Source organism: Phoenix dactylifera, chromosome 5 (assembly GCF_051530095.1).
Source record: "Phoenix dactylifera cultivar Ajwa chromosome 5, Ajwa_hap1_PhDact_Kaust_v1.1, whole genome shotgun sequence".
NCBI lineage: Eukaryota > Viridiplantae > Streptophyta > Magnoliopsida > Arecales > Arecaceae > Phoenix > Phoenix dactylifera.
The window spans coordinates 23,584,420-23,656,508 of NC_143194.1; the positions used below are offsets into that span (position 1 = coordinate 23,584,420).

Genomic DNA, 72,089 nt, shown 5'->3' on the forward strand with positions numbered 1-72,089 from the left:
GAATCTCGGCTCTGCCTCTGCCCTCCGACCCTCTACTCAATTCCTCCTTGCGGTTAGTTTTTATTTTTTGAATTAATCATAGATATGTCATCTTTTGAGGAAAGTCAGTTTGGCATTCCTGTTTCTGAGGGAGAAGAAACTAATCCCCAACCCCCTGTTCCTAGTTCCTCTAGAACTGGTGAACCGAGTGAAGGTCAAACCTCTTCTCGTAAGAGGACTAGTACTGTATGGAATGAATTTGATAGAGTTATGGTTGAGGGAGTCTGGAAAGCTAAATGTAAAAAATGTGCCAAACTTTATAGTTGTAGTAGTAGTGGGGGAACAGGGCATTTAAAAAGACATCAAGAGAGTCATAGGATGCATGATTCTCATGCTCAAACTCAAAGTACCCTTAATATACAAGGGGGATTACTTGTAGGTAATTTTGCATATAATCATGAAAATCAAAGAAAAGCACTTGTAAAATGGATAGTTAAGGATGAATTACCTTTTAGTTTATGTGAATCTTTTAATTTTGAAGAATATGTTCAATTAAACCTACAACCTGCTTACAAAAGAACTAGTAGGCGTACATTTAGAAGAGTAGCTATGACCAATTTTTTAGCAATGAAACAAAATTTAATTGAAACACTTTCTACTTTAAATGTAAAAATTTCATTAACTTCTGATATTTGGTCAGCATCTGTCGGTAGTAATTGTTTTATTGCCATTACTGCTCATTATATTGATAATGATTGGCAATTAAATAAACGTATTCTTGCTTTTCGTGCTTTTGATTTTTCACATTCTGGGCAACAAATTTCAAATATAATTTATCAAACTGCATGTTCATATAATATTAATGATAAAATTATGTCTATTACTTTTGATAATGCATCTAATAATAATTCTGCTGTTGTATTATTAAAAGACTCATTGCATCCCATATTAGATGGAAATTTACTGCATATTAGATGTGCATGTCATATCTTAAATCTTTCTGTTCAAGCTGGCATGGGCATGATTCAAGATGTGATTTCAAAAATTAGAAATGCAGTTTCTTTTATTCATGCTTCTAGATCAAGACTTCAAGAATTTAAAGAATTATGCATAAATCATGGTAAACGTTTTAAAAAATTTAAACTTGATGTAATTACTCGTTGGAACTCTACATATAGCATGATATATGATGCATACCCATATAAAAATTTATTAAGTGCATATATTAATGATCGTGGATTAGGATTTACATTGACTGAAACTGATTGGAATAAAGGAAAAATTTTGGAAGATTTTTTGCTTAGTTTTTATAATGCTACCAATGTTCTTTCTGGTATTTATTACCCTACTTCATGTTCATTTTTACAACAAGCATATATAATTAGTCAAAAATTTGCAGAACATAGATATGATGATGTTTTAATGCCTATTATTGACCTAATGGAATCTAAATGGAATGAGTATTGGGACAAGATATGTCCTATGCATAACTTAGCTGCTGTATTTGATCCTAGAGTTAAATTAAATGGCGTGCTAATTTTACTTGATGCATACTCTGAAAATATGAATCAAGATGCTGATATTTATGCTATTTATGATGAGGTAAAAAAACTTCTTTATGATATTTATGCTATATATGATGAAAAAATTCGTGGATCTAGAATACAAATACAAACCTCTATTTCTCCTTCTAGTAGTTCTCGTTCGTCATCTATTTTTTCATTCATTGCACAGAGAAGACACACACATGCTTCAAGTTCCTCTTCATCTTCTTCATCTTTAAGTAGTGAACTAGAATTTTATTTACGAAATGATCTTCATTCTGCATATGATGAAAATCAAATAGAGAATCTAGATGTATTATCTTGGTGGAAGAGTGTTAGAAATCAATATCCTGTTATGTCTGCAATTGCACGCGATATTTTAGCTGTGCCGATGTCCACGGTAGCATCGGAATCCGCTTTTAGTGCAGGTCGGCGTGTTCTTGACGAAAAGAGAAGTAGGATGACGGGCGAAACGGTGGAGATGCTTCTCTCTTTCAAGGATTGGCTGGATGCTGAGGCAAGACTTCAAGATAAAGGTGGACATAATACAACATCCTCTGATGATGATGATACAAACACTACTGAAGACTGAAGACTGAAGAGTGAATACTGATTCACTGAATCACTGATGATTAGTAAGATTTCTTAATTTTTTATAATTGTACATTTTTATTGTATTCTGGAGGTCAGACCAAGGTCCAAACCTCGGCCCTTTCTTAGTTTCTTATTGTATTCTAGAGGTCAGACCAAGGTCCAAACCTCCCTTCATGTACCATTTTGATTTAAATTAATAAACTGGTAGGGGTCTATGCCAAACCCCCCACCATTAAGGTGGCTTTATATTCATAAATCATAAATTCTTAGTGTTCAATATTTATTAATTTATTAAAAAAATTTATGAAGCATTAATTTTTATCGGGCCGAGCCGGGCCCAGGCCCGGACCGTGCCAGGCCCGCGTGCCAGCCCGGCCCAGGCCCTTATGGGCCGTGCCGTGCTGGCCCGCGGGCCGTGCCGTGCTTGGCCCGCGGGCCTAGACCGGGCCGTGCCGGCCCAGGCCCGAAGCGGGCCGTGCCAGGCACGGCCCGCTGGCCAGGACCCTCTAGCCCAGCACGGCCCTCTCAAAGGGGCCGTGCCAGGCACGGCCCGGCACTGTAGCTGGCGGGCCGTGCCAGGCACGGCCCGCTTCGTGCCGTGCCGTGCCGGGCCGTGGGCGGCCCGGCCCAGTGCCCATCTCTAGTTGCAGGATGCTTGGTACTTAACTGTGGTTAGAGTCACGGGTGAAAGGATGAATAGATAAATTATCACTAAAACCAGTTGAATGATTAAATTTTGCACTTATACTAATTTTGTTATTTGTTATGAATTGAGAATTATTGTTTCATGATATTGAGGTTGTAATAAATTTTCAGGCATTGCATATTCTCTATGATTTTGCTCTAGAGAGTATGCGGGCGTGTCACGTAGCCGACTCGAATGTAGGTTCGGAGCTTGACAAGCATCATTATTAAAAAACCTTTTGGAAATACTATTATATTGAGAATAAACTTATAAGGGCCTTTTTCACTTTAATTAAGAGCCATTTCACAATGTCATCTTAATTTTAAGAAGTTAGAAACATTGGAAGGAGCCAAAATTTATATTCTACACATGCAACCAGTATGACCCCACATCAAAAAGATTAAAAAATTGTTAGTTAAGTTGAGACAGCTTCAATGCCTTCACAGATTATCATTTTAACAGCAAAATTATGCAATAGAATCATGTTAATACATCCTAACATAGGATTGAACTTGAGCTTCACTCAGATTGCATTAAGCATATTTAGTCTTTTAATTTGGGAATAATGAGAGGAGTGAACTCAAACTTTGCAGAAAGGTATCAAGTGATGAGGATCTTTAATTCATTTTTTTTTTCCGTGGGTCTTTTCTCATACCAGGGTTGATGTCTAGAGACCGAACTGGTTTATCAAAAGCAGCCTTATAGCCATGTCTAGCGAGCCAACTGGAGACAACAATTGAAACTACATAAGCTTGACTCCACGTAATATCGCCTATTAGAGCTAGAACGCATGATTAAACATTCTGATTCTGATTTTATGAAGAACACTATTTCTCGCTGAGAAAAGTAGCAACCTATCAGTCCTCAAGATGCATAGAGGTTTTTTTCCAGTTTTTTCCTTCGTCCCTGTAATCGGCTGACAGCCAGCGATTTCTTCTCCACAAACAAGGCTACCATTATTAAGCGAATGAAGATGCGAGGCAATCCAACGCATTGTTTGATGGAATGTAACATGACCATGTGCACTCTGTCTTCGCAAGAATCAAACAAACATCATCTCATAAATCTTGCTTAAACGATTCTTTTTCTATTTGTGAGATCCAAGATCCGACTACAAGATGGAAGGGCATTCCAGAAAAATATTCTATGGAGAAAGTCCCTTTCTTTTTGAAGGAGAATGGAGGAAGCAGGAAGCTTCCCCCTATTTATGAATGAAATATTCCATGGAGAAGGTCGCCCTTCATGCGTAGGCTTCCACCGACTTTAGTTGGGTGCATAGACCAAATCTAGAGCACATATACATGCATACATGCATTCGTACGTACGTATGTATATACATACCGAGAAGGGCATGGTGACCAAATGACCATGGTGACATTCTCCATGGTTATATGTTACATCGATGGTTGCTGTTGCTGGAAATTGGACCCGGGGGCTGCCGCGAACCGAAAGGGAAGGAGCTCTGCTGCCGGGACGGTGGGTGGCGGCGCGTCGACTGGTGGCGTCCTCCTGGAGAATCCTGCAAGAAAGCCGGTGGCCGGGCTTCCCGGCGCCGGCCCTCCGAAGCTTAAGTCAGAGGGGGCTAATACGTGGGAGGAATCCAGGAGGAGAATGTTTGCTTCTGTATTCGTTTTTTATAGAAAGATATTATGTTACCTGGGAGGTGACAGGGGAATTTGTCTCCTTTTGTGATAATCGGGCACGATCATGCTCATTAATGGCGTCGTGGAGAATAAGGCCGGATCAGACCGGAGTCAGGGAGCTGTCACGGTTGATCGGACCCGTTGGGGTGGTTGAACCGCCGGCCGTGGTGGGCCTGGGGTTCGTAGATGGTAAGTGCATTGATTGCTGAGTGAACCGGTGGTCAGGGAGAGTCATACGCTTTGATGGCTCAGTGATCCGGAGATCATCTTGAGCCGTGTTCATTTAATGATTGAGTGCATCGGAGGCCTGAGGGGGTCACACGTATTAATGATAGGGTGTGCCGAAGGCCTGCGGAGATCACGTGCCTTGATGACTTAGGAATGGCGACAGATTGCGGTGGAGTCATGTATTTAGTTGTCAGATCCTTTAGAGGATTAAGCGGAGATTCTGGAAATTTGGCAAAGGCACGGGCTCGGCACGGGTGCCGAGCCGAGCCGATTGCTTAGCGAAGTATCCTGTTGTGGGGTCGAGTGTTTCCCTGGTCGGCGCTTCTTGGTTGAGTGTCTCTGGTTGGCGCTCTCTGGTCGAGCGCCTCTCTGGTCGGCACTCTTTGATCGAGCGCCTCCCTGGTCGGCGCTCTTCGGTTGAGCGCCTCCGAGGTGGCATAACTTGGGTTTTTCCCCCAACACTACCCCCGACTCCCAGGTAACATAATATCTTTCTATAAAAAACGAATACAGAAGCAAACATTCTCCTCCTGGACTCCTCTCACGTATTAGCCCCCTCTGACTTAAGCTTCGGAGGGCCGGCGCCGGGAAGCCCGGCCACCGGCTTTCTTGCAGGATTCTCCAGGAGGACGCCACCAGTCGGCGCGCCGCCACCCACCATCCCGATAGCAGAGCTCCTTCCCTCTCGATTCGCGGCAGCCCCGAGTCCAATTTCCAGCAATAGTTGCATTTGTTGCAGTGCAGCCGCGGGCTTTATATTCTGCATGTCAATGATTTGCATGCTTCATCGAAAAAAAGATGTTAATGATTTGCATTTGTTTCAAAGGACGTAATTAATAGTGCCGTCCAAATAAAAAAATTAAAAGAAAAGAGAAAAACCATCACATCAATCTTGCTTTTAATTGTGTTAAGTTGGATATGACAAGCCACCAAATTTAGTAGAATCTTAGCTTTTAGTTAAGAAAGAGGAAGCTTAATTAGCCGCCACAGCAGCATTTGGTGTGCTGTATCTTTCCAGATTCCCATTACAAGTGGACATTGAGACACTGATTGATTGATGGTTCTTAGTACGACATGAGCCGGCCTCCTCCATCGTTTATTTTGTGGGCGAATAAAGTTTAATCAAGTCGATCCTCGGTCGATTTTTTCTACCGAACGCTGACGAACCTGGTTTGCTGATCCAGTCAGCCTGTAATATGGCATGCAATGCACTAGAAAGAACCATTCTAGTCTTATATCTCATGTGTTCAACTGGGAGGACTTGGTTGGCATCCATCTGCTCCTTGAGAATAAGTTTATGAGAGTTACCTCTAGTGGCCGATCCAAAAAAAAAAAAATTAAAAAAGTATATAAAATATTTTTTTATGTAGAGAGCTATTACTTTATACTAGTATATTATCTTTTTTTTTAGATATAAAATTCTAGAAGTCAAAATAAAAAAAAAAGAATATGTTTTGAGTTTGAAGTAGAATATTGAGTAACTATAATCGATATCATTGTTTATCAAATATAAAATAAAAAATAAAACAATTATTAGTATTGAGAAAGTATGCAGACATGTCTGCAAGACCAAAGAATCATTTAAGAATAACACAAATGATGAAGATATACTTAGCTATTTTATAAGTAAGATAGGAGTGAACTATCGATACATGCACATATTGACTTTGTAATGCATTTTCCACTGCACCTTCAAGTCAACACGTACAACTGCCTTTTTGTTTTTCCTTTGATAAATGAGGCACAACTGTCGCATGGTAGCTATTGGATTGCCACTATTGCACATTCGTGACAACAAGCTTTTAAGATCTAAATCAGAAATTCTGAATTATTATCTAACAAAGACTCATGATGAGCACAACTGATCCTTCGAGTAAACTTTCTAAATTTTTTAGAATGTTGTTCGTAAACTTTCCAAATTTTTTACTTTTCTAATAAAATAAGCAAACGGAGAACTAAATTTTTTTCAAAAGAAATAAGTTTTCTAATCAATTTTCTTTGCAAACAAACATATACTTAGCTAACATGTTGCCTTCGAAATACAAACCACGAAATGGGACTCTTTGTTGTTGTGACCAATTCCTCTACTCGGTCGAACTAAGATTGTAGAATTCAAGAAATTTAATCCTTATGAGCCTAGAGTAATTTGTTTGTTCTTGCTGAGAAGGTGGTGACATCAAGCTGACAGCAGTTTCTTTTGGTCCTGCAAAGAACCCCCACTTGCTGGTAAGAGGAGATGATAGTAAAATGGAGACCATTTTTTAAATCATCCAACAGACTCCATACGTTTGGAAGCGTATTAAATTCCATCCATCATCAAACCAACATGTAGCTTTGGGGAAAAATAAGGCATTAAATTAATTAGGCCTGATAAACAAATCCAAGCAAACTAATTTTTCTTCATGGAGAAACCAGAATGAATGGTGGGAGACATCAACATGCTTCCGGTGATGTTGAAAGATAAGCTAATGGTGCCCAATAATGGGCTGTGTTGATCAGTTTGAAGATTGCTAAGGTCATATTCTAATTTAATAGCCCAATCATCTTCCCTGTTTTCAAGAGAAAATAAAATGCCAAAGAAAAGGTCCAACCAATGTAAGTGGGGAGAACGAAAAACACTGTTATTATATTATTTTTTGCCGTGTGGTTTGTTGTGTTTGTGTCTCTCTGTGCGTGTTCTCCCAAATGCAAGCAGGTTTTTCCAGCATCTGCTTGATCAGCTTAAGTATTTTTGGTGAAGTCTGGCATGCTCTAACACTGATTTTTGATCTTGGTTTTTGCCTATGGGTGAAATATAGACAATGAAATGGAACGGTTTCGGAAGGCGAACTAGACTGTGGACTGTATTGCTTCTTTTGTTGTACAGCATTTGGGTAGGATCTTCTGGAAGAACCATGGAGCTGCTCTTCCTCCTCTTCGACATTTTTTTTCTTTTTTTGACCTTTTTGGTTGTATTCATACTAGATTGGTATGAGTCATCATTGTACAAAAAAAAAGGGGGAGGGGGGTTGACATAGTCCATCAAATTTAATTAGTATGACCATATGTTTCTGTCCTTGATGAGGTGGCGGTGACAGAATGCCACAGTAGTTTAGGTTGAGAAGAAAAATTTTAAGTGCTCGAAGACATTCTATACCTTTGGAAGCATCACATTTTCCATCCAACATCAAGTAAACAAGTGGCTTGCAGAAATAAACCATGGTAAATAAATACATGCAAATTAATTTTTCTTGATTGAAAAAAATAGAATGATGGTTACATCAACATGCTATTCTTGTTGCACCTAACATACCAGATTCCGAATGGTATCCACATAATGGGTTATGTTAATCAGTTCATGGATTGCCTCGGTTCCTGTTCTCATATACTTGCCCAATTATCTACCCTCCAAAAAAAAAAAAAAAGTTTCCAATTATCAGCAAGGAGGAGCTTGTTCAGTCGATAGGTGCAAATATTGATCAACCATTCCATCATGTAGGGTGTGAAGCAAATTCAGGAGATGATTTGGAAGTACATTTGTAATATTCAAAAAGCCAATAAACTCTTTCCTTGGGTTTGGTTTGGTGGTTGGTTAATGAAGGTGCAATGGAGCTATGGAAGTTGTTAAAGAGCACCAATTAATCCGGCCTCCCAAAAGCTTATGGCCTAGAAGGTTTGAACATTTCCATAACATTATTCTCCACTCATTCTAATGCCATATGATAATTTAAGATAGAAGTTAGGCAAGCCATCTCACACTTGGCTTATTCATAATAACTTGCAGCACATCCAATAATGACTCAAAATATATTTTTTTGCTCATTGTTAATACCTTCATATCAAAAGAGTTGATAAGATCGTAGTTGAGAAATAAGATTCAGGTATCAAAGTCTTACCTTGCAAACCTCGTGCAAAGAAAGCTTCCAAACTATGGTCTCAATAGTTCCAGTTCGAGGTTAAAAGTTAAACACTCTAGTTTTATAGCTCTAAATCTCGAGTTGTCCAAATTTTGTGCCTGTGTCTCCAACATTTGATCAAGTTATAACCACTCCGGATAACATTTTAGCTAAGAAACAGGAAGCTTAATAAGCCACCACTTCATCATTTGGTGTATAGCCTATTTTTAGATTCCTACTCGCAATTAAATGGTACTTGGTAGGTCCATGATTGATGATACATCAAGTCTAAGCGATCGCTCATCTTCTTCCAGATATCCATTCCGAGTTAAGACAAGGTTTCAATTCATATAATCTTGTGTCAATTATCATAGAGTGGTCCAAAGTTGCGCATGCCTCCCTCTCTTTGTCAAGAGACTAACGTAGCAACTACAATGAGATGGACATGATATAAACCAAGAAAATTAATAACAAATAATACAATACAATACAGCATAATATAATAAAATATCATATGATACGATGTAATGTAATATAGCGTAATATAATGCGAAACGATGTGATGTAAAAAGATATGAGAAAGAAGTGCACGAGAGAAATATAGATTGAATTACACCATCATTATATCAATTGTACATTTGGAATTTGCGATGATGCATGAGATCAAAGCAGAACAAGCTTCAAGGTCACAGTATCTTTGCAGAAGATTATTCTTCATTCATGAGAGATGGTGGATCTAAATTTTTTAGTGAAGATGGGTGTGATGTTTGCATTTGGATCTTTACCAACTTTTGTTCGAGCTAAAGGTCCAGCTAATTCAATCACTGCAATCTGTGGAATAGCTGCTAGTTTTAGATGATAGATCTACATCTTTTAGCAACAGAGATAAGATGAATGTATGGTAGGTTTATATGAGCAGATAACCGCAAAGATGAAGGTTGATGTGCTTCTATCAATGATAGATGAGTTTGTTTCTTAATTTTCTCGGCAGAGAAGAATGGCATTTTAATAGTTGAAAACAAATACACGCATAAAGAACATCAACTTTGGTTCCATTTTTGTCATTGCCATTGTTTTATTTGCTTTAATGCAGGATACATCAATACAATTTGCAAGCTCGTTTGGTTCGCGGGAAAAGAAAGGGAGAAAGTGTGGTCAACGGGAAAGTAAAGAGATACCTCCTGCTTGGTTGAGGTTTTCAAAGGAGAAAGACGAAAAAGTTGTATTCCTATGGGGAATATGATTTCCATGTTTCATGAAAAATTCTTTCTCATGAGAAACATAGAAAAAATACTTTTCCATGAGCCGGAAATCGAAACATTTTTATTTTTTTTCCAAAAAGGCTATTTAGCTATCCTTATTTGATCCAAAGCATTAAAGACCTAATTTTTATTAAGGGTATAATAGAAATTACATATAACTTTTCCAAGAAAGTGAATGGCCAACTAAATATAAGCACTCTGGAAATCTAGCACTTTCCCATAGTCAACCAAACATGCCAAAAGTACTTTTTCAGGCATCCTCTTTCCAAAAATCTGCTTCTCAGAAATCATATTCCTATGAGAAAAAATGCTTCCCGAAAACCAATCAAGCCCTACATGTTATGGATGTCAGCCAGAGGTGTCTTAGTTGCAAGGTCAAAAAAGGCTTTATCTTGCAACACAGAGGCCTCCCCTTCTTTTTTTTTTTTTTTTGATCATGTAATAACCGAGGACTTTACCCAAAATAGCTAGCCAAAAGGTATTATTTGGGTTCTTTGATCCTATATAAATACCCAATATCTACCCAGCGAATAACCGATATGGGACTAAATACACGCCTGCACGAGTTCTCACATACTCCACCCATTCAAGCCCTAACGTCCTTATCAGGCTAAGAATTCAAATCTATTTAAATCTAATCACAAACACTACGATCGGCCCGTGGTCAGGCCCAATGGATTGTACTGCAGTGTTTCCTAGTGTATATAGGTTATGGATCGAGTCCGCTCTGATACCATTTGTAACAACCTATGACCTTACCCAAAATGGCTAGCCGGAAGGTATTATTTGGTTCCTTGATCCTGTATGCGTATTCAAGATCTACCGAGCGAATAATCGATGTGAGAGTAAACACACGCCCGCACGGGTCCTCACAAACAAAACAGCCAGAATAAATACATCTTTAAAAATCAAAAAACAAAATATCCAAAAATTGAGCTGGAAGATCTTCCGTAGGATTAAACCTATAGAATGGTCCAAATGTGAGAGACTACCTTTAGGATTGGTGTTGCAGTAGTGTATTACCATAGTTGTTTTGCAAGAGAGAAACAGAACATTAGGCAGATTCTTTCGCAGTCGGATTATTCATAAGAACCTGCAACATATCCAATAACGACTCCAAATCATATTGATCAGCCTTTTAGCTTATTGATTCTACAATCACACACGAAGATTGGTATCATGTCAAGGTGGGCATCCACAATAGAGAAGGGCCCAGTTCAAGATCAAACTACCAGATTTGGGCCTAGGCCTAGTCCGGGACAACCTCCTCATAACGAATATCAAGTCAAGGCCTTATATAAATATAAATTTCTTCAATGGCCAAACTTAGCACAAGAACTTATCAAAGCTGCCCCAAACCAGGCCTATAGGGTTGGCCGAGGATGATTCAATTCCTAATTTCCATGCCAAGGGGTTGTAATATAATCAAGACAAGCGTAACCAAAGCTGGTCTAATAAGGTAGCACATATCATGCACACTAGAGGGAGCACAGTTGGTTGTGGTTAGAAGTAGAGGCCAAGTGATCGATGCATGGACAGTTAGATGATGCCTTAGGAAAGGTCAAATAGGCATCCAACTCAAACCAGGATCAATTCCTTCTATTAGGGAAGAATGCCTTGTGAATCAGCATGATTCCTTGCATAAACAGAGGCTTTGAAGTTTGCTTTCTACTGGCATGATTTAGGGTTAGGGTAAAGCAGATTACTCTCCCAATATTGTAATATCTAGGATTTCTTAAGTGCATAATAGTCTTTAGAACTTGTTGATAGCTATATGTAGGTCCCTGTAAAATCATTATTTGAAAATGTTTTTTTTTTTCCCATGTAACTGCTTCCTTTTGTGTTCTAATTATTGCATATAGTGTCTCACATTTTTGAGACCCTATATGCAATCTACAAAAGGAAGAAATTACATGCAAAAATATATTTTGAAATAATGAATTTTACAAGGACCATTGCAAAATTCATTTATATGCATGTAGATTAATAGCATAATTAAGAGGTTATTGTTTGGTGCAAACCAACCGATGTCGATGTTTGGGATTCGAACCCAAGCATTCCGGCTGATATACGTATTGGTATCACCCTATGAAAAAAAGAAACCTTATGGAAAACTATCCGATGATTTGCCAACTCCATCTTTTTTGTATGCTTTCAGGGATAGAATGTTGCTCTCGACTTCGGCCAAACTACCATAGATAGAGGGCTTAGATATAGGTCCATGAGAGATTTGGCATTTTCTGAAGCTAGGATGATAGGTTTGTAAATCTTTAAATTTTTGTATAAAATATAATGATCAGGGTCTTCACAGCTTAATAACCATGTGTAACAAGCTGTGGAAATGCCATTATCAATGATTATTGAACAAAAAAAGATGATTGGTTGATGAATGAACAAGATCTAACGAATGCTTGAATCAAAGCAAAAGTTTCTAGTCTCATTATCGCTCCTACTAAAGTTGATTCAAACTATCTAGTTAAAGTGCCAATGATAGGAGGTACCGGTGTCGGCAAAAGTATACGGAAGCAAAGGTAATAAGACGAAACAGGATAAACTTCACAAACAACCTTATCTGGTTTATAGAAGATCACACAACGCTGCTGTAGATAAAAAACCATACCCTCAATTAGTAAAGGCTTGGGCTAACAAGTGTAATGGCACATGTTCAAGCCTTAAAATTGTATGTCAAAGTTTAGATCTATTCCAATTCTCCCTTTCAGGATCTTGGATTATTAGGAATATAACTAGGTAATGATGATGGTGTTTTGATTGATATTGTAATTAATGACTCCATAAGTTCTTTGATAGAAATACCAAGTTAACTTTTTATTGACTAGAATATTATATGTATTGCATTTTCTCTCACAATCAAGGTTTCAACTAGTAATGACAATTGTACCATAGAGAAACCTATAATTAGAAAGCTTAAAGGATGAAGTGAGGAGTGATATGGGAGAGAACACTGTAATATACTCAATCATGCCTAACAAAAAGTTAACCGGGGACCTATTCAGAATTTTTTGAAATAATGAAGGTATTAATTGGCAAATATATATATATATATATATATATATATATAAAAGAGTCCTTATATGAAATTGATCTATAAAGAAAGAAGTTACAAGGAAGAAAGAGAACTTTTTGAAAACAAAAGGCCTCCAAATTAAAATGCAGTCGAAGTCTTATTTACTCTTCTGGTATTTTCTTTTTTCTGTTTTTTTTTTTATTTTTAGAATTTTTTTGAATCTTTTATAGATTATCGATCTTCTAGTGTTTATTAGGTGCATGTAGAAAATTTCTCGAGTCCATTAATGCAAACTTAAAACCTTCATCTCCTCTGTCGACCCTCTAGGGTTATTCATTGTTATTCAAAGTTCAACCTACAACGTTTTTGCGACAAATTTGATATCCAATTTATTGCAATACTTGTTACCAATTGCAACCATAACACCCACCTACAAAACCTAATTTCCCCCTATAGCCTAAAATAGGAGAAACTGCTATGCTCTACCACAAAATATAAGAGAGAGAGAGAGAGAGGGAGAGAGAGAGAGAGAAAGAGAGAGAGAGAAGGAAGCAATTATTCATTGGGATGCCATGATAACATATGTGATGCCCACCAGGGGCATTGGATCCTTTCGAATACAAACCGTAAAAATTTCCTCCAACTTGTGTTTATGGCATATTTTATAAGTTGAGGCCCAGTTAGGTCAGAGTCAGAACCGCAAAAATTGGTTTCTTTTTACGTTGGATAGAGCTAGAGAGTTACACCAAGTACGGTGCATGAAACATCTAGCACTTATGACGCTTTATTTAGTAGAAATCTCATGGCTATCCATCTAGTGCAACAGGTGATAAAATTTGTAGAAGATGTGTGAGGACCCGTGCGGGCATGTGTTTAGTCTCACATCGATTATTCATTGGATAGATCTTGGATACTTACGCAGGATTAAGAAAGCCAAATAATAACTTCCGGCTAGCCATTTTGGGTGAGACCATGAGTTGTTACAAATAGTATCAGAGCGGACCCAGCCTATAATCTATGTGGATTAGGGGACATTGCAGCACGGATTCATTGGAGCTGACCACGGGCCGATCGTGGTGTTTGTGATTAGATTTGAATAAATTTGGACCTTTAGCCTGACGAGAACGTCAGAGCTTGAAGATCCGTGCGGGCTTGTGTTTAATCCTACATCGGTTATTCATTGGGTAGATCTTGGATATTTATACAGGATCAAGAAACTCAAATAATAACTTCCGGCTAGCTATTTTGGATGAGATCCTGAGTTGTTACAAGATAAATCTATGTTGGCTTGGGAGTAAATATTAGAGCATCCCATGGGATGGGAATCTTTGCATGGAGAATGGCCTAAGGAGGTAGCGACAGGTGAAAATGATGGGAGAATGATTGGTCTGGACCTGCTCCTCCTGCAGCAAAATAGTGCCCCATTAGAGTCATGCATGCCGGCTTCTAAATGACGGATGTATCAGATGTTCATCGATCGATCCAAAGCTGATCTAGGCCTTTCAGTGTATGGTCTGTGGCTATCTTGTCATTATTTGTTGTTGCAGTCAAGGAGCACAAGATGCATGGCCCACAATTATTAACTGATCCACCGGATGAATTGAAGCAGACACCTGCCATGAAGTAAATGTTTCTTCTTCACCTGCATGGCGAGCGGTATGGATTGTTAACTCCCATATTGCTCTCTCTCTCTCTCCTACTATTCGACCCTGCATCGTCTGGGACTGCAGAAGCGGTGGATTGTGTTCCCAATAATTTTATTCTTTGATTGATAATTTGCAACCTGTAGGGGTTGATATTTTTCTGTGCATGGAACATTGCCATCTGCCTTCCTGTTAGACCTCTTTTTATGTGGTTGATCAGGTGAAGTTGCATGCACTGCAAGCTAATTATTAGTCGTTCACCATTAATTTCTATTGCGGGCGGGTTACATTCTTTAAAAAAGAAATTTGCAAAAAAAAAATTTTAAAAAGATTTAGACTATGTTTGGCATCACTGTCATTTTTTTCCTAAATTTTGATAGCAAAAACCTGTTTGGCTGTCACTGTTATTTTTTATTACAATAAAAAAAAAAAGAAAAACATATTTGATAAGAAAAAAGCAGGGTGCTGTTCCCTATATTTTTTTTATTTTTTTCATAAAAAATTAGTATTAAAATACCCCTCAACTTGATCTCTTCATGATAGATAGGTCATTCAGAAATAATTTTCACCATTCAAGTTTCAACTAGGTTGAGCAGCTAGAGAGTACGTACTTAATGCATGGAAGTCCACTACTTAATGGTACTAAACCAAATCTCAAAGTTTATAGATATGGTTTAGTTCGTAAGTTCAGGCTAATTGCATGTATAAAAGTTTTACAAACCATGTAATAAGGTTATGGATGAAATCCAATAACTCCTTTGAATTGTATCGTTTTCTGATAATTTGCATCCACATATAAGTCGAGATGGTTACAATTCGTGACGGTTATTGGATGCCCCACCATGTGGTTCATGGGCACAACTAGGTCTGCATGTACGAACTATCTGCATGAACTTGCAAGCTAAATTGCATTGTTAGATCCAATTGATACCATTGTTTCCGCTATGTGTGGAATTGTCTTTTCCTTTAGCAATGAAAAGTTTGATATCAATTAACCAGTTAATCTATTAGCCGTTGGCAATACATGTCGAATTGTAGCGTCCAAGATCTATATAGGGCGCGACTAAGATTTTTTGAGAATAAATCTATTTGGAAGATTTTTGGAGAAAAAAGCTATTTGGACACCAACTTAGAATTAGTTGCAGACTAAACAGTCATCAAGGATTAACATGGAAGGGTTAAAGATCCAAGAAAGAAGGGAGAAAGAAAAGCCAAATCCCTTTCAAAATGAAGAGTCGCTTCTTGTGGGCCTAAGCTTATGGTAACTACCAGGCGCCGCAGTAAATAAAGATCGTAATTTTAAGGGAACAAGGATGACAGAGATGCCAGTCAAATCCAAAAGCCCTCATCATAACCTGACAAAAGAAAGAAAGAAAGGTACTGCAACCACATAGATTTAAAGTTTGATTCAGAAACAAGGATTCTAAATGCTTAAATGAGAAAACAGACAACAGTTTCATGTTTCTGATCCCACGAAGCAAGCTGGACTTGTATGAAACGAAATGCTTTAACCATTTCCCGTACTTGAACATGCAAAAGTCGAAAATATAGTTGTCCAATTTTTCTTTATCTATAATATTTACTCTGGGAGAGATCACAAATAGAGCAACGATTTAGTAACAGAAATCGAACTCCCAAAAGGTAATGCAGTTGCGCTGGTACTGCTTTTACGTATAGTCTTTTGTTGACCGCGAACAAGACTGGACGGCAAGGGCACGAAAGTCCGCTAGGCTCGCTTCGGTTCTGCTTGGGATAAGAAGAGCCTGTACTGTACTCTTTCCCATGTATGTGGCCCGTGGGTAACTCCAGTGACAGCTTTCATCTTTTGGACCTTCTCCTTTCCTGCACGCCTGCTGGCCTCCAGTGGGCACTTGGCCACTGGGAGGGAGAGAGAGAGGGAGGGAGAGAATGGATGAATGAGAGAGAGAGAGAGAGAGAATACGAATGAAGGAACGAGAGCGAGCGAGAGAGAGAGAGAGAGAGAGAGAGTGAATGAATGAATGAATGAGTGGCTTGTGCTGTCGGGAATGAAGAGTCTGACGGGGTAAAGTAGACAAGTCAAAATGTTCCCCACTGGGAGAATGCCGGAAAACAAAATAAAATAAATGTGCCAAATAAAGAGGGATCTGAACCTACCCACATTTGGCAATTTGGGTAGAGCACTGTTCTTTTCACACGAGGCAAGGAGTAGTGGGGAGACTCCAGTCTGTAAGAAAACTGTCGTCCTTCATGAACACCATGGAAATTAAACAAAGAGAGGCTCAAAATCACGTATCAAGCAGGTAAATTAACTAACACCCACGGACACTATATAGTCATGGGAAGAGGCAAGCCTATCTCACGTATCAAGCAGGTAAACTAACATATAAAGAAAAAAAAGAAAGTGAGGAGAAAGAGATAGAGATATCTAGCATGGAGGATGATGGTTCGCCGCCAACTTCTCCTCTGTTGACCCTCTCCACCAACACCATCAAACTACAAGCCTCGGAACAAAACCACCAACGTTCTTCCTCCCGTAACCATCAGAACCCTTTAGAAGAGGTCATCCTTCTCACTTCGTTGACACATCTGTTTGTCTCTGCAACATATGTTGTTTTTTCTTTTTTTTTTTGGTAAATGCGGCAATATATGTAGCTCTAACTTGAGTACAACAACATATGTTGTTCAAAGACATGGCATGTTTCTCCTTACGTGCTAAATTTCGCTCATATGATGAAGAAACTAATGAAGTTTCATGGTGGTAATTATGCTGTAGGTATGGGTGGAGATGAAGCGCCTCTTGAGCATAGCCTTCCCCATGATCCTCACCGGCCTCCTACTCTATGGCAAGTCTGCCATCTCCATGCTTTTCATGGGCCGGCTAGGGACAGAGGCTCTCGCAGGCGGCTCCCTGGCCATCGCCTTTGCCAACATCACCGGCTACTCCATTCTCTCGGGCCTTGCCTCCGGCATGGAGCCCATCGCTTCCCAAGCCTTCGGAGCCAAGCGCTTCCACCTCGTGGGCCACGCCCTCCAGCGCACCACCACCATCCTTCTCGCCAGTTCCGTCATCATCTCCTTCCTTTGGCTCCACTCCGAACGCATCCTCCTCCTCTGCGGCCAAGACCCTGCCATCACCGCCATTGCCTCCACGTACCTCGTCTCCTGCGCACCTACCCTCTTCCTCCAATCCTTCATCCACCCTCTCAAGATCTACCTCCGGTCGCAGAACCTCCTGCTGCCACTCACCTCCGCCGCATGCCTAGCATTAGTCCTCCACGTGCCGATCAGCTACTTGTTTGTGTGCTTGCTCGGCCTCGGCACACGAGGGATCGCAATGGCGGCCATCGTGTCGGACCTCAGCTTCGCGAGCACCATGGTGGCCTACCTTCACATCACCAGCTCGCACTGCAAGTCGTGGCCCGGGTGGTCATTGTCTGAGTGCTTCAAGCAGTGGCAGCCGCTCCTCAGCCTCGCTGCGCCGAGCTGCGTCACGGTGTGCCTTGAGTGGTGGTGGTACGAGCTCATGATCATCCTCTCAGGGCTATTAGACAATGCAGCCGACGCTGTGGCAGCGATGGGGATCCTCATGCAGGTGACGTCCCTCGTATACGTGGTTCCGTCGGCGCTGGGCCTTGCAGTGTCAACGAGGGTAGGCCACGAGCTAGGGGCAGGGCGGCCGGAGCGGGCACAGCAGGCCGCGAAGGTGGCGTTGGGGTGCGCAGCAGCAGCCGGGGCGGCGGCGGCGGGGGCTGCAGTGGTGGGGAGGGGAAAGTGGGGGTGGGCGTTCACCGGGGATGCAGCGGTGGCAAGGCTTGCGGCGGCGGCGATGCCAGTGGTGGGGCTGTGCGAGCTGGGGAACTGCCCGCAGACCGCGGGGTGCGGGGCGCTGCGGGGGAGCGCGCGGCCTGGGCTCGGGGCGGGGATCAACATGGGGGCGTTCTACGGGGTGGGGATGCCGGTGGCAGTAGCGATCGGGCTGAGGATGGGCATGGGGCTGGTGGGGCTGTGGATGGGGATGGTGGCGGCGCAGGCGGCGTGCGCGGCGGCGGTGGTGTGGGTGGTGGTGAGGATGGACTGGGGGGCGGAGGCGAGGAGGGCCAAGGACAGGAGCTGTGGTGGTGGTGGGATGGGAGTGAGAGTGGATGAAGAGGAGGGGTTCGTGTTTTCTTCTACTGTTTGTTCTCCCAAGGGGGGTGGCGAAGAGACTGAGTCCCTTGCTTCATGCATGCCTATGAAGGTGGTTTTAGGCTGCTAAGATGGTATTGTTATTTTAGAGCATCCTTTTTCACAGTTTGATGTTACTGTGAAGATATTGGACTGAGTGCAATGGGTGTAAATTCGCGAGAAAATAGATAGCGAGCCATTGGACTTTAGATGTAAACAGTCTAGAAGCAGGCCGACTCTGGCTTCATGATGATGACAAGAGCACTCGTAGGAACCGGCTTCTTTGTACATTAATCAACGTTCTTATGATATTTGGATTTGATGCTTAGCAATTTGGGCAAATTAATCTCCAGTCTCGCTAAGGGAACAGGAAAGGATAAACAGAAGTGGATGCTAACTCAACTTTGTTACAAAACCTCGAGGTTTTTAAGGGGTGTGGGATGCTTGTTTAGTGGGATATATGGATGTCTGTATGTATGTCTTCTTATATATTATTGATTCAAATTTCTTCCGAGTTGATTAATTATTTAGTTCAGCTAATTGCCATGTTGATGCATTTCAATTTTTTGATAGAACACTTATTTCTTTTCTTCTTTTTTTTCCTAAGATCGTAAGAAGGCAAGAGAAAAGGCTACATTAACATGGATGGAGATTGTGAGAGAGGATACGAAGAAACTTGAAATAACATCATAAATGGTGCTATTTAAAAACACTCGACGCATAAGGATCCAAAGAGCGGACCCAAAATAACTGGAAAAAAAAATAAAAATAATTATGATTATGATTAGATTTACAGGATCTACTTTAATTGCTACTGCTGCTGCTATTTTCCCCTTCAATTAAGAGAGGATTATGCATGCAAAATTCCATGCTTGACATGGAATATCAACAAGTTTTTCTTTTTAGCACAGTACTAATGCAAGATGTTGCACGCCTTACATGGAATATGAACAAAAGCTTTTTTTTCTCTAACTAGTGGATTTGTTATATAAACATGAAGGAAAAGTTAGAATTTTGTAAGGTGCGACACAACTTCGTCAGATCATTTTCCACATTAATGGCCAAGAATGTCTTGTTCTAATTTCGAAGCTGTTCATGTAAAGAGGAAGATGATTGGACTTAAGCGTGATCATGGTCGCCGGTTTTGATTATGGTCATCACAGTCAGCTTGTGTAAAGGAAGACATGCCGTTACACCAACTATGCCATGGTAAATAGAAAGTCTGTAAGCTAGACCTTTCCATGGTTTGAATGGAAAGCTTATTGATGATGAGGCAAGGAAACAAGTTAAAAGGTGAGGGACGAAGAGTAGGATAAGCCGTACGGTCTCCTACCATCGAGGCACAGGTGCAGACCTTCTCTGGCCTCAACCGTGCGCACTCACGTAAACCCGGGTACGGGGGCCGGTCATTGCGCGGCCGCACAAAGTCTCGTCAGATCCAAGCAGCCATGGTACAGCAGCTACACCCAACTCATCGGTCTAAAAATAAATGAAAACAACAACAGCAACAATGGCTAGAATATCAGAAGAAAACAATGTCATTTATGTGTTGGGTGATGCAAATGCAGCCAAAGAAGGATGAATTTAGGATCTGTTTGCACTTAGGATCCTCATATATATCAGCATGATGCTTTTCAGATTCCACTCATCAGTGTCCATTCCATATTCAAATTCCAATCATCTCTTATCATCTTACAGTAGACATATTTAACAATCAATGTTCCTCTTGAATCCATAGCACCTTATCCACTATGATTTGTGTTAAAAACAAACCAGACATAAGAACAAAAAAACAAAAAAAAAACACCTTATTTAGCCAATTCTTCATGAAAAAATGAAGAAGATCCCACCACTTGCCTATACAAACCAACCACCTGGTAAAAAGATAATTTAAGAACACCCCAATGATTAGGTTACAAACTCCCAAACGTCCTATATATCATCCAATCCAGAAGAGATTTCTAATCAGAAGGAAGACGACAAGCAACAATTCTGCATGAATCACCTTTGGATGAACCTGCTAATGGCCACCAACAACAGTATGGTCCCAGGATTGCAAATGGTGGTGAGGAAGCAGCCATTCAGCTAGGGGCCCATGTTTTAATGGAAACACATTTACTACAGGGCACAATCACTTTCCAGCTAATCCTGACATTGGCATCTTCAATGTGCAGTGAACCTCTCTGGCCCTCTGCTGTTTCGATGGATATGAAGCACATCTAGAGCAGAAAAAAAATTGATTAGAGATACAAGCTAAGGGTCCCTCTGCACCTCAAAGAGCAGCAGGAACCATACAAAAGCAACCGGACACACAAAATTTAAACCTTGATTCTCCAGACATGCATAGATTCCATAGGAAATATTAGGTAAGGCAGCCGAAAAAGAAGCATAAATCTGGATAAGTTTATGTTTTTTTTTCAAAACTTAAAAACACAGCCTTCTGGCAAGAGATTGACAGGAATATCAATATTTTTCTCCACCAGGAAGCATAATCTAAATTAGGAATGACATAAATAGAAACTATTATTATTCTTGTAAAATATATGATAAATTCAGGTGAAAATTATCCAATCACTCTTAATCATTATATTACATATCATTTGAGTAAGCAAAATTATTGTCAGGATATCTAGGAGAAACCACATATTTTTGTTGGCGTTGAAATATATACTCAAATTCAGATAGAAAAAAAATTTATCTTCCCAAGAGCTAACAACAATACCAGTCGTAATGATTCAAACTATCATTGTCTAAATATGTTTAAACTTGGGGGCTTTCCATGCTGCAGCCAACAGGTCCAGTTCTAGTGTACTCTACCGATGTATCCTTCTTTAGATGCAGAGGACAATAATATCTTCACAAGATTTTGGAGATCTGCATCATGAACCGCTGCATGTACCAATAGATGATCAACAGTATAGATATAATGTTAAACACTCATTTATGGGCATCTCTGCAATGACAACACAACTACTCTCCTCAAGTTCTTTCAGGGCCACCACTTCACCTCCAACAACCATGCCGATCATGATCCTGTATGCAGGACATCGTCATGCAATCATTAATATGAACCTGGGTGGCATATCTAAAAAGTAAAAGTGGATGGGAAAAGGGAACCTGCTACTGAACAAGTTGACATAAGCCTGAAGTATGTTTCCTGAAAGCAAATTATAACATCAACAGGAAGCCCCTTTTACTTGGAGAAATTACATTGAGAAATTATGTAATTACAATGAAAATATTAATTGAGGACAGGTGCATCTCAGAACCTCCGGCTATCCTGCTTGAACCTATTTCTTTTTTTTTTTTTGGTAAAACCCATTTCTTCACTATGACTATATTCAGCAAAAACTTTAAGATAAAATTGTTGAGGCAATCTCTTGATGTCTATCGAATGGCATTTTCAAAAGCAGAAGCTCAAATTCTGAATCCAGTTCTTGATCAAGCTAAACTCTTTTTAATGAACACAGTCAACTTCACCAAGGAATTGACCAAGCAATGTATCATGGGAAACTTTCCCTTGAAAAGTTAAACAGATGTTGGAGTTACAGATGTTACCAACAGGCAATAGGCAAGTTCGAAGGAATTTTCCATCAATCCTAAGATGGTGGTGTATTATGTCTATACCACAAAGGAGTCCATCCAAAAGAGAGCCATTTCAGAACCCAAGATTTTGTAATAAGGTTGAATATAATGCATCCTCCTCTCAAATAGGTCTATTATTGCTGACGACAGCGGTCTCACAAAAAAAATGAGGATCCAACTTTTGGTCAAGACAACATATGTTGATAAAGGAAAACCCCGTCATCCTATTATTGTCACACACATTTAAATGACACAGGTAAGTTCTAAACATGATAGTCGATTGGCAAGGGAGGGATAATTCTCTAAATAGCATATTAAGAAGTCCAATTTCGAAATTGAAAATTAAGAAATCTATTAATAGCTGGAAATCCTCTTGTTAACATCAATGCCTTTATCTTCGTTTGAAAGCATGAAGTTGTGAATATGCTACGCAACGTGGCCCTTACACCCATAAAAGGAGGAAGATTCTTCAGCTTTACAAGAAAGCAGATGTGCAACACAAAAAAGGAAGAAGTTCATATTTGTGAATAATGACCACAATTATTACACTAACACTATTTGAACCTGAAAAGCTGAAGAAAGTGCTCGCAGATCAAGCATCTTGGATCCATATCTAGGTCCAAAAAAGTTTGAAGTGACATATGAAGAGTACGACCCCAAAGACCACATATAGTTTCATGTAGAAGATATGACACCAAAGACTGTGATAGTTCCATGTAGAAGATATTTTTGTTTCCTCAGCAGAGTGCAAGTAACATGAAATCAACATAAGTGAAGGCATGCTCACATATCCAGAAGCAAAACAAGTTTCCTAGTTTTGATCTCCTACTAAGGGCCTGCTTGGGTTAAACCTGCGGGAATTTGGGCCTGCTTGGTGAGACTAAGGAATTTGGACTAGCATTTCTCATCTTTGTGTTTGTCCGCTATCATGAAGCATACGCTGATCACCTCTGCCTGTGGACATAACCATAGACCAAACCACCTTAATTGCTGTCTCTTTCTATTCTCTATTTGCTTTGCTAATCCTAGATCTAGATTCTTGTCACAACACTTATCTTGATCTCTCAAGGTCCTCAAATATGATCTTGATATTCTCTAATGGCACATAAGGGGCATTATTAGAGACATTTTAGTTTTCATAAGTGTCAAACCTAATTATTGCATCTAATCCAAGGTTTAGTTTAGGTTTAGATAATAACTACAAACCACCCTGCACTCTTTAGGATCACTGCAATATGACAAGCTTTTCTAAATCAACTAAGACCACAATGTCAAATTCTGGAAAGGGTTAAAACTAAAATAGAAAAGTAGTTGCAATGCATGTAAAAGCATGGTAACTTAAGTAAAAGATTACTTAAGGCATGTAAAGGGTGGCCGCTTGGCCAGCCATGCGGATAGTACCTTGTGGGCTAGAAATGGGGAGCTGCCTCGGGCACACCAAGATATTTTGTTTTCTAATTTTATTGGGTGCATTCGTACTCGTCAGGTATGAATCGCCCACTCTAGCCAAAAAAAAAAAGAGTAAAAGATTACTACATCACCTCTGAGGTTTTATGAAGGCACCAACAATCGAGGTTCTGTTGTCATAAAATTTTGAAAAGAAACATCAAAGTAAATGTTATTTTCGCTAGCATAAAGCTAGTTCATAAGATTAGAAGATAGACATCCAGATGAGCATGTTACCTCACTAGAGGTCGACCAGATATAGATTGTATAGATACATCATACATATATTCTACATGAGCAGGTCACCTCATATATACTTACATTGATACTAACAATCACAATTTTCTAGATAGCCAAAACTACATATATGAGCTTGAAGTCCTAAATCTCTGTCAACTCTTTATTGGAGATGAGTGATGAAAAAGGAAATAATATTCGAATGCATACAGGTTTACAAAAGTAGAGAGTGTCTCCATTCAAATCATCTATAGTGACAAAACAATTATTTCATGTACCACCAGATTGAATGAATCAGATCTTAGTGCTTCGTCCAAACTAATAACACTAGGTTGTGCCTGACCTTGGCTTCAGCCAACCTTATTTATACCATATTTCTTGGAGATTTCTTAGCAATCTTCAGATACACTTAATATTCCAACCTATTCTTCCCTTGAACCTACTGCTAAAATACTCTGTTTATAGTATCCCTTACTTAGAACTGCCACATAAAGTCACAAAATTACAACTAATAATTTATCAAAGCAAATGAAAATAAAACACAAAACAAAATTAATTTTTTGCCAAAATATGTATCCACAATTACATCAGAATAGGCTTAATCAATTGGAATTTGATTTAACATTAAACCATGAGAAATTTCAAACTACGGTTAGAACAGGGTATCTGGATGCATCTTCTTTGTTGGTAATTCATAGTATATTAAAATATGAGGTAAAAAAGGTGTCTCTCCTGAAGCAACAAGTGGCAGGCAAGCATGTGTTACAACCGAGGTCGGCCGTACCGGTACCGGTCGGCATACCAGTGGCGAATCGGACAGGTACGTACCGATTCCGTACTGGTCCGTACCAGTACGGTAGTCATACCAGCCAGTTTTCCAATGAAAAGCTCTAGGTACCAGATCCCACGCTGATCCGGTACCGGTCCCAGCCTGGACCGGTTCGTACCGGCCGGTATGGGCTGGTATGGCATACCCTGGTTACAACTATCGTGCATGACTTATCAACTACATTTCCACCATTCAAGATCATCCCCTGAACAAGCATCATTGCTTTGACTCCATTCTGCAGTTAACTGATGGAACTTCTCTAGTACCAGTGCCTATTCTGATTCAGCTAGGTCATTGCACTGAACAAAAATGGAAAAATTGTAAACAATATGCTAAAAGAATAGTTAAACATAGAAATAGTAAAGAATAGGAAAATTTAGAGCAAATTCAGATGTATATAACATATGATGAACGAAGGTAGTTTACTTGCAAAATTCCAGCTTCAAGCTGAAAGATAAGGCTATCAGTAACAATATTATTTAATTAAAGCAGGATAACAAAATTATAGAAGATATACAATATTATTTAATTAAAGCAGGTTACCAGAGTTTGACTTTGATTCAACATATATAAAAACCAAAATTCCAGCTTCAAGCTGAAGGATAAGGCCATCAATAACAAAATTATAGAAGGCATACAATATTATTTAATTAAAGCTGGTTACCAAAATTTGAATTTGATTCAACAAAGTATGGAAACCAAGTAATTTCTACCTCTTCCAGTTGTAAAGGAAATCTTGGGACAAAGAAACACATAAAGCCAGCCCTGAATAGTCAGGATAAGGATTGATAGTTACGGTTCTGGAATGGAACAAGGAAATAAATCCAGGTTTCAATGATCTTCAGATAATGATTTGAAGATTAACTGACCAAAACATAAAAAATTAGACTCAAATGATATTATTGTAGGAGGAGAGATAAATACAAGAGAATATTTGGAGGTTACTTGTTAAGATGACAACTCGATATGCAGGTTACCTTATAGGAGAAGTACTTTGACATCAGCAGGTCTATATCCTTTGGGTGATTGTTACAAGTCCAAAAATGGCACCATGTTCTTCTGGTTCAGGCGTTACAATGACTACATTGTTGAGATTAGTCATTTACACTAACCTTGTGATTGCTGAATATTTGATGACACCAAAAATGATACACTCCAACATCCAATAGCCAGGAAATGCAGCTAATAATATCATGTCCTGTTTAAGCTCAAGCCTGGAGAAGTTAATAGTTAATGTAAGTAAAATCCCACCCTTCCAATTCATAGAAAAGTTTAATACATATAAGTAGTAAAGTGAATATAAGAGACCCCTCAAATTCACAGGGGATTCATGGAGAAATGAAGCAGTAATTCTTAGTGACCTACGAGATTAATTGGTTGAGAAATTAATGCAGGCCCATGGTCTAAATGCCATTAGCCAGTTATCCAACAGCCATAGCTATTAGCTAGTACACTGAGGTGATGGTAGCAGCCAATCTTATTGATTGGTATGCCATGCACAGGTTCTGAGCATATTGACAATTAAAAAAGAGAATACTCAAGGGACAAGAATAAAGAACATTAGAAAGAAGTTGTGAAAAGTTAAATAAACTTGTCTGAAAACTAGAAAACTTTTTGTACCAGATCATAGCAAGTCTAACATCATTAATTGAAAAATCATATGGCTTTTTTGGAACTGTTATGTCTGTAGAATCATTCTGGATTCTAGAAGAAGCACATACACTTTCTAGATGATGCACATACATTTTCTAAATGAACTTCTTTCTTCTAACTTTTCTTCTTCTCCTGCAACTCTTTTCTATCCTTCTCACCTAATTTGGCTGTTTGTTGTAAAGAGCAAAAAAAATAATAGTAAAAGCACAATGCTAATTCGTTGAAACCAGTTTGTACTTGTTTGTATCAGTCTATATCAGCCCATACATTGGTTCACAGGCTGGTTCTGCAAGTGAAGGCTGGTTCTGCAGGCCAATACTCCAAATAACAATTCACAAGGAATACCAGATCAGAGGCTTATTCAGCTCTCCCAGAGTACCTGCCAGGTACAGGATCACTGGGAAACATTGGACCCTCCGGCACGGACCACTACTAGCCAGTATTTAAATCCGTGATGTAGACTGAAAATCCACTGCATCAGCAGGCAATCCATGATGTTGAGTCAAACTATACTTCATTAGCAAGGAAACAAATATTCACCTTTTTTCTTTTGCTTTGGAATAAATCTTCACCTTTACCAGCCATCTGTTTCCCAGAAAGAACAGAGTCAAACACTTGACTAAACCAAGAATCCTTTTCCCATCTACTTAAAATATTTTTGGTATTTATCGTCAGTTCAAGAAAGAGATACGAGAATTGCATCCTTATATACCCAACCTTCCTAGTCCAACAGATAGATATGCCTCCTATAGTTGCATATACTTTGGCTTCTCACTTGCCTGCTAAATTCTAAGGGTGTTTTATAGTCTTTTTGAACTTTATGCTCCTCCATATTAGTTAATATTAAAAAATCTGAATCTTTTGGGAAGCCTGAAGGTCAATCATGTAATAATTTGCTAAATAAATCCTTCGGGAGCCCGCAGAAAAGCATTTTATAATTTACATGAGAAATAAAAGGAGGATGCTCTGTATATTTAAAATCAGCATTATGAAATTCTCATCAACATATCAGCAGGTTAATGAGTTGAGCGACTCTAAAGCAAGAGATTAGCTTGATTGCATCAACTGATTCTGTGATAAGCAAACCTAAAGCTTTTATTGCCCTAGTTTGAGTGGTTACCAGGTTCTTTCTTGCATCAAGTCTTCAACACATCAATGTACACACGTGCACCCACAAAGGAAGAAAAAGAAAAAGCATCTCTCAACTTGCACTTCCTTCCCAGCCACAAATATGTAGGACATTTACACAAATTAATTACGTGTGCCCTTTTCTATATGCATGAAGGAATTGACTGGGAAAAAACTGACTTATATTACCATAGAGTGATAGGATAACATTAGTAACACACACCTGCAAGTTCTAAATTATTTGTCAACTTCCCAAGGTAATCAATCTATGAAAACAAGGAGACAAAGAATGAAAAGATCATCTCTGTCCACTCTATCTGTGATGTTCGAAGATAAGGCCAAACTGATGCTGGCGAATATAATGCAAGCTCTGTTCTACAAACCATGTTCAAGCAACCTATCCACCAATTTCTAAGCTAACCTAGTTGCAATTAGCCTGCTCAAATCCAGCCAGCCATTGGTTGAAAAGCCCTTTTCATCCTCAGAAAGAACAACACATTACTAAACTTGGGGCACCACAAAACAAAAATTTGATCCCTTGTCCTTAGCTTTCGTAACAAGAATAGTGAGAATAGGGTTTGGAAATTTGGTTATGAACAATCGGAAAAAAAAAAAAAGGCCAACTGAAATATTGGTATTAATTAGGTCCTAGTGCTTCCCTCTTTTGCATCTTTTACAAAGCTCACTAATCCAGCTAATTTGAACAAAATTGTCCAAACACAACTCTGCATACGCTATGGTTTTTTGACATTAATTATTCTCAGTAATTCTCACTCAATGACTAATATTAGTGATAGTATCCAGTCTGAACCACTTGAATCTATATTTGTTCTGAAAATAACATGCACCCAAGCTCGGTCATCCATATCGTGCCCAGCTGCCCAACAAATCATACAAAATCATGCTAAGCGTCAGATTTAGCACTACAAACTTGTTTTGCCACCTTTCTTTGTATATCCACCAATCTTAAACATTGTTTATTTCTCTCGGAAGGCGCTCAAAAACTTTGTACTCTCGGCTACTTACAAAATTATCTACCAGCCACAGCTTTCATAAACACGGTGACCGGCAATCTCACCAGAAACAACAAAAACAATGACATAAATCAAGGATAAAAAGACTCGTCCCGATACCAGCTGACTGCGAGGGATGCTCGGGGGAGGAGGAGACCACCGGTCACGTTCTGTTTACATGCCCGCGGGCGCATCAGGTGTGGGGGCCTCGTAGCGACCCGCCGGCAGTCTTTCATCTCTACTGAGGTCTTTTTAAGTCAGTTGAGGGACTCAGTTCGGAGATTCGACACGGCAGACAGGGGAGTAGTATAGGCTTATGTGGCATATCACATCTGGTTGGACAGAAATGCGAGGATATTTGAGGGCAGAGGTTTTTATCCGAGATCGGTGGTTACTAGAGCTTTTGCACATGCAGTCGAGCTGGTGAGCACTGCAGCTGACTCTTCATCTGGAGATGACAGGAATACCTGGGGCTCCTCTTCTTCCCGCATAGGTATGCGATGATACCACCGGTATCCTGAGAGCCCCCATCCCCTAGTTCTCTCAAGGTGAATTTCGATGGTAGCGTAGCGGAGGGCGGTAGCAGATATGACGTGGGCTTTGTGATCAGAGACCATGACTCCATACTGATTGTGGCCGGAGGCCGGCGCATATTTGATAGATCCATCCATGTGGCGGAGTTGCACGCGGCATGGGAGGGTCTTATATATGCTAGAGTACACTTGGGTGCCCGACGGATTCTTCTAGAGGGTGACTCGACTACAGTGGTGGACTGGATTCACTACCGACAGGCCAGGTTGAACTTGCACCCATTACTCCGAGACTTCCGGAGCATGGGGGAGGAGTTAGAATTACTTCAGGTTTCGCATGTGTTTCGGAAGACGAACATGGCTGCGAACTAGGTTGCCTTCTATGTAGCCCACCATTCTGATTTTGTATTTTGGGGTCCCTCCGATCATATGCCGCAGGCATTAGATCGTGTTTTACTTTGCGATAGTTATGGGCTCTCTCATCGTCGTATGTAGTGAGAAGCCGGTTTACCAAAAGAAGAAAAAAAAGACTCCTAATTTTAAGTTGATTAATGTTGCACTTTCATTTTCCTGAAAGTGAAGGACATAAAAAGGAACCAAACTTTGGAAAGGCTAGCAAGTGTTTGAGTCACCCCCGCACAAAGAGTTAACAAGCCTGTCCTCAACCTATAAAACAGCCCCCAAAATCTGATTTTTATCGTTAAAACAACTCCACAATTGAGCATATAGAAAGAGAGAGTGATCAAGGCCACCCACCAGGGACGAAAGCTAGATAAAGGTAAGGTTGGAGACCGCGCAGACGGCGTCCAGCTCTGCAGCATATCACACTGGCAGCGACGGACGCCACCGCCCCACCCCTTTCACTCAAGTTGGTCAATACCATAACCCAGAACAAGAATCTCAAGAGAGCCACCATCTTGAACTGGAGCCGATCGACGGCGACGTGGTAATGGCGCCCAGGGCTGTTAATTTTATACACAATCAGTAAAATAGAGAGAGAGAGAGAGAGAGAGAGACCTGAAATGGGAGGAAGGAGGAGATGGAGAGCGGAGCGCTTCCGGGAGGTCGATCGCCGTTGCCCTCATGGCTCCCCTCCCCCGCCCTCGCACAAAGGGACGCTGGCGCGGCTCTGGAAGGGATTGGGATTACATTTCTTGGAACCCAGAGCAAGCCCATCTCCATTTTACCTGGTTTGACCAAGACCTGTTCTTTTTGTTTCTTTAATTATTTCCCCCCTGCAGTAATAAGGATCAAAGACAAATGTGAGCTAACACAAAAACAAATATTCCTTACTATTACTGCTAATTAACTACCTAATGGTGAAAAAGGCAAGATAAAATCACCAAAAGATTTTATCGGCAGGTAGCCAGTGCCTCATTGTTTTATACATCATGTAAAGCGGCTTTAAAAGTCAAGATTGAAAAATTTTCAGAAGATGATTATGGTCTTGACCATCATTGATGATCCAAACAAAAATCATTTGTTTAGATGCTTGCAAGATAATCCTATGCTTCCAAGAAGAGTCAATTAATAGCTTAGAATTAAGGCACTTGTACGTTTGAAATATAATTTTGATATTTCCTATTTACAAATATAATTATTTAAGAGCTCTAAATTAAGAACTAGCCATTTTATGGCTAAAGTATGTTTAACTTGCTAGTTGAATCTTTTGTTTGCACTGACCAAGCAGCTTTAGGCAAAGTATGATGGCCCAAAGTGTTTTGAGGTAATTATATTTTCTATTCATCTATCAATTTTTTAGGCCAAGGGCTGAAATTGCTATTATTAAATAAATATCTTAAATTAAATCTAATTTTTTTGGTGTTCAAGTCATTATGGCGTTACTGTGCAAAAGTAATGCATCCTTGGATTCTAAAATTTTAGTTTTTGTAAGGAGAAAGCTGGCCAAAATTCGTACGAAGATACGACTTCGTTTAGGTTACTACTTTCAAAACCTAGTGATTTTTACCAACTCAAACAGTAAAAATCCTCTATATGAAATTCTTTTTTTTTTTTTCTAGTTTTATTATTCTTTTCCTTGTGCGTAATGGAATTTTTGCTCGAATTGATCTTTTAGCTTGAAAAATCACCATTAGCATCGCTTATGGACTCAACGTACACACCCTTCTATTCATTCCTTAAATTTGATATAGAAAAATATATCCTTCTTTCAAATATGACCATTGTGATAAATTCATGTTATTTTTTTACCTTTTTGCTGTTTGTTGTTAACTTAAGTTGGGACTATATGGTCCATGATCAACTAAATGCCTGAAACTATCCTTGATAATTCATCCAGGAGTATGGTGTGAGGTCAATTCTAAATCTACATCCTTTCAGCTAGCTCTGTAATTTGAATCATGAGAACTTCTCAAATCCGCAGATGTGGCAATGACATTTACCAGTACAGATTTGTATTGCAGAAACGTCTACCAGTAGGATTGGCCTGATGTTGCAAGGCAACATCCATGTCCAATGGTGAATTCAGTGATGGTCAGAAATCAAATAGCTATCACATTCAATTCTGGAACTTGATCCTAACCCAATATCTAATTGAACAGGTCTTCTATATCAGGCTTGACATATCGCATTAGGTTCAAGTCATATTAGCACACTACTTGCCCCCATTTCAGCCCCCAAATGCTGCCCGTCTCCAGACGTCTGGCAATCATCTTCAGCACAAAGTCGCGGGCCTTCGCCGCACCTATTTTCTTTGCATTATTTGTGAGTCCACCATTTGCCCCAAGTAGCTTAAAAAAAAAATGTGTTATCCAGACATACCTTATATAATGAATTTCATTTCTTTATGATGTAATAATAGTACTATTAGGAGCTACTTTTTCTCTTGCTCAAAGAGACATTAAAAGAAGTTTAGCCTGTTCTACAATGTCTCAATTAGGTTATATTATGTTAGCTCTAGGTATAGGTTCTTATCGAGCGGCTTTATTCCATTTGATCACTCATGCCTATTCTAAAGCTTTATTGTTTTTGGGATTGATTGATACGAGTTGATTTTCTGTTACGATGGATTGATAAAAAAAAATAGCCAACCCAATAGCTGCTTCAGCTGCCGCAACAGCTATAACAAAGATTGAGAAAATGTCCGTTCACAACATTGATCACATTCAAACCACAAATATTATGCTGCTACTAAAAGCAATACACAGATCATAAGTACAATCTCGGTTCAACCAAAATTTGAGTGCGAGTTGGTTGCCAGAATCAAGGCCATGATGGAGTTCAAGCCATGGGAATTTTAGGTGTTGTGCATTGTCTTCGCACGGTTCTTTGAGAAGATTAGAGAACAAACAGCATACTAATGAAATGATACAACAATGGCACAGCTCATCTTAATGTACTAGGGATATTACAAACTATAAATCAAAATTATCACATAACTTACCATGAAGTGCTCAAATAACTTACAATTTTAGACTTTAATCGTTACAAAATTCACGCAAACATCCTCTTTTGACTTGTTCTCCAAAAGCCTATACCAACAAATTACAAATTTGCATCATGTCAGCATATCAACAACAAATTTAACTTATTTTACAAGTACAACAAAGATGACTCAACACACTAAACATAGCATTCCATTACTTGAGCTATTGAGCCCTTTTTCTGGCTAGGAACATGACAATTCGAGGAAGGAGAGATTTTTTCTTCCTCCTTGCCTTCAACCCCGGTACAGCATTCTCTGGACTTTCATCTGCCATGTATAACTTCGGATTGGAGATGGGATGGACAAGAACATCAACTTCTTCCTTACTAAAGCTTTTTGGTTCACTATGCTCAAAACCTCTGGGTGGGCTCTTCGAAGGATTCACAGCACCTTTAGCAGCATCACTAGCTCTTCTTCGCTGTTCATGTTCAGCTCTCCATTTCCTTAATTCCTGCTCCACTCCCAGTTTCCCTTCCTTGGCCTTCTCAGCCTTCTCTATTGCAACTCTCAGTGCTTCCTTCCTTTCGCCCATCTCCCCATATGCTTCCTCCAGTTTTGCTAAATTCTTTGACTCGGACTCCTTAGCCACCTCAATTTGTGCAATGGCAGCTGTCACCCTCTCATGGGCAAGCTCCTCGGCTTCATGAGCTCTCTTACTAAGACTGAAGTACTCATCCAATGAAACAGTCACTCCACTGGGGGAGTCATCACCCCTAACACCTGCAGCCTGCTCGCTCTCTTGCAATGCTTTGACTGCTGCAAGTGCCAGCCTCTCTGATGCTTTGGCTGCCTCTATTTCCTTCAAAGCTGCATTTAATCTGATCTCTGTGGTGCTTGCACCAGCTTTAGCTTGTTCTGCTTCTTCCTTGACCTTTCTTAGCTCTTCTCGTGCCAACTGAGCAACCAACTTAGCATGATCTGCTTCCTGAGCTGCTTGCTGCAAAAACTTGGGTAGCTCCACCATCTTCTCTCTAGCTTCTTTCTCCTTTGTGCGAATCGTTTCTATTTCTTGTTTTGTTCTATCAAGCTCAGCTTCAAGAGAAGACACTGCTATAGATGCCATCCCCTCCCTCTGTTGCAAGTTGGTGAGGGCTGCTTTTTCTTTGTCAAGCTCCAATTTAAGGGATGAAGACGCAACTCTCAAACAATTAACTTCATCCTTGGCTTTCTCAATATTAGCTTTCACTTCCTCAAACTCCTTTCGTGTTGAAGCTAATGCTTCTTGAATGGATCTCCCAATGTTATTTGCTTCTTCTGTATCATCTGTTTGTTTCTCTTCCTCAATTCCCTCGGACTCTTGGTTCAGCTTTGCCTGCATATAAGCGGCTAGCTCAGCTTTGAGATTCAACAAGAGAGTCAATGCTGTATCTAGTTTTGACTTGAGGTCCTTTGTCAACAAAAGCTGTTCATTTAGCTGTTGCACCTCATCTTCAGCTTGTTTCAATTCTTTCTCCCAAGTAAGACAATCTTGTTCTCTAGCCAGGGCCGCACCAATTCTATGTTCTTCTGCTTCAAGATGTGCAGTGTGAGACAATTCTAATGATTCCTTTGTTGCTATAAGTTCTAGAGTCAGTTCCTCAACAGTCTTCTCAATCTCCTTGGATGCAGATACAGCCTCTTCAGCCTCATTGATTGCTATGTCCCTTTCAGTAATTAATATGACATGTTCTTCTTGCACTGTTTTCAACTCCTCTTTCACAGACTTCAATTCTGCAACTGCTGCTTCATGCCTTGCTTTGGCAACCTCTAATTGTGCCTTGGCTGCAACACTAGCTTCGTCAGCAATTCCTTGCTCCATTTCTTTGACCCTGAGTTGGGCAAGTTCCGAGTCCTGTCTCGCCTGGGCCTCTTCAGTTTGTGCCTTCTCGAGGTTCAGCTTTAGTTCTTCTACAAGTCTCTTGGTGCTGTCTAGCTCCTTCAGTACTTGTGCTTTAGCCTCCTCTGCAGCTTCTGATTGCTTTTTGTATTCTGGAATTTCTTCTTGTACCTTCTCAAGTTCCAGTTGGACAAGTTTGTGTCTCTGCATTAACCAAATTGATAAATTCAGAAACCTCCCTATCAAAAATTGAGATGTCATGAGATCTTATAAGGATTGTGGCAACCATCTGAAATTATGAATACAGAATCTTTTGAATCAATATTACAAGTTCACAGTCTAGGTTGTAGGAAGAAGACTCTTGTTTTGAAAATTGTAAGTCGAGCAAGGAATAAAGAGATCAAAAGGAAGTAATTGTGGAGTTCATTGTGGAGTATGAACTTTGTATCGAAAGATAAATAGTTCTAGAAAGCTTTCATGAGTTCCATAATGGGAGTACTTAGAAATAAATAAGGATAATACTATTTTCGAAAAAGGTATTAGATAATATTATTTTTTTTTCATTTAAATTTAAATGAATAAATTGTCTAGCTTCCACCTGCACGAAAAGCATAATGGTAATTGAAAGGTACTTTGCTTTAAAAGGCAACAGTAACCTTGAGGGAATAAAATGGAAGCAAATGTGAAGAAACATATGACCACAGAGGGCACGCAGGATGCAAAGCATATCACACTTCTCAAAAGGAAATATATATTACCTCTAAAGTCTGTGCTTTGTGAGCTTTCCAATCAACAATTCCTCCAAACTTGGTGACAGCTTCCTTAACAGATTCAAAAGGTGCTGCAGTGTCGACAAGGCCTCTGTTTGCATATTCATGTTTTACATGTTGAGAAGAATAAGCTGATTCTTGCATCTTGTTGTGTGTATTTCCAACCTCCACATGATGATCAAGCTTATCATGCAGCAAATGAGGCCTATCATTTGTCTTTTTCATTTCAACAGAGGGAGTAGAATCATTGTTGACCTGACCATCATGGGCTGTCTCTTCTGTGCTTTTTATTTCAACACTGGCAGTAGAATCATGACTGATCTGAATATCATGGGGCACCTCTTCCTTCTTTTTTATTTCAACAGTAACAGTAGAATCATCGCTGATCTGAACATCATGGGGAGTCTTAGTATCACAACCGATCTGAACATTATGAGGCATCTCTTGTGTATTTTTTATTTCAACAGTGGCAGTACAATCATAGCTGATCTGAACATCATGGAGCATCTCTTCTGTCTTTCTTATTTCAACAGTGGAACTAGAGTCATGACTGATCTGAACATCAGTTACTCTATCAGAAGTCCTATCTTCAAGATGATGTGGCATATCTTTCAGTTCTCCCAATGTATCCAATGAATGAGGTACTGGATCACTAAGGACTTCTGATGACAGAGCTACAGCATTGCTGCTGGTAACCCCTGATGCATTTGACTTCTCCAATGAATTTGATGTATTATGATCCAATGATAAGCAATTGGGAACATCTTGCTGAACTGATGTCTCAGGATTTTTTACCATAATTCTCTGCTGGTGATCAGTGTCAGCTTTTTCATCAATAACTGGGGAAGTCAGGGATTGCAGGGAAGTTGGCAAACATACTGGTGAAGGCAATGATGTGGTCAGAGAGGATTCTCCACAGGGATTTTCGTCGCTGCCTCTTGTTTCTTCCATCCAAAACTAGTAGGTTCTTGACTTCAATACTCTCTATATATTGAAAAAACAAAAAACAAAAAGGAAAAAAGACACCACAAAAGTTCACAGAGTAAGCAGTGGATTATACAACCCTCAGATTATAGTCTACTTCCATAAAAAGGTAAAGATGTTTATTAAAAAAATAAAATAAAATTCACCCATACATATACCTAGACAAACATTGTGTTCTGATATTAAGGTCATACAAAATCAATTACAGCATTTACAATTAGTTGTCACTTAATGTTTCAATATATTTGCTTTATCCATCTTTTTTTTTTCACGTATATTATTCTTGGATTGTAAAGGCCATTTAACATTCATTTTTAAATGATAAATTGCTATCCATCAGATGATACATGTTAGCACGAAATTCAATTATCCACAAAATATCTTATCAAGATTACTTCAAACCCGCATGGTCTTTTTCATACCTATTAATGGTTCAGATTGTCAAACGAACATCTCGTGCATCCAACAGAGAATAGAAGAACTTTTAGATAAAAGAACATCTATGTAGAAGAACATTTAGATAAGCATGTCTATCTTAGTTCCAACTCTGCGAATATAATACCTCCATACCTCAGTTTGACACAGGTAGGCTAGTCTGCTTGAGCGCATAATGTAGGAGACAGATACCTCTCCCTCTGACTACTGGGTAGCGCAAAATAAAAAGATAAAAGAATGAGAAATTTAGAGTACACATAAAAGAGAAGGATGAAAGGTAAATCAAATTATATGTAGGCACTTTAACAGTCTTGCTTTAAGTCAGAAACAGAACACCCCTGAGCTCTCTAAGCCCATTATACCAGTCTCTTACACAAATAGTAAGGGTGTCGGGAAGTGCCTCAAATTCCTGCTAATAATTTCACCTCATTTCGAGAATGACCTTAATTAATATGATTGCTTTTCTTTTCCAATTATTTAGATCACCATTCCCGAGGATATTCTTCCACTTCACAGCCTCTGTTTTATGTGAACATAACCACTTACACGAACGTAACCATCCATGCGCCCTCACTTTCTAGAAAGATCACAAATATCTTTTTCTTATCTCATACTATAGTTACAGCTGTCCACCTACTAACCCGCCTATCTTGAAGGACACAAATTCCCTTATCATGTGATAATCACAGACACAAGCCCACATCCTGCTCGTTCTTCAGTGGCTGTAATACGAAAACTGAGCATCCATTCATTTAGTTTCATGTAGGGCTTGCACAAGATATCTCTCTACCCACTTTCATCTTGTAACCATAATCACCCAGCATTATTTCATCAATATAGGGTACTCTGTCCTTGCAAAGAGGATAATTATAATCTTCTTTGAATCAATTTTCTCTTTTGTTGAGTGGTATACTGCCAAACATTTTTTTCCTCCTTTCAAGCTATGATTAAACCAAGACTGGTGAATGAAAACCAAAGAACCATCCATAGGGCTCGACCTTCAAATGCCTCAGTTCACATCATTACAGGTATTGGTGTTTCTCCAGTCCAAAAGAATTCCCTGCACTTATCTCTCTATCTCTCTTTTATCTCTTCTACAAGTGTGTAAATGACAACTGCCCATTTTTCATCATAGGCAAGGGAGATGCCCAAGTGCTGATTGTTTGATAAGATATCACATACTCACACTCTTCTTGCTCTCAACTAATATTTGCAATTTCCCACTAACAGCCACCTCAAAATCATTTTTGCTCTTTGGTGATCACTGTCATCCATGATCACCAGACACCTAACCCGCACCCTGAATATGACATAGCATGATATGGTAGTTAATGTCATCCATGCAACATCATTTCTATGCCATGACAATCAAAGCCACCCACCCAACCTTTCTCAGCACCTTTATAATGACTATCACCATTCATTAACAAATTACACAATGGACCAACACCAAATAGTTCTTGCATGCACATCAACCAGAAAAGTTTTTGCCCTTAAAGTTTTTATTGCAAACTTCTAACCCACCTAGCAAGTGAAAACCCCCTATCTTTAACGAAAAACACCAGTATTGGAACTTGTTTAAGGAAGTTTGTGAATATATTACAAAATCATGATATTTTATGATTATATGAATTCTCTGGAGTTACATGTTTTATTTTTTATACAAATATATTGTATGAATTCAAAAAAATCCCACAATCATGACCTTGAACATTTCCACTTTCAATAAATTTTCAGAAAACATAGTCTTCAATCTCTTTCATCTTAAATTATTCCTTTTGGTAACTTTTTTCTTTTTAACCAAATATGTACCTAAAACTTCAACATCTAAATTATTAAAAAAAAAAAATGCAACCTATGATTTATTCTAGAGTTAGACTTCTCTTTTGTATAACCATTTTTTTATCATCCAACCTCCACTCATTTCATCTAAGATAAGATATGCATCAACGAGTGAGAAAAATTGATCTAAAATTAGTTAATCAAAAATTTAGAGTCGCCTTAATTAACCTATTAGGAAGCAGAATTCAAATTTAGGTTCAAAATAACTACATTTCCATCAGGTTTAAAATTTTAAGCTCACAATGTTCCCTCCAATTGCATGGTCAAGTTGCTTCCTGATGTCACTTAATAATTCAAATTTGAATCCAATGTTTGATTGGTTTAACAAAAAAACAGAGTGATGTTAAACTTTTAATACAACTAAAACAAATTCTAGATTCTAATTTGAGTATAGAATCAATTATAACAAGCAACAATCAACACTCGACATCGAAGCATACGAGATCCATTAACCAACATCGCTGACTTCAGTGCTTCAGCAAAACATAATAAAAAAAGGGATACGACGGGCAAAAACAAACAAAACAGAAGTTAAAGCCATTTGGCAATAAAAAGAAAAAGCAGCCTCTGCATGATGGTTAATTCCAGTAACTCTAGCAAGAAGAAAGAAAGACAAAAAAATGTGGTAGAGAAAAGAATACTAATAAGCAAAGTTATTTAAATGATACATATATTTTTGCAAGGTATGGCTGTTGAGGATGTACGAGGTATACATGTAACATTTCCAATGAAAGGGCAGATGAACAGGGATTTTTCTTGGGGTCTTAGGTGTTAACAATCCTATTGACATCATACATCTTTTACAAAGTCACAAAGAACTAGTAAGATAAAAACAATATTAGTAACAATATATATTAAGGATTTAGGTCCCCTACCACTCCAATAGAAAAACAAGGGTGGGACGGGTGTGGGACATTGGTTCTCCCTTGAATTGGGATGTCCTAGTCATCTCGGTCCATCCAAATGCCCCGGTTGAGTCCCGACACTGGCAATGCATCAGGGTAATCGAGAAGGATTGGGACGGATAAGGACACAATTTTGCTTCCTTTTTATTTTGTTGTTACTGAGTGTTTCATTCCATCTTGACTGGACCACCTTCCCCCAATACCATACCATCCCAAGTACCAACTGAGATGGGGCCTGGTACCAAGATTTAAATCCTTGCCAAACAAGCATGCAAATTGACAAAAAAAAATACACAAAAGTAACCAATTTAGCTTTGTTTATAGCAATGATTTAGAATGCTCTGCATAAGTTCTGACTATAATGCACTTAACAGACAATTCTATCGAACATTTCTAATTTGTCCCAATAATTCACAAGGAAAAAAGGGAGAGAAGCAGTTGCAAACATGAATATTCAGTTCAATCTAAGTGATTCATTTATTTCTTTTCCTTTTTAGAATTAGAGGTAGTAAATGAAACTATAAGATCTACAGAAACAAGAAAAGAAGATGATCCCTCAAGCGATACATTAATACACTGAAAACATTTACAGAACTGAACAAATTTTGATAAAGATAAGCATCTTATTGATAATATTGCCCAAAAGGAAATTAAATTTCAGAAAAAAGAAGCACGTGAAAATTTACAAATAAAGATATATATAAACCTTATCCCTTAGAGTATGCCAGTTGGATCCTATATCACCTTTAGTTCCTCTGCAAGCAAGGTTCAGCCTTGGTTATGCTTTAGTAGGCTGTAACCAAAAGCTTCAGATTTGGCCAATACGAAAACTGGCTGAAACTGGCCAAAATCAAACACTCATTCAGATCATCCAACTCAGAAAATTGACACGTCACTTTTACAGTGTACACTTTGGTTAGAGATGAACCAAGGTATTTTGGTTAGCTTCAATTCAAAACCCACATAGCAAAATTGGATGAAACCTAACTATTCATTTCATATCCTATTTTGCACATCAGTGACACTTAAGGCAAAATAGCACGTTTGAGAGAAAACCCAATGTATCCGCATGAAATGCCTAAGACTACGACAAAACAGTCAAAATGCGAATTTCAAAGTCAATTCTTTTACTTGAAAATCTGAAAATTTTAGTTTAGACTTTAACCTACACTCCAGGTCTGGACCTTTTATTTTTGTATCTATGCTTGCAATTATATGCATTTGTATATGTGATTCAGGACTCACATTAGTCACAGACAAAGTGATGGATAACTCATTGTGATGATACAGGCATGTCAAAAGAAGATTGTGTGGCCTAGTAAGGTGAGATACTAGAATGCATCAAAGGATATTAGAAAGGATGGAAGGACCTAAGACAATAGGGCTGATAGTTATAACAAAGGTTTTGAAAAAGCTTTGAATAACACCACAGGAATTCTTGGCAAGTGAATATTCATAAAGCCAACACTTAAAAACTGAAACGAGGCCTAGTAGTTATGGTTATGGTATGTTATGTATACTTACGATATATGTGTATGCATGTAGATAGATAGAGTTGAGCCAAAATTTTATCATGAAGATTGAAGGTTTAATTTTATGAGGGCAAATAATGGAACATCTAGATGATAAATCAATATCATTAAACATGATACACAACATCTAAAACACTGTAAACTATGAGGTGAGACATTCAAATCAACAAATCACATTACATCATGAACTTAAGCATTCAAAGTACTTGATTTTACCTATTATCAGGTATCTACTTAAATGCACAGTTTATCAAATACTGAATAAAAGACTTGTTTCATCTATAAGTGGGAAACACACGAACTACTTAAATTTTAGTCCACATGTGTCTTAAAGTATGTAGAGTTCATTAAATTGTGTGAATAATTGCCTTGGATGAGGCGCCATACGTTTGAGCATGGGGCACTACCAAATTAGTTATGACGTGGTACAATTAAAGCTATACATGTGTATACAAAGATGCACATGTATACACAACATGCACCTTTTTTAGTTTTCCCACACAAACAGGGTGGGAAGAAAGAGTCCAACACACACTGCCAAATGAGATAAAGATCCTCCTTATTTTCAAGCACTTGAGAAAGGATAAGATTTCTTGCTATTCAACTGGGCATTAAATCCGCCCAAAAAAGTCAAGTACATGGCAAATGATGACATATTTAATTTTAATCACTGATTAGATTACAACAACACTGTTAGAGATAAAGGCTGTTGAGCTTTAGCTCACTCGACAGTGTTTGAACCCCTCTCTTCCACCCTATTTTGATTTGATCTAGAGGTCTTAAAAGTTAAAGCACACGGATACCAAATTTCAACTGTTTCTGATGCCTTCTACCCATACATCAAATGAGACATTGTTTGTGTGTGCTATTTAAATCATTCATTTCTGACGACTTTATGCATATGCAAGTGGCCTCCAAAATAAATAATTTTCTATTTATAGGCATTTTAGATATAGTATATCATACCCGGATGTCTTTGAAATTTCCATCCTTGAATTTGACTTGATGTCGCCAAAGCTGATTGGCCTTATCATACTCTGCCTATATAGCACACCAGTGCTATTTGAACCGTCCATTTTTAGATGACTTGACATAGAGAAAAGAGGTCTCGAAAATCAATCTTTGTTTTTTTTTCCAGCAATTCAGACAGTGTTTTCAATTTTCTGGCTACGCTGGACCAGTACTAGCTTTCCACATTTGGTCAATATTGGGAACAAATCGAACCACTTGGTATTCAGAGGTGTCAGCCCCTACCGGCTGGCCAAACAAGTTGACACAGCCAACAGGGCACCTAAGTCCTTGTTTTTGTTTCAGCTCAGCAGAACACGTGTTGTACCAATTAGGTGAACCATTCGGTATTGAGAGGTTTCAGCCCATATTGACCAATGCCAATTCAGCACAAGTTGATACAGCCAATGGGGATCCTAAATCTTTGTTTTAGTTTCAGCATAGCAGAACACGTGCTGTACAACTTACTGACCAGAATGCCACATGTCCATGGCATTTAAATCCTTGGTTGGTAGATAATATCTACTTGTAAAACCCCATTTCTACATGTGTCCTGATTAGATCTGGTATCAAATCTAGTCAACCTTACAACAAATCCTACATATATAAACACAACATGCATGCATGTCATAAAAATGTAAAAGTATTCATATTAAATATTTCAATGTTCCCATTCTAGTGGATCTTTACTTTTGCGCACTTTTATCCTATAACAACATTTCTGTTTACGGCCTGTGAGACTGTCATGTCAGCCGCATTTTCATAAATCCACTTTCAAGTGGGTCATAATTGAAAACATTATGGTTGGAAACTATGAAAAACTATCTATTTTGGCCACTATGCTAATCTACGAGAGTGTTTACATTTGCATTCTCTCACATATACAGGAAAAGCTGATGTGAGCACGAATTGATGCAGCAGTTGAAAAGAAGTACAGTGAAAATCAATGCATAAAGAGTACCAAAAGGTTGGCATGAGAAAAAGGAAACGTAAGACTCAAAATAAACCAAAATCATATAATGATATTGTGACCTATAGACGAATCAAAGGTGTTGGAAGAACAGATAATGTCTATTTTGTCTACTTGTTCCGGACAAGAATATAAAAGAAATGTCGGATGCAGCCAATCTGTGACATTTTCACATGCAACATGATTTGGAGATCCATCTAGATTATTATATCAGACTTTCCGTAGATTCTTCAGTAAAAAGAAGAGGCCAACTTGATTGCCCCTCGATTCCATAACCATGACAAAAAACACAAGATTTCTTATATCCTTATTTAAGCATCTAATCTTCACCGATCAACTTAAAGAAAAAGAAACACAAAACTTATCATAATACAACTTAAAAGAGAGTATCTGAACTTAAAACCTACTACATAACCAGAATTTTAACAGAATCCATGCAGATTAAATTAGAGATTCTATCAATCAAAAGTAAATTAGACTTTAGAAATGTGACTTACTTAAAATTCTGTGGAGAGCCAAAATATTCAGGAAACTTGGGCTCTGTCAGGTACTTAAAATTTGGCACTCTTACAAATGTTCAGCTAACACTGCAAATGATGCATACAATTAAAGTTCTTTAGCTCCTTAGCCATATGAACTTGACCAAATAATTGTTTTAATTTTTCTTGTTTGAAAGATCTGAAAAGTTAATTAAGTCAAGAAGAACTCCAGCAAGGTGCATATATTTCTATTGCTTTTCTCTGTCATTTTCTCCCTATATCCTCCTAAAATTACAGAATCAGCTAACACTCAAATTTCTATGGTTGATTTCAAAAAGTATGGATCTTGGGCATGATCAATCTGGAAGGTAGTATGAGGAATATTTGAAAAATATCTCATGCATAGCCTGCCAAAACACTGTCACCTCACCTATCAAATGAACACATTATACTGCAATAACACAAGATCAAGCACTAAAAATTCTTAAAACTTTAAATGCAATATGACTTTTTTATGAACATACTATTGATAACTTTCATAAGCTACAATACCAGTAAAATCTTAGCTAAGTCCTATGAAAAGGAACTGTGTTATTTATGTTTACATACACAACCTAGAATAACATGTTATGGAGTACTTCATTATTCGCCATGTCAAAACTCATCATGATTTTTTCAGTGAGCATGAAAACTAACTTTAAAAAAAATGATGTATGTGCTGATAGCATCAACCCATATTTTCCTTGCAATTGGGCTTTCATATGCCTCATTTGCTAAATTTACATTTAAAAGAAGAGAACAACATAGAAGTATGGTTTGTGAAGTATCCTAAAAATTTGTATATCTAGTAAAAAATTGTCCTTAATATGGAGAGATCTTGCTCAGCTAGTATGAGAATAAAACAGCATACTGTCTTCATTCGGACTAAGATGAATCACATAAACAAAGAAGGAAAAAGAGAGCGATACCAGATGTATAGCTTCTTCTGCAGATGGGAATCAACTTACATCAGTGGCCTACTACAAATGGAAATTGAACCTCTGATCTTGCCAGTCTGCTGCAAGACAAATTCAAAAAAAAAAAAAAAAATTGAATCTTTGGAGTCAATAGTGCACATCTAAAGATGGACGATGCCAACCCAAATCCACTGTCCATTAGAAGGAGAGGGGAAAATTAGCCTCGGATTAGGGGAAGCAAATCAGCAAAAGAAGCCTATATATAGGAACGAACTAAGTTCAAGTTCCGGAAGAAATACTAGCAAATTCAAAATCAGAAAGCACTCTGAATAAAAAAACTACTATAGCAAATTCAAATTACCTCAACTCTTCATGCCAGCTTCTTGAGAGGAAATCCTAACCCAAAAAATAAAAGGAGGAAAGGAAAGAAGAAACAGCGATACAAAATGGGTTTTCCTCGAAATCTTTCAGCACAAGCTCAAAAAGTCCAAATTCTAATCCGCAGATTCGCATCTAATCTAAACATCTAAGCTTCAGACAACCAGTCAATTCACGAAAGAAAAAACAAAAAAATAAATAGAAGGTCCCATCTTTCAAGTTCAATTCCCTAATATTCATCAAGAATTCTTAACTAAATCCATGCAGATTAAATGAAAGCAAGCAATATAAATCAAAGTATTTTTTTAGGAAAAAAAAAGGTAGAAAGGAAAAGAAAAGGCTTACTCGTATTTCTTTCAGAGCCAAAGCATCCAGACGAGCTCAATTCCACCGAGAAAACGAAGGATCGCAAGGGTTTTTTGGGGCCGAGACAGAGAGCGGATTGATTGAAGAGGAACGGCAAGTCACGTGCAGGAGAAGCGGACCCATTCACAGATGAGCCCCATGGATCTCTTCACTCAGCTCTCACCTCCGCCTCTCTCTCTCTCTCTCTCTTTATGTCTCCCATCTTCTCATCATTAGAATTTTTTTATTTATATTTTGACAACAAAATAATTATTATACCACTCTTTTTCTTACTTTAGAATATATATATATATATATATATATCAATATTTTCTCGATTTTTTTTGTGTGAGAAATGTTTAGAGGAAAAAAATAATAAAAGAAATGAAAAGAGCCGTTGTCATGTTGACCAACGTGCGAAGCAACGGCGGAGGCCCCTCCAGGCTCCAAGCGAGTTGACGACAGGCCGCCACCTCACCACCTACTACTTTAACAAAACGAGTTCCATCTCCATCTTTAAAGTCCGCATAATGTTCTTATGCGTGAAGAAAAAACTGCCGTTAAAAGTTTGGATTTCCTGTGAGTTGGACGGTGGCTCTAGCTATCAGTATAGGAACTTGTACGAGGAGCATAGGATGGGAAAGGACAAAGAAAAGAAATAACCTTGCTTTAAAAATTTCTTAGCTGTAAGCAAGGGAGAAAAGAACAATGGACTCATAAATAAATAAATAGGGATTTGGTAGTGAGAAATTATTGTTTAGTTTGTAAAGTGTAATAATAATGGGAGGAGGGGTGGTGATAAAGGGAGGGCCAGACGTTTCATGTCCGCGTGCGAACAGCGAGTGGATGTCGGTAGCCTAATGAGATGGGTCCAGGAATGATTTTTTTTTTTTTCAGGCTTCTTTTTGATAAACTACTGCTCATTCTACTCTATAAAAGCAGCCAGAATCAAGAGCTACAATTTGATATAGTACAAGAAAGAACCCTTCTAATATGGCTAAAATATCTCTTCAGAGCGTTGTCCAGCATAAAAAGAGGCCCAGTCTGTGCCTCTATTTTGTTGTCCGTTGATTTGATACGCAAAGATGGCAAGGGATGAATCTCAACAGGGAACAGCTTTTTGGGCCAGGTTCAGCTTTACACGTAGGAAACGTTAAAAGTGGAATTAGGGGCGGCGCCTTTTAGGGTCCCTCAGCAACCTAAAGTAACCTGGAAAATTACTAAAGCTATCAAAAATTAGTACCAATCAATGCAAGATCGGAGGACTTGAATGCAAGCCGCATCTAAACTTGATGGCGCCGCCCCGCCGTCCATATACCGTGCAATGGTCATTGATGCATCACGCCTAGGGCTGCAAATGGGTTGGGTCGACCCGTGACCCGACCCGACCCAACCCGCTTAAGACCCGACCCGACCCGCATTTTAGGACCCGCGAGGCCGGGTCGGGTCCTAAATTTGGACCCGTTCTATTTTTCGGGTCGGGTCGGGTCCACCCAATTTCGACCCGCACCCCGACCCGACCCGACCCAATTTTTTTGGATCATTTTTTTAAGACATGCAGGCCATTGGGCCGCAGGCCCGCAGTGCTACTGACTAGTGACTACTGTGCTCTGTGCTTTGCCCGCAGCCCGCAACGGATGATATATAAATCATCCGCTTCACCTGTTGGACCCCTTCCTTCCTTTTTCTCTCCCGTGCGGCGCAGCGGCTGTGCCCTAGGTCTTGACTCTTGAGCTGCGGCGGAGGATCATCTGGAGGAGACGAGGAGTAGACCGCTTCCGTGCTCGGTGCCCTAGATCTCCCGTGCGGCTGTGCCCTAGATCTTGAGCTGCGGCGGAGGATCATTTGGAGAAGAGTAGCCCGCTTCCGTGCTCGGTGCCCTAGATCTCCCGACTTCCGACTCCCCATTCCGCGGATCTCCCTCTTCCCATTCTTCGGCGTCCCAAGGTATGTCCCTCCTCCAGTCCTCCGTATTTTTTTTAGCATAGGTCGGGAGATGGTTCCGGCGAAGGGGGCTTATCTTGTAACAGGGCAACGACGCCGGACTTGAGGGAGAGGGAGAGGGAGAGGTGGGGGTCGTCGGGGATAGTCGGAAGATTTGGAGGAGGGGCGTGCCACACTTGGGGAGCATCATTTGGGCCTACTTGTTTTATTTTCTACCAATCTGTGAGATCTAACCTAGTTTGCACAATTTTTTTGAGATTTAATCATAGTTTTCAAGATTTTATATGCACGACATTCTCTCTGCTAAAGTCTTCCTTGATCTGGTTTTGAACAGTGCTGTGGTTTTTGTTTTTTTTTTGCATAACTTGTGATATTCTGCAAGAGGTTTTGAACAGTGCTGTGGTCTTCCTCGATCTACTTTCTCATGAAATGATAGATAAATTTGGATTTGTTACTTTTATCATTCATCAGAGTTTTCCTCCTTTCTAATGTTGATTGACTTAAGCAAAGTTTAGGTCCTTGGGTCTTGACTGGAGGATCCATATAGTAGGGATTTCTATAGTTGGCTTTGCATGCTGTAAATTATGAAAAAATATGGATGGTGGAGAATGAATACGCTATAAGCCTATGAAATAGGTTAATGTCCGTATGCCTGTATATTAATTAGCTCCTGTATATTAATTAGCTCACAATAAGTTTAGATTGTCCGTATGCCTGTATATTAATTAGCTCCTGCTAGTGTAAGTGTGTAACTATTCAATTGAAATCTGTACTCTCAAGTTGAAGTTTGTGATGCATCCTTTTGGATTGTCATATGGGGTAGAATTTTGCTGTGATGTAGTAAATTGTAATGTTGTGATCCTAAAACTGTGACCCAGGTTGTAATGCTGTTGTTTGGATTGTCCTTTGTCATATGGGGTTGAATTTTGCTTTGAAAAATCCTGTGATGCTAATACTGTAACCAGCTTTGATTCTTTATGAATAGCAATTCCAAGTTGCAACTGTTCAAATGTTTATGTTTTAGATGGAAAGTTGCACCTGTTCAAATGTTTTTTTTTGCTAATAAATGTTTTAGATGGATAAATGTGTTTTGAATAAGCTAGATCTAAACCTGGTTGATCAGTTTGCCTTCAATTTTTTTGGTGAAACGTATTCTGAACCGGTTTTGAATGTAACAGATATTGAATTGTTGAGCTTGCAGCCTTTATTTTCACGCTTCCAGCCTTCCAGGAGGAATTGTTGAGCTTGCAAAAGGCTTCACCTGATGGTGAATTGGTGATGGAGTATTGGAGTTGACAAAATATTGAATTAAAAATGCAAATCTGACCCGGATCCGACCCAGACCCGATCCGGACCCGACCAGATCCGGACCCGACCCGACCCGAATGACCCATCAGGGTAGGTATGGACCCGACCCGACCCGATCCGTTTTTCAACCGGGTCGGGTCTGGGTCCAAAATTAGGACCCGAACATGCAACCGGGTCGGATCGGGGTCACCTAGGACCCGACCCAACCCGACCCATTTGCAGCCCTAATCACGCCCATGATAAGTACTGTTGTTCTGCGGAGTCTGGACCCAGGATCCGGGCTCAATTATAACCACCAATATAATTTTTTTCTTTTAAGTTTTTTAGTTGGGCATCTTTTCTTCTATTTTTCCATGGCTTTCTTATCCATATATTTACTAAAATAAGCTTTCAAAGAAGACTTCCCAACTAAATCTTGTAATATAAATTCTTATTAAATCGACTTAATACCATAAAGAGCTTTACTAACTTGATCCAAATTCAACTGTACTCTTATGATAAAAGTTTAAGCAGATTTTGGCCTTTGAAACTAATAAATTAGTTAAAATTTAGAACGTAAAGTTACAAACTTGAATTCTTTCCTAAAACGAGTATCAAATACTCGAATAGAGCTAAATGATTTAAACTTTGCTTTTAAAATGAATGATATATATGGCCTGAATATTGCTAAAATCTTAAATTTAATGTGAATTCTTATTCGCAATAAGTATTCAACCCATGAACAAAACTATAAATTATTTTCGATTAAAAAGTCCTTCAAAATAAATTTAAGTTTTCTTTTGCTTGTGTGCATAAAAAAATCATATATATATATATATATATATATATATATATATATATATATATATATATATATATATATATATATATATCGTGCGCGCGCACACATTTAGTGAACCCTTGTGGTTGGCTTCATGTGAGACATAAATAGCGAAGATATGGGCATGTCTAGCCCTAAGGGCTAATATCTAAAAGACAAGGGAGTTGTTTTTATTGTTTGAAGTAATGTTTATCTTGTTTGCTTTTTTATCTTAACTTTGTTATTAAAAATTAAACTAATGGATATTAATTGCTGCTCATACAAAAAGGCTAGATATGATGTCCTTATATAAACATAAAATTGAGTTTTTTTTGCTCAACAAAAGATCTATAACTTTTAAGAATTTTTTTACACTATCAATATGATATTCTTTCAATCTAAGAGGGTTCTTACTTGTTATATTTCAATTGTAGCTTATCAAGTTGACTCAAGTTAGCAGTAAAAAATATAACTAATCCATAAAACATAACTATAACATAGCGCTATTATGAAATGTTTGTGATTTATCCTTTTGAACCCTATCACAATTAAGGATTTTCCATATTTAAAGTACCATTTGAATTGATTAAAAAAATAGAGTATTGCTCATAAATGTTTTGTTGCAAGCATTAAACTAAAATTGTTCTCTAGCAGTTGTTGCGATGAAAATTCATTAGGTGATATGTATTTTTCACATTATTTTTGTGCATCATTCATTCCCCCGCATCTTCGATATTTTACTTTATGATATACATTAATTATTTACTTTTAGAAAAATGAATACTTGTCAGTTGTTTAAAATTCTAGTTAATTCTCATACTTTACTGGTGAAAATGTATGAGCAAATGCACGTATAGAAGAAGAAATACAATAAAAAAATTATAACCGATCATCGTCCAATGATAAAACTTATCAAAGCAGTGCTAGTATAATATTGAGACATTCATGTTATGACTACAATTTTGAAAGTGAAGGTAATTATCTGGGTGACAGCTGGGTGACAGAGCAGCCGATTAGTAGGTTGCCGGTGATGGTGGACACGGCGAGGATAGCTGGCCTCAGGGTCAGAGATCTGATGGAGCCAGGGGGAGGACGATGGAGAGAGGAGCTGATTCAGGAGGTGTTTGGGACGCAGCTGGCAGAGATGGTCCTGGCTCTACCAGTTCCTGCTCGGGAGAGGCCAGACAGACTAGTCTGAGTGCCGACAGGGAGGTCGCAGGTGCGCGCCAGGGATATTCATCAGTTGATGAGCTGTGAGCCAGGCCGGTAGATAGAGGGGGGATGGATTTGGAGGATGCGGATTCACCCGCGTGTGGCGCTCTTCATCTGGAAGGTGGCATGGGGCTGCTTACCGACCAGGAGCTTGTTAACACGGCGTGGGATGAGGATCACTCAGGGTTGCGAGGTGTGTATAGATACTAAGGAGACTATTGATCATGTTTTACTGCAGTGTCCCAGAGCCAGGAAGATTTGGAGGAGAGCACCGGACCTACTGCCCCACTCAGTCGAGTCGGTATAGGATTTGATTCATTGGTTGAGGGTTTCCATGCGGAGGCCTAGTATTGCTGATGCAGGGATTCGCTGGGCATATTTGGCTTATTATATTTGGTTGGACAGGAATGCTGGCTTGTTTGAGGGTAGGAGATTACCACCGAGGATGGTGGTGGACAGAGCGATACGTCATGCGAGGGAGATCACCATAGCTACCGTGAGGTTCTCTTCTGGGATGGCCGGGGACATCTGGGGTACTTCTTCTGTTGTCACAGCGCCCAGGTTCGTCCTTGTTTCTTGGGTACCCCCACCCCCTGGTTATCTCATAGTGAACTTCGATGGTAGTATGTCGGTGGACGGAGTGTCCGGAGGCGTTGGTTTTGTGATCAGGGATCATCTCGGGAGGATGATAGCAGCTGACGGCCGTCGTACGCCGGGACTTACTGCTGTTGGGACGGAGCTGCGGGCAGCTTGGGAAGGGATATCCTTTGCCAGGCAGATACTGGGTGCTGAGCGGCTATGCCTTGAGGGGGACTCCTCTGTGGTGATTGACTGGGTTCGAGAATTGGACAGATATGGTGATGGTCATCCTCTTATCCGCGATACTCGTAGGTTGGCTCAGGAGTTGAGCGATTTTCAGGCTTTACACGTTTTTCGGAAGACAAACAGTGCAGCTGATTGGGTTGCCTCCTATGTGGCCCGACACTCCGGAGAGATCCTTTGGACATCGGTAGGAGGGATACCCCCTACTCTGTACTCTTTTCTTTCTTCTGATATGGCTGGATGTACTCACGTTAGAGCTATATGAAATGTCGCTTTTACCAAAAAAAAGGTAATTATCATATGATTATTTTATTGCATATATAGAGCCACGCATAATTGAGTGTTTAATCAATATCTCGCGCTCAAGTAATTGAAGTAAAAAGGAAATACGAATCTATGTATTTTAAATAAACTATTTATATGTGTTAGGACTAAAGGCTCTGAATTTGCACCAAGAGATCATCTTGTTCCATCTTATATACGAAAATTTCAATATCTTACAAGGTTGATTAGTTTTAGCAATGTTTTGGGGCCACCGTCCAACATCATCATGCCTTTTCATTAACCATAAATGTATACAATGAATGGTAAAGATCATTGGGCCATGCGGGTTCTCCATAATAATTATGCCCCATTCCTTTAGCCAATTTATAATAATACATTATTTATTGAAGAAAATTTAGAAATTTTGCTCAATCATATAATTTTACTTCAATAGTTTATGTCAATTGTTATTACAACATATAATGACATCAAAAATGAAAAGTAATATTATTTCATACACTTTACACAAGAAAATATTTTGGATCTGTACATAACTTGAAGGAAAATCTATGCCTGTCGTTTGCATGTATGCATCGGCAGTTTGAGAAAATTTTGTAAATACCAAGAGTCTCTGATTAAGCTTAGATGACTAATAAAAGACCAAATAGACTATTCATAGCTCAAGAAAAGATGTGTGAACTTTTTGCTCTAAAAAAATCATGACATGGACTCATCTATTTGAAATTGATGTGCTCACGCAACAAGCAAGTGACAACATTCCTGAGTTCATGGTTCATGGTTTGATGAAAAGATAATTAATTTAACTCAAATCTCTGACAGAACAATCCATATGACCATACAGGGAATTATGAGCAACATGTGATGGCATCAAATCAAAACAACAGTCAATCTAATCAATCCATCTAAGTTACAACTGGAGGAGGTTGTCCAAACTATGATTATCTAGACTAAAAGCTAGCCAGGAAATCTTTAGCATGGGTAACAATTTATTAGATGTATTGTAGTCATTGTTATGGCTTTATATTACGCATGATATTTTTGATTTTTCACTTTAGATGCCAAGCGAAAGTGCTCGAGTTTGAGTACTTCATCGATATAGAATGTATCATTGAGATGCAAATTAGTCTATTTTTTATACAATTTTTTTGTAAAAACCTTTTAACTAATTAACATACACAGTCTGCAAGATTTTTCTTTTAATAGATGATTAGGCCAATAGTTCAGTTTACATAATCCTTATGCAACAAAGATAACATGATTGTTCTTGAAAGAAGTTCCATGAGATTGCAACAATTCTATCACTATTCCTTCAAAAATAAAATAAAATTTCTATAATTGGTGGAATGAAATCACAGTTGCAAAATCTTGGTTCCTTGCTTGCCTATATAGAAGTTATATTCTTCCAAACTATATTTAGCTCAGAGATTTGGTCCATTTTAACATGACATTAATATGATTTCACCTTTAGATATGGAAGAAGCTGTGGAGGAAGTTGAAATGGAAGAAAATTTGAGGGCATACCCCAAGGTGAGCAACTTTTTAGAAGATGTTATTCAAATGGTTTTAGATATTAGATATTCATGCAAGATTTATAGAAATACTTATAGAGAAATCAATGTGTACATATCTAGGAGGAAAGTTGTGTATGTGGAGAGTTGCCTTTCCATCTACAAGTTCTGAGTGCAGATTATGAATGGGAACTAGACCACTCGAGTACTAGATGGCTTTGGTAATGTTAACAAAGTCTAAAGGCGATGAAGTATTGATGACATAATATTTATTTGATAATGAGCTAAAAGTTTTTATGTCCCTGTTTAAAATTAATAAGATTTGATATTTATTTGCCACTGGAATTCAAACGCCATCATCTTGAATGGCAAAGCCGCGACCAGCTAAGCAAAGAGAAAAATAGTTAAAATGACAAACGAATACTTGATAACTTCACCCAATTATTTTGTAATAATCAGGTATAAATTCAAATTAAGTTTTTGATAATCTTACTGGATTGAATTCGGATTATGTATATATAGGATGCAAATTTTTATTAAATTAAACTCAAATGTAGCTATGTTGGAAACCGAAAACCTGATAACTCGAATATTGGAAAATTAATTATATATAATACATGTAAATATAGGAATACAAGAAAAATTGGCTGCATAGTTTGTGTTGATTCCTTTTATTCATATTTGGATTTACTTTGTTTTCTCGTGTATGCTCTTCTAAACTCTAGTTTTGTTTTCTCATGCATGCTCTCCTGAACTCTTATCAGTTGCTATTTTAATTCCAAAATCCCAATCAATACTAAGATTTTGATTTTGTTTCAATCAAACTAAATATATATAGAAACTTCATCTATTTTAAAGGTGTTTGGATTTTTTTAAAAAAAACAACCATTCATTTCTCATATCCTACTTCTTTCACTTTTCATGTCCTACTCTTGTAATGATATACTATTATGATAAGAATACTCTTAGCTTTGGACATTATTAATTAAACCTCGAGAAAACTTATTCATTAAACTAATCCTCAAGAAAACTTAAATCCAAACTCGAATCTAATTGTTAATAATGTGAGCCCGGAACTTATCCATTTTAATGGAACTAAACTTGAATCCATTTTTTTTTAATTATTATATCAAATTTGGATATCGATATTGTAAGAATCCAACCTGCATTCAACCTATTTATGCTTCTAGCTACAATCCCATGTGAAAGTAGCATGGCTGCTCCCGCGCCTGATCAAATCCTCTAGGGTTGGCTCAACAGCAAACATACAACCGAACATATTATTGTTAGGACCTGTTTGGTTCGCGAGAAAAAAAAGAAAAAGTATGATCAATAGAAAAATATAAAAATGCCTCTTTTTAATTAGAGTTTTCAAAAAAAAAAAGATAAAAAAGTAAATGAGAATAAGATTCCTATATTTCATGAGAGAGAAATATCTATGAAGAGCATGGAAAAACTACGTTTTCACTAGTTCGGAATTGGAGTTTTTTTTGGCTAAAATGGAAGTATCATACATAACGTGTACAGATACACCCAAAAAAGTCAAAAAGTAGTACATCACAAAGAGCACTAGACAACTCCACCTCGCCCACCTATAGGTGGTCCCCTGAATGGTCAGCAACAAAAGAAGCCACGCAATTCGCGGCACCATTGGCCTCTCTGAACACATGCCTCGCTTGGATCACCATCACGTCACAAACCATGGCCTAGATGTCTCTCAGCAGTGGGTGGTAATTGCCAACCCCACCCGATGCCTGTAAGATCCACCCAATGATCATCGCAGAGTCCCCCTCCAAGAGAACCTCTCGCTCCAGCAAAGCACGTCGAATATAGCTCAATCCCGACCAAGCCGCTCTTAACTCTGCCGCTGGCACCGAGGTGTCGAACAAGTGGCAGCCTCCGGCCGCGATCACCCTAGAATCCGGAGCCATGACGACGAAGCCCACACCTCCATACCGCCGTCGTGCAAAACGCATCCATCGAAGTTGACCTTGAAGAAACTTAAGGGTGGGGGCTCCCAGGTGAAAAACACCATACGGGGCGCTCCATGAGCATATGTAGATATTCTGAGCTGTCAAAGATCTATTCAAGTAGATCGCCTGAGAGGCCTCTACTGCTAGCATCCGCACCCTCCAACCGCCACCTCGGGCGGGGGGCTCATCTTGCCAAAAGTCCATGCATTCCTCGCTAGCCAGATCTAATAGACAGTATAGGTCGCCCGCACTGCCTCAGGTCTAGACTACGAGGCCGTGACCAAGCATCGAAGTACCTGGAGAAAGGATGTCGCGTGACGCCATAAGTCCATGGGGAAACCTGCTCGCCTCCAGACCCTTATGGCCCGGTGGCATTGGAAGATAGCATGGTCCAGCGACTCATTAGTCTAACACTTCGGGCACTGAGGGTGGATACCCATCCCCCTCCTGCATAGCAGCAATCTCGTCGATAGCCTACCCCAAACGACCTTCCAGAGAAATAAGGCCACTCTGGGGTGTAGCCCAAACCGCCAGATCCAGCCGAGATCCACCCCCAAATGCCCTTTGCCCTGGACAACACAGCAAACGTCAGCCACCCTGACTCTAGCCCTGCAAGACGAGCTCCACACCCTGACATTGGGGCAAGGGTGCCCTGGAAGCTCCGCAAGTGGCTCCCTAAACAGCTGATCGATCCGATGGGTATCCCAGCCGCACCACTCGGAAGAAGAAGGTCGCACACCCGGAGTCCCTCCTCGGCCTCAACACTGACTAGGGTCGGCCAACGCCTCAACGAGAGCTCCTCCACCCAAGCGTCCCCCACCACATCCACGCTCTGACCATCACCGATCAGCCACCTGCATCTCGATAGGACCAAAGGTATGTACCTACAGATCTCGCACCAAACTGGTGTCGCCCTCCGAACCCCAAGTGGGGTCCCACTGCTCCGAACAGGTCCATACCCGACGACCATCATCTGGCTCCAAACAAACTGTGGCTCTAAGATAACTCTGGCAGTGTGCTGAGTGATCAGTGTCTCTCTTCTGACCAGTAGAGACTGAATACCCAACCTTCCTGCCCTAGTCGGTTGGCATACCGACTCCCAGTCCACCAGATGAACCCCCCGGCCACTACCCTGCGACCCCAAATGAAGCTCCGAGCAAGCCTCTCAATCCTCATCAACACCGTCCTGAGGACAACGGTGTTCGACATCAAGTAGACAGGCATGGAGCAGAGTACATACCTGACCAAGGTCATCCTACTCATCATGGAGAGCGATGCCACCCTCCAACCCTCCAACCTCTGCTGCACCCGGTGCACCATGTCTTAACAGTCCGAGATACGCAATCTCCTCCCAATGATCGGAACTCCCAAATAGGTCCATGACCCATCCTGCTCTCTCATACCTAGTAGCCCCCTGATCTCCTGTCGCACCCGCACCGCAGTCCCCGGGTTGAAAGCAACTGTTGATCTTTGAAGGTTCACCCTCTGACCCGATGCCCAATAGTAATCCTTCAAAATCCTCTGAAGAACAATAGCATCCCTAGGCCGAGCTCTGGCCAGTAGAAGACAGTCATCTGTAAAGAGAAGAGGAGAGATCGGCTGGGCACCAGAGGCCGAAACATAGGCCTCCAGCACTTGATCCCCACAAGCATGTCGCAGAGCACGAGACAATGAGTCAGCACAAATGATAAATAGGTATGGGGAGAAGAGACAACCTTGGGGCAGTCCGACGGATGACCGAAAAAAAGGCGAAGGTGTGCCGTTTGTCACGCCCTGAATTCGATTCATAACACGACCGTGCTATTGCAAACCTTTGCTCGCAATAACACGCAACCACTTCAAAACTTCAAAACTTCAAATCAATTATGAACAATTTCATTTATGAATGTAATCAAATGTTTCATCATTAAGGATTAATACAGAGCTTCTAAAAATATCAGCATTTAATATTTCATTTTTTTCCATACTCCTAAAGCATGTCACGCTCCTTGCTCCTAGCAATCCTATTTATCTGTGAGAACATAAATGAATGGGTGTGAGCTATAAAAGCTCAGTAAGTAACCATGAGTAATCTTATCAGATCAAGTACAATGTTTTGCATGCTAGTGCATTATTTTAAGAAACTAACAGTTGTAACAAAGTAAACATTTCATATAAACAAACCAGTTATAAAACTATGTATGTCCATTTATGCAACTTCATAAACATGGTTATACATCATAAAACTTTTGCCATTATCCCATACTTTGAAATCCATACTTATCATTATTCATGCTTTGAAATCCGTACTTGTCATTATTCATGCTTGGAAATTCGTGCTCTTAGATGATAGTGCAGCTATGATCACTATTATTATCCGTGACAGGGCCATAATCTTTACCAACTATTATTCTCCATTGGCAGGGTCTAAGCCAAGCTATTATAACCCGCTGGCGAGGGCCTTATACCGAACCACTATAACCTATTGGCGAGGGCCATAATCTTTTCCAACTATTATTCTCCGTTGGCAGGGTCTAAACCAAGCTATTATAACCCGCTGGTGAGGGCCATCTGCCAAGCTACTATAACCCGCTGGCGAGGGCCATATGCCGAGCTACTATAACCTGCTGGCGAGGGCCGTACATAGCAATCTGAGAGTTCATAAACCATATCATGCTTTTCATGAATCTTATCGCATAGATACATTGGAAAGTAAATGATAACATCATGATGAATAAAACTCATGACCATGCTGAAAACTCTAATTTTCGTGCAACTTCTAAATCGTCACGAATTTATATACATAGCATGATAATCATGATAAATGTCATCTATTTAAAACCATGCAACACTTACTAACACATGCTTGATCCTCATTTTGCGAAAACATAAATAATCATATACTATTTTATAATCAAATAGTCACATGTATTTGATAAAACATAAGATTATATCAGGGTCACTTACTTTTTCCGCAATTCATATACACAATTCAAATTGCATAAATAATACTTATTCATTTTATAAATCATGATACATGATCTATAATAAGATTAAGACAGGTTACTTACGTTACATTGCTCACCAAATGCCAATTCTGCAATTACTTATCAACATCATCAAATTATTTGTTACTTGCACGTTCAACTTCATTTATTTATATCTTTCTTAATTAAGCAGTTTACAACCCATCTACAGGACTCAATTTCATTCTTAGGTCTCTAACCTGGTTCAATTTCCGATTTGGGTCTATTCAAATCCTCAATTTGGGTCTGACCTAATGTTTGAGTTCGGTCTAACCAATTTTCTGGTTCAGGTCTGATCCAATTTTTAGTTCAGGTTCAGATCTGACCCAATTTCTGGTTCATGTTTGGGTCATTGCATTCAGGTCCAAAGTTTAATTAGGTTCTGGATCAGGCCCTTAGCCTGGTTCAGTCACTGGGCCCATTTGTATTCAGGCTCAGAAACATAATTAGTTAATTTATAATTAAACCTTATAAGTTTTAATTAATTTAAAGGAAATCTAGCCTCAATCCATATTCAATTTAGTCCCTATATTAAAATTTGAGCTCTTCGGGCCTAGTTAGTTTTGGTTTTAAGACCACTGGGCTTGAATCAGGGCCCGGCCCGACCTCAGGCTTCTAAAGCCAAGTTTATTTGAAGCCCACTCCAGAATTAGGCCCATTTCAACCCACAACATATTTTATTTTATTTTTCTTTCTTCTTTTGTTTTTCTTCTTTTCTTCTTTTTCTTTTCTTCTTTTTTTTTTCTTTTCTTTTCTTCTTTTTCTTTTCTTTCCTTTCCTCCCTTCCCGAACCTTCTTCTCCTTCTTTTTTTTTTCTTTTCTTCTCCTCTTTTCCTTCTTCTTCTCTTCCCGATCTCCTCTTCCTCTTCTCCTTTTCCCCCATGAAGCTAGGAGATGAGCTCGGAAGGGCGCTGGGGAGGAGGCTGGCCCGAAACTGACGGCGCTGCGGCCAACCAGCGGCGCCCACGGTGGCTGCGGTCCAACCTGCAGCAGCCGCGGCCCGACTGGCCGCTCTCCTTCTCCACCTCCGATGTAGGAGATGGGGCATAGGCACCTCTCGAGGAGCAAAGGAACCAGCCGAAATCGGTGGTGCCCGCATGGTGCGCGGCCGACGCCCACAGTCGGCCCGATGGCGTCCACAGTGCCCCGAGCCAGCGGTGTCCACGGCTAAAACAGGGAGATTCCCCCTTTGGCTCTTCTTCTCCAATCATCTCTGGCTGAAATCAAACTGGTTCCGCCCATGGGAACCGGATTTGCATGAACCGAGAGCTCTATCCATGAATCGGGAGGTAGGTCTGCATTTTTGGATTTCTAGATCTAAGGTTTTAATGGAAGGGGAAGCCTTGATCGGGTGAAGGAGAAAGATCCTCGGCCAATGTCAGATCACAGCCGATCATTGGTTAGACCTTTCTCCTCCCTCTTCATCTTCTTCCTACCCTTCTTCTTCTTCTATTTTTCTTTTCATTTCTTTATTTTTCTTTTGTTTTGATCATTTATTTGGATAGATAGGAATATGAAATGGAAAGGATGGAGTGATCAAGAGACTTACCTAGCTCCGGGAAGGAGCTGTGGGGCTTTTCCGGCGAGCTGCTGCGTCTGCTCCGGCGACGCAGTGTGGGGATGAGTTGAGGGTGTCTCCTCCTCCATTGCTCCCGATCCAGCTCCTTTGCACAGACAGAGAAGGGAATGAGAGGCAGTGAGAGGGTGAGAGGCAGTGACTCACTGAGGAGTCCATGGCATTTATAGCCTCATCGGGAGGAAGGGGGAGGGAGAACGGCCACTGTTCGGCGGTTATAACCGCCTCAACAGCTTCCTTCCCGAAGCTACTATCCCTTGGATTTCCAGATGGGCCACCGACTACGATCCAGGTTGGCCCATCTGGACTCAATAATTACATTCTTCCCTCCTTAAAAGAAATTTCATTCTCAAAATTTTACATATCTTAATTCCTAACAAATGAAGGTATTTAATCTTTTATCTAACATTCCACCAAGCTTCCACTGCGCAAATTTGATCGAGCCCGACATTTCAAAGGCTTAACAACTTAATCTTAATTTGTATTAACTCTAACTTTCTCATTGAAGTGATAAAATTCTTAAACATAACATCTATAAGAATAGCTTTCTTAAGGGAGACGACATCACATAAAGACTGGTTCAATTCTTATGGTGTGCATTATAGAGAATTAGAAACCCAGATGATACAAAGGGGTCGAAAGATTTACAATCAATTGACACATGGCCTTCATGGAATAATCTAAAATGACACTTGTCACTATTTGGTCACTCATACCAGCATTCTACTAATTCAATGCAAAAGCTGAGCTCCCGATTCAGTAGGTTCCGAGTCGTTCTTCTTTTTATTTGGACAGTCCCGTGCCAAATGTCCATGTTGACCACAAATGAAGCAGACTCCCATCTTCTTAAAACAAGGCCCCCCATGAGTCTTGCCACAATAGGTACAAGCCTCAAATCTCTTCTTCTTATTTGTATTACCTTCAGGGTTCTCTGGCCTGTCACTCAGACTTTCTGTCATCTTGGGTCTCTTTTTGTCGCCCCTTTCTTTTTCTGATCTCTTCAATTCGGCTTCCAATTTTAGAGCCCTTTCCAATACATCCTGATAACTTGTGAAAATCAGAACGGCCAATCTGGATCTAATCCCATATCTCAGATCTTGTTCAAACCTATTAGCTTTACTTACCTCTTCCTCTATAAACTGGGGACAAAACCTGCCCAATTCATTGAACTTGCTAGCATATTCCAATACTGTCATACTCTTTGTCTGCTTCAGGGCCAAAAATTCATTCTGCTTTATCAATCTCACCGAATAGGGGAAGTACTGATTGTAGAATTTACTTTTGAATTCCTCCCATGTCAGTTGTTCACCATTTTTTTGAACAGCAGCCTTCATAGCTATCCACCAGAACTTGGCGTTTTCTCTAAGCATAGGAACCGCCAATTTGATCTTGACCTCCTCGAAAAATTGTAAGGCATCAAACATCTCCTCTATCTCTCGAATCCAGATCTTAGCAGCCAAGTAATCAGCCTCTCCCTCAAATATTGGAGGTTGCAGCCTTTGAAACTTCTCATAATAGGTATCTGTGGACGATACAGGTCGGAAGGTGAGCTGCATTTGCTGCTGCTACTGAAGAAGCTGTGCCACGACTTGGCATACACCAGCAAGATTTGCCTGAGTGGCTACGATGTTTGGAGCTGGCCTAACTGGCATGTTGGTAGCTTCTTGGGATGATGTTTTTACTCCTTTTCCTTTATAGTTAGCCAGTACTTCATTCTTGCTATCACTCATCGTTACCTATCAAAATATTGTATTAATTATTATTCATTTCATCACTATATATATATATATTTATATGTATATATATTTATTATTAAAATATTATTATTGTTCTTACTGTGATTCCAATTATGTGAAAGCTAACTTAGCTACCCATTCCCATGATTAATTTTAAAGTTTTAAATCATGGTTAAACTTTTTGTTCTGATACCACTAAATGTCACGCCCCGAATTCGGTTCATGACACGGCCGTGCTATTGCAAACCTTTGCTCGCAATAACACGCAGCCACTTCAAAACTTCAAAGCAATTATGAACAGTTTCATTCATGAATGTAATCAAATGTTTCATCATTAAGGATTGATACAGAGCTTCTAAAAATATCAGCATTTAATATTCCATTTTTTTCCATACTCCTGAAGCATGTCACGCTCCTTGCTCCTAGCAATCCTATTTATCTGTGAGAATATAAATGAATAGGTGTGAGCTATAAAAGCTCAGTAAGTAACCATGCATAATCTTATCAGATCAATTATAATGTTTTGCATGCTAGTGCATTATTTTAAGAAACTAACAGTTGTAACAAAGTAAGCATTTCATATAAACAAACCAGTCATAAAACTATACATGTCCATTTATGCAACTTCATAAACATGGTTATGCGTCATAAAACTTTTGCCGTTATCCCATACTTTGAAATCCATACTCATCATTATTCATGCTTTGAAATCCATACTTGTCATTATTCATGCTTGGAAATTCGTGCTCTCAGGTGATAGTGCAGCTATGGTCACTATTATTATCTGTGACAGGGCCATAATCTTTACCTACTATTATTCCCCATTAGAAGGATCTAAGCCAAGCTATTATAACCCGCTGGCGAGGGCCGTATGCTGAGCTACTATAACCCGCTGGCGAGGGCCATAATCTTTGCGAACTATTATTTTCCGTTGGCAGGGTCCAAACCAAGCTATTATAATTTGCTGGTGAGGGCCATCTGCCAAGCTACTATAACCCGCTGGTGAGGGCCATAATCTTTGCCAACTATTATTTCTAAATTAGTATGGTCTAAACCAAGCTATTATAACCCGCTGGCGAGGGCCATATACCGAGCTACTATAACCCGCTGGCGAGGGCCGTACATAGTAATCTGAGAGTTCATAAACCATATCATGCTTTTCATGAATCTTATCTCATAGATACATTGGAAAGTGAATGATAACATCATGATGAATAAAACTCATGATCATGCTGAAAACTCTAATTTTCATGCAACTTCTAAATCATCACAAATTTATATACATAGCATGATAATCATGATAAATGTCATCTATTTAAAATCATGCAACACTTACTAACACATGTTTGATCCTCATTTTGTAAAAACATAAATAATCATATACCATTTTATAATCAAATAGTCACATGTATTTGATAAAACATAAGATTATATCAGGATTACTTACTTTTTCCACAATTCATATATGATGAGAGCACAAAAGTGCGACCTACATGTCACCTAAATTAGTATTATTGCTAACCGATAATGATAAATTCACTGGATTAATATTATATTTGGGTTTGGCACAGATTTTCATAAATTAGAGATAAAATGCACATTGAGTACAAATTTGACTAAAGAAGAATCCCTTCCCAGATCCGACCCGGTTGAAGATCGGGTCGGGTCCGAGTCGGGTTCGGATCCGAGTCGTATTTGGGTCCGAATCGGGTCCATTTCTTTTGTGCTTTTGGAAAATAATTTTGGGTAAATCTAAATTGGCTATATCATAACTATAAGGTGCTGGGTGACCCATGACCTGAAAGAATTGCACTTGACCTCCAGCCAGAATAGATGACCCGTCTACAAGCCAAATTTCATATCATACTATTTTTTTATCTATAGACTAATTGGATAGAACTTGGTGTCTCCCAGCTCCCATCTTACGAGGGAAAGGAAAATCCAAGCCGCCCGCCTCCTGTCTTCAACACCATGATCCCACGGCAACCTCCAAATGATCCTGGTTTTCTTCCCGAATCATCGTCCACGGATCACGCCATCAACGCCTCAGCCCGCCAGCCAGCCACACCGTCTGCACATCCCAGCGTCCACGGCGTCCTCCCATCGATCTCGGATGATCGCTTCTTCCATTTCAGCGCGTTCCTAGTTTCCGGATCAGCGTCTCCTCCGTGATCCAAGCCGCCCGCGTTCTTCACGCGCTGCCATGAATATCCCAGCCGACACCCAAAGAAGGGAAGAACACCCCAGCATCTCTCCTTCCTCCCGTCGATCCCGCGCCCGGAGAAGAAAGGATCCGCGTTGCCCAAATTTTCTTCCATTTCAGCGCGTCTCCACCGCATAGCATCCGCCGTGATCCACTCCTTCCACGATCCGAATCCCAGCTCATCCCGCCTCTGCACCCATGGATCCACGGCATCCCGTAATCCACATGCTCCCAGCGCCCGGATCTCATCCGTGATCAACTCCTCCCCACGTCCCCACCTTCCGATTTCAGGCGTCCGTCCGCGGCTATAAAAGGAGAAGGAGGAAGAGGAAGGGGGAGTGCTCGGTTTTGGGGTTGAGGCCAAGAACCAGGGAAGGAGAGGTGTGCTCGGCTGCTTCGGTTGATCCAAGGAAGAAGAAGGAGCTCGGCTGCTTCGGCGGAGAAAAAAAAAAACAGAAGAAACAGAGCATTGCTCTGTTCGTTTGGAGAAGAAAGAAAGAAAAAAAAGTATTTTATGTTGTTCCACCGTGGGAGAGAAAGGGACATGTTTTCTTTCTTTTATTTTTGTTATTTTCTTCCTTTATTTTAATTGCAGAAGAAAGGTAGCATCAAGCTACCAATATTCATTTCTAGCATTGTAATCAATTTAGTTTTCTAAATCTATCATTTTTCTTTTTTATGCAATCCTTGTTCTAGGTTCAAGTTAATTTCTATTTTTTTTAATGCAATCTTTTAATTCTTCTTTGATGCAATACATTAAATCCTCCTTTATGCAATTTGAGTAGGCTTCAATCTCCTTAAGCACTATTTTCATCCATTTTAATTTATGCAAAAAAAAAAATTCTCCTTTGAATAGTTAAACATTTCATGAATTCATAAATACTCTTTGATTTCTAAGTACTTATCTTTTTATTATTTTTAAACAAAAAAAATTCTCTGGTAAATTAGAGAATCTATCATCATCCCCGACATCATGTTTTTTTTAGTTATTCAAAAATCGATTTTGAATCCGAGTGAACGTTCTAATTTTTAAGCAACTCCAATCGCCTCCCTGTGGATCGACCTCTTACGACCACTATTCTTCGAGTAGGAAAGGTAAGAGTAAAATTAAATTTAAACTTTGTTCGTCGGTTCTAACAACGATCTGTCTAGCATATTTTTAGGTAGACGAAAATCAGACGAACAGAATTTTGGCGCCGTTGTCGGGGAGGCAAATCGAGAAGCAAGAACGATCACGAAGATCAAATCGAATTTTAGATGCCCGGAGTGAACGCACTCCAGTAGTAAGTTTTTATTTTTATTAATTTTCCTTATTTTGATTATTTTCAGTTAGTAATTTCGTAGTTATTAAATTCTGAAATTTGAAATTCGAAATTAAAGTTTTCTAAAAAAAAGTAAAAAAAAAATTTGAAAAAAAAAAATTTAAAAAAAAAATTCAAAAATTCAAAAATTTAAATTCAAAATTTGAATTCTGTGATTCGAAATTTGAAATTCAAAAAAAAAATGTTAAAAAAAAAATTAATTAAATTAAAAAATTCAAAAAAATATTATTTTTGCTAGTAATTGATAAGGTGCAATCCCCCGAGGTTATCATACCTTTATTGGGGCTCCTCACGGAGTAATCTCCAGAGCTTATTCAACGGGCATTCGGAGATTGACTGACACATAAGGATTGTGTTTAGTTTACATTCAAGTTATTGCTATATATAAAAAAAAATTAAAAATAAAAAAAAAATTTGCTTGCTCATTTAATCAATACAACCTAATGACATTGCATAAACTTTAAAAAATATATTGATTATTTGCTGCATTTAGTATCAGGCATTTGCATAAAGTAATTAAGGGCAAAACCCACTAAAAAGATAAGGTCGGGAAGTCATTACTTGTCCTTAGCCCAAAAATCACCACCTTGCATACTTATCCTAAGCCAAATTAAATTAAAATCAAATTAAACGTTGGCCTTAGGGTTTTCGAGCTCAATTAGACTCTTGGAAAGAAGCGGCTGAAAGCCACTCCAGTGAGAATTTAGTAATTGGTGATGTCTAGGAAAGTTTTACAACAGTGAGAACTGTTACGGGTATTGTGGTATCGGTGTATCCCTTCTGGCACCACCACACACCCCGGGACTTTCCTGGTCACTGATTACTGGATTGCTTAACTGGTAAGCTCAAGCTTAATCTGAAAGGGAGATTAGGAGCTGTCTAATCTAGGAGAGAATTTCAGGAACTTTTTAACCTGATACATCTCTGTGCAACTAGATTTAAGAAGCTACTAAACCTCACTTAGTTCTAAGACTAATAGGGTCAAATTGTTGTGTGGTGTTGGTTGTGGTCATCTGTGTCTAGTCCTTCTCTTCTTTTAGGATTTCGTTTATTGTAGGAGTCAAATCTAATTAAGTTGTGATAATGTATGCATGGTAGAAGGTCATTAAGGGATAAGTTAACCCCATTTGATCCTGAGATTGATAGAACTTTTCATCACAACCTGCGAACTATAAACCAACCGTCGATCTCTACAATGGGTGAACATATTAGAACCCTGAATGAATTGTTTGCACCCGCATCCGCTAGTCCCCCTACGTGCATAGTATTACCAATTAATAACGCAGCCCAATTCGAGATTCGGGCTGCAACAATAAACATGTTACCCAAGTTCCATGGGTTCGAGAGTGAACAACCCTACATTCATCTAAACAAATTTTTGACAATCTGTCAAACGTTTAGAAATCAAAATTTAGATGAAGAGGGTATTAAATTAAGGTTATTTTCCATGACTTTAGAGGATCGTGCTGCTGCATGGCTGTATTCCCTAGCTTCAAATTCCATCACATCATGGGAACAACTATCTAGGAAGTTCATGGCTAAGTTCTATCCCATGGTAAAAACTGAAAAAATTAAGGATGCAATCAGAACTTTTAGAGGAAAATCTGAAGAGGAATTTTCCCAACTATGGGAAAGATTCCATGATCTTTTGGTCAAGTGCCCCCACCATGGGCTTGACAAGGCTGATCTAGTACATTTCTTTTACAAAGGACTACCTCCGGCACATAGAAACATGATCGAGTCCATGCACAAAGGTAGGTTCATGGACCAAACTCCGGATCAAGCCTATGAATTTCTTGTTGACTTAGCCGAGAACGCCCAAAATTGGAGTAGCTATGGTGAGGAAGTAAATAGAGATGAGTTCGGGTCTAGAAAACCAGGTAATTATGAAATGAAAACAGACTCAGAACTCAAAAATGTTATGTCCAACCTAGTGAATGGGATGAACAATTTAAGTAAAAAGTTTGATGCTTTTACTGTTTCCACTAGTTCGAGTTCATACAAAGAGTCAAATCCCATCATGAAAGTGGAACACGAGTCATATAGTTTGTGTGTCTTGTGTAACAGTCTGGAGCATCTAGTGGAGTGCTGCCCTAATCTGCCCATCATAAAGGCCGAGCAAACAAATGCTCTAAATTCATATAGTGCCTTTAAGAAGCCCACTCCCAACTCGTTCAGCCCAGTTTACCACCCTGATAATAGGTTCCACCCAAATTTCTCATACAAGCAAAATGAACCTATTCAGCATCAAAGTGGTCCACCAGGTTTTCAAAACAACTTCCCCAGGATAGGTCCACCACAAATGAACCAACCTTTGGTTCCATCTGTTCCTCCTTATAATGCCCCTATCCCACAGCAACCTTCACAATTAGAAACCATGATGGCTAATATGATGAAACAACAACAAGATTTTATCAAGCAACAACAACAGACCAATACAGCCCAAGCCCAGACTAACCAATTCCATGCACAAGCAATTGCAAAACTTGAGGTTAGTCTGAGCCAAATAGCTAACTCTCTAGGGGATAGGAAGAAAGGTGAACTACCTAATCAACCAGTGCCTAACCCTAGTAGACAACAAAATCAAGGTCAGATAGGTCAGCATCAAATCAATTCTAATGGAAATCCGACCTATAAAGTCCAGGCAATTACCACTTTAAGGTCTGGCAAGCAAGTGGACAATAAAGTCCAACTTCCTGAACACGAAAAGGAAAATAAAACTGAATCCGATAAGAACCCTATTCAGAAGAGGGGTCAAGAACAGGACAAACCGGAAAAAAGGGAAGAACCCATAAAAACATACAAACCCAAGGTTCCCTTTCCCAGTAGACTTCGGGACTCCAAGAAACAATCTAACTTTGATGAAATCATGGAAGTCTTTAAAACTGTTCAAATAAATATACCTTTTCTCGATGCCATAAGACAAATTCCCTCATATACAAAATTCTTAAAAGACCTCACCACGGTCAAAAGAAAAACTAGTATTCCTAGGCAAGCTGTTATGGCTGCACAAGCCTCATCTCTCATTCAACAACAGATTGCCCCGAAATTCAAAGACCCTGGTTGCCCAACTATTGAAATAAAAATAGGAGAGACGATCATCCAAAGAGCTCTATTAGATTTAGGAGCCAGTGTAAACCTACTTCCCTACTATGTGTACCAAAAATTAGGTTTGGGGGAATTAAAGCCTACAAATATTACCCTTTCCTTAGCAGATAGGACAGTGAAGTACCCCAAGGGGATTGTAGAGGATGTAATAGTAAAAGTAAATGAGTTTTACTATCCTGTGGACTTCGTTATCCTTGAGACTGAACCTGCAATACATCCAGACAGTCACACACCTATAATTTTAGGTTGACCTTTCTTAGCCACAGCAAATGCTGTGATCAACTGTCGAAATGGGATGCTGAAGTTATCTTTTGGCAACATGAAAGTCGAGCTTAATGTCTTCAACATAAGTAAACAACCACCAGACGACAAAGAAATCAATGAAGTTGACATGATTGAAAGTCTGGTTCAGGAGACTTTCTTACAAACTTATAATAAGGACCCTTTAAAAGCTTACCTTGCCCATTCCGAGGAAGGGATCAAGCATGCGCCTCTTAGTTCTGTTCCCCTTATGAGCATAGATCGTCATCAGCCGACTGTTCTTCATCGGACTTTTCCAAAACCATTCTTAGATAATGGTTGAAAAAAAAGGAGATTTACATTTTGTCTGGCTGAAGACATAAAACTTAGCGCTCTTGGGAGGCAACCCAACATGTAAATATCTTTTATTTTTAAAAAAAAAAAGTTCAAAAAATTACTAACATGCAGATTTGGGGGATTTTGCCCCAACTTTCAATTTACCCACCCATATCAGGTAACTTCTCCTCTGTCCTCTTACTGCTTTAAATTTTCTTTAACATTGAGGACAATGTTAGATTTAGGTTTGGGGGTATTTTTAAGCATTTGAAATTTTATAAAAAAAATTTTAATTTATAAAAAAAAAAAAACTACAACACACAAGGTATATAAAATCTAAGAGCCCAATGACTAGTTGGAAGTAGTGCAAAGTGAGTTCTTTTTATTAAGTTCCTTTTAGTGAGTTGTAAGCTAATTAGTGCTTTGAATTTCACAACACATCTGGCCTGCATTTTCTAAGGTATAGGTTCGACATTGTGTTGAGAATATGGTAGCAACCTCGAATCCTGATGAACCATCTTTTTCTGATCAAAAAAAAAAAATGGTGGATTTAGTCAGGTACATCGAAAAGGGCTACCTATTGTCAAAGGTCAGCGGGCTTGTGATGAGGAACCCGAGCATAGGTCCGTAGGGGAGTCTTGATGCCCGACACCTCATGCCAACTGGTGTGAGAATTGTCGACTAATTGCTCGCTACATGGAGGAATCATCACAGGAGTAAAAGTGCACAATATAAACATTCTCAAAAAAAAAGAAAAAAAAAAAGAAAAAAAAGTTAAAAAAAAAATTGTATTTTGACCTTAAGAAAGACAATAGTGTGAAAGCCGTCGTTGCAAAAATTCGAGTAAACTGGAATATTACAGATAAAGCCCATGAGGTATTAAAGTAAACATCCACAGCTCTCGAAATCCTGCAGAAAAGATGATTTTGAATCAGCAAATAGGTCTTGTCCGACCAATTCTTGGAAACTACTAATATTAGCGATATCTTGGAGATCCAAAACCTTAGCTTGTGCATGGTCCAAACTTCACTGAGCACTCAAGTATAAATAAGTCTTACAACTCCCTAATGGAAAACTTAATGACTTCAACTTAAATTGCATACTAACCTAGAAATTGGGCTACTTAGTAATTAAAACCTTGTGTGCTTTTGAAATTCTTATCAGTTATGTACTTGAAATAAGACTTTCATTTCACAAATCAAATTTTATTTTGGTATTGAAGTTTGTGGGTAACTTCACTGCAAACCCTCACGAGACAACACTCGTCCACTAGGGTAACCTAGGGGTTTAAAGGCTTGTTGCACGTGCTAAGTGCAATCGTAATGCTCTACGAAAGTGAGTATTTATCTTAGTATATTTATATAATAAATAACACTTTTGCACTCTTATTTTATCATTTTCGCACTAAATTGCTAGAGACTAGCAATAAGCTAGTTGGGGGGTGTGATGAGAGCACAAAAGTGCGACCTACATGTCACCTAAATTAGTATTATTGCTAACCGATAATGATAAATTCACTGGATTAATATTATATTTGGGTTTGGCACAGATTTTCATAAATTAGAGATAAAATGCACATTGAGTACAAATTTGACTAAAGAAGAATTCCTTCCCAGATCCGACCCGGTTGAAGATCGGGTCGGGTCCGAGTCGGGTTCGGATCCGAGTCGTATTTGGGTCCGAATCGGGTCCATTTCTTTTGTGCTTTTGGAAAATAATTTTGGGTAAATCTAAATTGGCTATATCATAACTATAAGGTGCTGGGTGACCCATGACCTGAAAGAATTGCACTTGACCTCCAGCCAGAATAGATGACCCGTCTACAAGCCAAATTTCATATCATACTATTTTTTTATCTATAGACTAATTGGATAGAACTTGGTGTCTCCCAGCTCCCATCTTACGAGGGAAAGGAAAATCCAAGCCGCCCGCCTCCTGTCTTCAACACCATGATCCCGCGGCAACCTCCAAATGATCCTGGTTTCCTTCCCGAATCATCGTCCACGGATCACGCCATCAACGCCTCAGCCCGCCAGCCAGCCACACCGTCTGCACATCCCAGCGTCCACGGCGTCCTCCCATCGATCTCGGATGATCGCTTCTTCCATTTCAGCGCGTTCCTAGTTTCCGGATCAGCGTCTCCTCCGTGATCCAAGCCGCCCGCGTTCTTCACGCGCTGCCATGAATATCCCAGCCGACACCCAAAGAAGGGAAGAACACCCCAGCATCTCTCCTTCCTCCCGTCGATCCCGCGCCCGGAGAAGAAAGGATCCGCGTGGCCCAAATTTTCTTCCATTTCAGCGCGTCTCCACCGCATAGCATCCGCCGTGATCCACTCCTTCCACGATCCGAATCCCAGCTCATCCCGCCTATGCACCCATGGATCCACGGCATCCCGTAATCCACATGCTCCCAGCGCCCGGATCTCATCCGTGATCAACTCCTCCCCACGTCCCCACCTTCCGATTTCAGGCGTCCGTCCGCGGCTATAAAAGGAGAAGGAGGAAGAGGAAGGGGGAGTGCTCGGTTTTGGGGTTGAGGCCAAGAACCAGGGAAGGAGAGGTGTGCTCGGCTGCTTCGGTTGATCCAAGGAAGAAGAAGGAGCTCGGCTACTTCGGCGGAGAAAAAAAAAAAACAGAAGAAACAGAGCATTGCTCTGTTCGTTTGGAGAAGAAAGAAAGAAAAAAAAGTATTTTATGTTGTTCCACCGTGGGAGAAAAAGGGAGATGTTTTCTTTCTTTTATTTTTGTTATTTCCTTCCTTTATTTTAATTGCAGAAGAAAGGTAGCATCAAGCTACCAATATTCATTTCTAGCATTGTAATCAATTTAGTTTTCTAAATCTATCATTTTTCTTTTTTATGCAATCCTTGTTCTAGGTTCAAGTTAATTTCTATTTTTTTTAATGCAATCTTTTAATTCTTCTTTGATGCAATACATTAAATCCTCCTTTATGCAATTTGAGTAGGCTTCAATCTCCCTAAGCACTATTTTCATCCATTTTAATTTATGCAAAAAAAAAAAATTCTCCTTTGAATAGTTAAACATTTCATGAATTCATAAATACTCTTTGATTTCTAAGTACTTATCTTTTTATTATTTTTAAACAAAGAAAATTCTCTGGTAAATTAGAGAATCTATCATCATCCCCGACATCATGTCTTTTTTTAGTTATTCAAAAATCGATTTTGAATCCGAGTGAACGTTCTAATTTTTAAGCAACTCCAATCGCCTCCCTGTGGATCGACCTCTTACGACCACTATTCTTCGAGTAGGAAAGGTAAGAGTAAAATTAAATTTAAACTTTGTTCGTCGGTTCTAACAACGATCTGTCTAGCATATTTTTAGGTAGACGGAAATCAGACAAACAATATACACAATTCAAATTGCATAAATAATACTTATTCATCTTATAAATCATGATACATGATCCATAATAAGATTAAGATAGATTAAGATGATACTTCTTTTTTTCTCTTTTCCTTCTTCTTCTCTTCCCGATCTCCTCTTCCTCTTCTCCTCTTCCCCCATGAAGCTAGGAGGCGAGCTCGGAAGGGCGCTCGGGAGAAGGCTGGCCTGAAGCTGGCGACGCTGCGGCCAACCAACAGCGCCCGCGGTGGCTATGGTCCGGCCTGCAGCAGCCGCGGCTCGACTGGCCGCTCTCCTCCTCCACCTCCGGTGTAGGAGATGGGGCATGGGCACCTCCCGAGGAGCAGAGGAACCGGCCGAAACCGGTGGTGCCCGCGTGGCGAGCGGCCGATGCCCACGGTCGGCCCGATGGCGTCCACAGTGCCCCGAGCCGA

The 72,089-nt window shown here is 39.4% G+C and overlaps 4 protein-coding genes across 52 annotated transcripts; 1 reads left to right on the forward strand and 3 right to left on the reverse strand.

The window, feature by feature from the left end:
- Nucleotides 1-16,843: 16,843 nt before the first annotated feature.
- Nucleotides 16,844-19,106, forward strand: LOC103718308 (protein DETOXIFICATION 49-like). The gene is made up of 2 exons (XM_039129657.3): nt 16,844-17,019; nt 17,234-19,106. Exons 1-2 carry the CDS (start codon nt 16,891-16,893, stop codon nt 18,713-18,715), a joined length of 1,611 nt encoding a protein of 536 aa, XP_038985585.1. The 5' UTR covers nt 16,844-16,890; the 3' UTR covers nt 18,716-19,106.
- Nucleotides 19,107-20,289: 1,183 nt separating this feature from the next.
- LOC103718295 (uncharacterized) lies at nt 20,290-30,228 on the reverse strand. Of its 24 annotated transcripts, none has more exons than XR_015987173.2 (8): nt 30,063-30,220; nt 29,802-30,007; nt 25,699-25,935; nt 25,435-25,521; nt 23,611-23,711; nt 21,742-21,781; nt 21,347-21,657; nt 20,290-20,843 (listed from the first exon to the last, which is right to left on the reverse strand). XR_015987173.2 is itself a non-coding variant. In XM_088721907.2 (7 exons), the coding sequence occupies exons 3-7, from the start codon at nt 25,983-25,985 to the stop codon at nt 21,534-21,536; spliced, it is 504 nt and encodes a 167-aa protein (XP_088578033.2). In that variant the 5' UTR covers nt 25,986-26,846; nt 26,915-26,959; nt 30,063-30,225; the 3' UTR covers nt 20,290-21,533. The 24 variants fall into 24 exon arrangements, 6 of the variants coding, with proteins under 6 accessions (XP_088578033.2, XP_038984514.3, XP_088578032.2 ...); XR_015987171.2 differs by having other exon boundaries at nt 25,435-25,585; XR_005512646.3 differs by having other exon boundaries at nt 20,290-21,657; nt 30,063-30,224.
- A 2,184-nt stretch (nt 30,229-32,412) lies between these two features.
- On the reverse strand, nt 32,413-45,194 carry LOC103701812 (protein WEAK CHLOROPLAST MOVEMENT UNDER BLUE LIGHT 1). Of its 26 annotated transcripts, none has more exons than XM_088721916.1 (7): nt 44,911-45,137; nt 44,200-44,285; nt 43,250-43,339; nt 39,987-40,082; nt 36,631-36,699; nt 35,065-36,060; nt 32,413-34,510 (listed from the first exon to the last, which is right to left on the reverse strand). In XM_088721916.1, the coding sequence occupies exons 6-7, from the start codon at nt 36,025-36,027 to the stop codon at nt 32,654-32,656; spliced, it is 2,820 nt and encodes a 939-aa protein (XP_088578042.1). In that variant the 5' UTR covers nt 36,028-36,060; nt 36,631-36,699; nt 39,987-40,082; nt 43,250-43,339; nt 44,200-44,285; nt 44,911-45,137; the 3' UTR covers nt 32,413-32,653. The 26 variants fall into 26 exon arrangements, with proteins under 26 accessions (XP_088578042.1, XP_088578043.1, XP_088578040.1 ...); XM_088721917.1 differs by having other exon boundaries at nt 39,949-40,082; XM_088721914.1 differs by having other exon boundaries at nt 36,631-36,702; nt 39,949-40,082.
- A 14,879-nt stretch (nt 45,195-60,073) lies between these two features.
- Nucleotides 60,074-60,898, reverse strand: LOC149753498 (uncharacterized). Its single transcript, XM_089923536.1, has one exon. The coding sequence runs from the start codon at nt 60,896-60,898 to the stop codon at nt 60,074-60,076; it is 825 nt and encodes a 274-aa protein (XP_089779662.1).
- Between the last annotated feature and the right edge of the window lie 11,191 nt (nt 60,899-72,089).

Bases quoted from the DNA above. Each gene is read 5' to 3' on its own strand.
- LOC103718295 (XM_039128585.3), bottom strand. From the start codon at position 30,130: ATGAGGGCAACGGCGATCGACCTCCCGGAAGCGCTCCGCTCTCCATCT. The intron at 25,522-25,833 runs GTTAGTGTAAAT...GTTCCATTCCAG, and splicing joins AAATATTCAGCAATCACAAG to AACCGTAACTATCAATCCTT. The intron at 21,658-21,741 runs GTTCCCTTTTCC...TCCTGCATACAG, and splicing joins GTCAACTTGTTCAGTAGCAG to GATCATGATCGGCATGGTTG.
- LOC149753498 (XM_089923536.1), bottom strand. From the start codon at position 60,898: ATGCAGCTCACCTTCCGACCTGTATCGTCCACAGATACCTATTATGAG.
- LOC103701812 (XM_039128598.2), bottom strand. From the start codon at position 36,027: ATGGAAGAAACAAGAGGCAGCGACGAAAATCCCTGTGGAGAATCCTCT. The intron at 34,511-35,064 runs GTAATATATATT...TGGTTAATGCAG, and splicing joins ACAAAGCACAGACTTTAGAG to AGACACAAACTTGTCCAACT.
- LOC103718308 (XM_039129657.3), top strand. From the start codon at position 16,891: ATGGAGGATGATGGTTCGCCGCCAACTTCTCCTCTGTTGACCCTCTCC. The intron at 17,020-17,233 runs GTCATCCTTCTC...ATTATGCTGTAG, and splicing joins ATCAGAACCCTTTAGAAGAG to GTATGGGTGGAGATGAAGCG.